The sequence below is a fragment of the Melospiza melodia genome, chromosome W, assembly GCF_035770615.1.
Source record: "Melospiza melodia melodia isolate bMelMel2 chromosome W, bMelMel2.pri, whole genome shotgun sequence".
Lineage (NCBI taxonomy): Eukaryota > Metazoa > Chordata > Aves > Passeriformes > Passerellidae > Melospiza > Melospiza melodia.
The window spans coordinates 25,738,945-25,809,517 of record NC_086225.1 but is presented as its reverse complement, the minus strand read 5'-3'; positions in this window follow the sequence as shown (position 1 = coordinate 25,809,517).

Below are 70,573 nucleotides of genomic sequence, written 5' to 3'. Positions count from 1 at the left end.
CTTTTCCGGGTCGCAAGATTCCCTTTCCCTTCCCGAGAGGAAATGAAATTTCCTTTCGGGAAGGGAAAAGGAATCTTGCGATTTCAATGGGGTCCAATAGAGGAATCTTTGGTGCTTGTCCCTGCCCTTGATGGCATGCCATGCCTTTTGATGGCTTTGACTTTGGGAAGGACTTTTTTCTTTTCTTTTTTTTTTTTTTTCATGTATCCATGCCATGTCCCTCATATCTTCCTCCCAAAGTTGTATCCTCCTCCTTGATGTTTTCCCCTGCTTTTGAAACATCTGTGAGCTTAGTTTTGGCATGTTTTTGTGTTTTGCACTGCACCTGATATAATCTCGGTCCATTTTCTTGTAATCGGGGAATTTCCCAAATTTTCTTTTTTTCTCCTCCAATTGCAAATCTTTGATGGTGTCTCCATTCCAGCGTGTTTGCAAGTCCTTCTTTTCTCTTTTGGCCTTCAGTGGGGATCAATTTTGGCAAGCTTTGCTGCATGTTCCTGCACTTGATGGCATATGGCCATCCTGCATTTTGATGGTTTTGACATTGGAAAAAAATTTTTTATTTCCTTTTTTTTTGAAGTGTCCATGTCATGTCCCTCATATTATTCTCCCGATGGTGTGTACTCCTCGTTGACTTTTCCCCCTGCTTTCGCAACATCAGTGAGCTTTGTTTTGTAATGTGTTGGCCCTTTGCAATGCAGCTCATTTCCTCACAGGCCATTTTTTGAAGGCACAAAAATTCCCGATTTTCTGAGTTTTTTTCAATTGCATTTCATTTGATCCTATCTCCTTTCCAGAATGTTTGTAAGGCTTTCTTTTCAGGGTCGCAAGATGCCCTTTCCCTTCCCGAGAGGAAATGAAATTTCCTCTCGGGAAGGGAAAACGAATTTTGCGATTTCAATGGGGTCCAATAGAGGAATCCTTGGAGCTTGTCCCTGCCCTTGATGGCATGCCATGCCTTTTGATGGCTTTGACTTTGGGAAGGACTTTATTCTTTTCTTTTTTTTTTTCATGTATCCATGCCATGTCCCTCATATCTTCCCCCCCAAGATGTGTCCTCCTCCTTGATGTCTTCCCCTTCTTTTGAAACATCTGTGAGCTTGGTTTTGGCATGTTTTTGTGTTTTGCACTGCGCCTGATATAATCCCGGTCCATTATCTTGTAATCGGGGAATTTCCCAAATTTTCTTTTTTTCTCCTCCAATTGCAATTCATTTGATGGTGTCTCCATTCCAGCGTGTTTGTAAGTCCTTCTTTTCTCTTTTGGCCTTCAGTGGGGATCAATTTTGGCAAGCGTTGCTGCATGTGCCTGCACTTGATGGCATATGGCCATCCTGCGTTTTGATGGTTTTGACTTAGGGAAAAATATTTTTTTTTTCTTTTTTCTTAAAGTGTCCATGCCATGTCCCTCATATCTTTCTTCCTATGGTGTGTACTCCTCGTTTGCTTTTCCCCCTGCTTTTGCAACATCGGTGAGCTTAGTTTTGGCATGTGTTCGTCCTTTGCAATGCAGCTCATTTCCTCACAGGCCATTTTTTGAAGGCACAATAATTCCCGATTTTCTGGTTTTTTTCAATTGCATTTCATTTGATCCTATCTCCTTTCCAGAGTGTTTGTAAGGCTTTCTTTTCAGGGTCGCAAGATTCCCTTTCCCTTCCCGAGAGGAAATGAAATTTCCTTTCGGGAAGGGAAAACGAATTTTGCGATTTCAATGGGGTCCAATAGAGGAATCCTTGGAGCTTGTCCCTGCCCTTGATGGCATGCCATGCCTTTTGATGGCTTTGACTTTGGGAAGGACTTTATTCATTTCTTTTTTTTTTTCATGTATCCATGCCATGTCCCTCATATCTTCCCCCCCAAGATGTGTCCTCCTCCTTGATGTTTTCACCTGCTTTTGAAACATCTGTGAGCTTAGTTTTGGCATGTTTTTGCGTTTTGCACTGCACCTGATATAATCCCGGTCCATTTTCTTGTAATCGGGGAATTTCCCAAATTTTCTTTTTTTCTCCTCCAATTGCAAATCTTTGATGGTGTCTCCATTCCAGCGTGTTTGCAAGTCCTTCTTTTCTCTTTTGGCCTTCAGTGGGGATCAATTTTGGCGAGCTTTGCTGCATGTGCCTGCACTTGATGGCATATGGCCATCCTGCATTTTGATGGCTTTGACATTGGAAAAAATTTTTTTTTTCCTTTTTTTTTGAAGTGTCCATGCCATGTCCCTCATATCTTTCTCCCGATGGTGTGTACTCCTCGTTGACTTTTCCCCCTGCTTTCGCAACATCGGTGAGCTTTGTTTTGTCAGGTGTTGGCCCTTTGCAATGCAGCTCATTTGCTCACAGGCCAATTTTTGAAGGCACAAAAATTCCCGATTTTCTGTTTTTTTTCAATTGCATTTCATTTGATCCTATCTCCTTTCCAGAGTGTTTGTAAGGCTTTCTTTTCAGGGTCACAACATTCCCTTTCCCTTCCCAAAATGAAATGAAATTTCCTTTCGGGAAGGGAATCTTGCGATTTCAATGGGGACCAATAGAGGAATCTTTGGTGCTTGTCCCTGCCCTTGATAGCATGCCATGCCTTTTGATGGCTTTGACTTTCGGAACGATTGTTTTCTTTTTTTTTTTTTTTTTTCATGTATCCATGCCATGTCCCTCATATCTTCCCCTCCAAGTTGTGTCCTCCTCCTTGATGTTTTCCCCTGCTTTTGCAACATCTGTGAGCTTAGTTTTGGCATGTGTTGGTCCTTTGCAATGCAGCTCATTTCCTCACAGGCCATTTTTTGAAGGCACAAAAATTCCTGATTTTCTGTTTTTTTTTCAATTGCATTTCATTTGATCCTATCTCCTTTCCAGAGTGTTTGTAAGGCTTTCTTTTCAGGGTCGCAAGATTCCCTTTCCCTTCTCAAAATGAAATGAAATTTCCTTTCGGGAAGGGAAAGGGACTCTTGCGATTTCAATGGGGACCAATAGAGGAATCTTTCGTGCTTGTCCCTGCCCTTGATGGCATGCCATGCCTTTTGATGGCTTTGACTTTGGGAAGGGCTTTTTTCTTTTCTTTTTTTTTTTTTTTTCACGTATCCATGCCATGTCCCTCATATCTTCCCCCCCAAGTTGTGTCCTCCTCCTTGATGTTTTCCCCTGCTTTTGAAACATCTGTGAGCTTAGTTTTGGCTGTGAGCTTAGTCGGGCTGTTTTGATAGTAGAAAGTGGCTCCTGCAATCTTCAATCCAGAAGCGGGGAAGGTGAGTTTTCTTTGCCATGGAAACTGGCCAAGGTTTGTGTTTGAGGGCCTGTGGCAGGGAGAAGCCAGCTGGCTCGAGGAAATCCACGATACGCAGTATTGTTTCCCGACCCAACGTTGCACCAGTGCCATGTCGGGCTGGTTTTATACTACCAAGTGTCTCCTGCAATCTGCCATCCAGAAGCATGACAGCTAAGTTTTGTTTTACCAGAAAAAAGGGCCGTGGTTTGTGTTTGGGGGCCTGCGGCTGGGAGTGGCCGGCTGGCCACATAAAATCCGCGATACGCAGGATTTTTCCCAGACCCAAGGTGGCGCAAGTGCCAATTCGGACTTGTTTTACAGTACCATGTTTCTCCTGCAACGTGCAGTCCAGGATCAGGGCAGGTGATTTTTTTTTGCAAGGGAAAAGTGTCGAGGTTTTGATTTGGGGGCGTGTGGCCAAGAGTGGCCGGCCGGCTCCTGAAATTCATTGATATGCAGGGTGATCTTGGACCCAAGATGGCGCATGTTCCAAGTCCGGCTGGTTTGATGGTACCAAGTTGCTCCTGATATCTGCCATCCAGATGCGAGGCTTTTGAGTTTGCTTGCAAGGGAAACAGCCACGGTTTGTGTTTGGGGGCCTGTGGCTGCGAGTGGGCGGCTGGCTCCTGATATACCACGATACGCAGGATGGTTCCCAGACCCAAGGGTGCAGCAGTGCCAAGTCGGGCTGGTTTGATAGTTGCAAGTGGCTCCTGCAATCTGCCATCCAGAAGCGGGGCAGGTGAGTTTTGTTTGCCAGAGTAAAGGGCCGTGGTTTGTGTTTGGGGGCCTGTGGAAGGGAGTGGCTGGCTGGCTCCTGAAATTCTACGATATGGAGGATGATTCCCCGACCCAAGGTGGCACAAGTGCCAAGTCACGCTAGTTTGATAGCACCAAGTGCCTCCTGCAATCTGCCATCCAGAATAGGGGCAGCTGAGTTTTGTTTGCCAAGGAAAAGGGCTGTGGTTTGTGTTTGGTGGCCTGTGGCTGGGAGTGGCCGGCTGGCTCCTGAAAATCCACGATACGCAGGATGGTTCCAAGACCCATGGTGGCACCAGACAAAGTCGGGCTGGTCTGATAGTACCAAGTGGCTCCTGGAATCTGCCCTCCAGAAGTAGGGCAGATGAGTTTTGTTTGCAAGGGAAAAGTGCCGTCGTTTGTTTTTTAGGGCCTCAGGCCGGGAGTGGCCGCCTGGACCCTTAAAATCCACGATACGCAGGATGGTTCCACGACCCAAGGTGGCACCACTGCCAAGTCGGGCTGGTTTGATAGTACCAAGTGACTCCTGCAATCTGCCATCCAGAAGCAGGGCAGCTGAGTTTTGTTTTCCAGGGAAAAGGGCCGTGGTTTTGGTTTGGGGGCTAGATCCATGGAGTGGGCGGCTGGCTCCTTAACATCCAAAATACGCAGGATGGTTCCCAGACCCTAGGTGGCACCAGTGCCAAGTCGGGCTAGTTTGATAGTACCATGTGCCTCATGCAATCTGCTATCCAGAAGAGGGGCAGGTGAGTTTTGTTTACCAGAGAAAAGGCCCGAGGTTTGTGCTTTGGGGGCTGTGGCCCAGTGCGGCCAGCTGGCTGCTGAAAATCCACGATACGCAGGATGGTTGCAAGACTCGAGGAGGCACCACTGCGAAGTCGGGCTTGTTTGACAGTGTCAAGTTCCTCCTGCAATCCTCCATGCAGAAGCGGGGCAGGTGAGTTTTGTTTGCCAGGGAAAAGGGCCGTCGTTTATATTTGGGGGCCTGTGCAATATAGTGGCTGGCTTGCGCCTTAAAATTCGCGTTTCGCAGGATGTTTGCCAGACCCAAGGTGGCACCAGTGCACAGTCGCGCTTGTTTGACAGTACCATGTTTCTCCTTCACTGTGCCATCCAGGAGCCGGGCAGCTGAGTTTTGTTTGCCAGAGAAAAGGGCCGTGGTTTGTGTTCGGGGGGCAGTTGCTGGGAGAGGCCGGCTGGACCCTGAAAATCCACGATATGCACGATGGTTCCCAGACCCATGGTGGCATCAGAGCCAGTCGGGCAGGTCTGATAGTACCAAGTGGCTCCTGCAATCTGCCATCCAGAAGCAGGGCAGCTTAGTTTTGTTTGCCAGGGAAACGGGCCCAGGTTTTTTAATGGGGCCTATTTTTTGCAGTGTCTGGCTGGTTACTGCAAATCTACGATAGGCAGGATGGTTCCCAGACCCAAGGTGGCACCAGTGCCAAGTCGAGCTGGTTTGATGGTACCTAGTGTCTCCTGCAATCTGCCATCCAGAAGCGGGGCAGCTGAGTTTTGTTTGCAAGGGAAAAGGGCAGTGGTTTTTTTTGGGGGGCAAGATCCATGGAGTGGCTGGCTGGCTCCTTAACATCCAAAATACGCAGGATGGTTCCCAGACCCAAGGTGGCACCAGTGCCAAATCGGGCTGGTTTTGTAGTACCAAGTAACTCCTGAATTATGACATCCAGAAGCAGGGCAAGTTAGTTTTTTTTGCCAGGGAAACGGGCTGAGGTTTGTGTCTGGGGACCTATGGCCGGGAGTGGCCGGCTGGCACCTGAAAATACAAGATGCGCACGATGGTTGCCAGACTCAAGGTGGCAACAGTGCCAAGTCGGGCTGGTTTGATATTACCAAGTACCTCCTGCAATCTGCACTGCAGAAGCGGGGCAGCTGAATTTTGTATGCAAGGGAAAAGGGTCTTTGTTTCGGTTTGGGGGCCTGTGGCAGTTAGTGGCTGGCTGGTGCCTTAAAATCCAGGATTCGCAGGATGTTTGCAAGACCCAAGGTGGCACCCCTGCCAAATTCAGCTGGTTTGATATTACCAAGTTCCTCCTGCGATCTGCCATGCAGAACCGAGGCAGCTGAATTTAGTTTGCCAGGTAAACAGGCCGAGGTTTGTGTTTCAGTTTGGGTGGTTGAGAGTGGCCGGCTGGACCCTGAAAATCCACGATACGCAGGATGGTTCCCAGACCCAAGGTGGCACCACTGCCTAGTCGGGCTGGTTTGATAGTACCAAGTGGCTCCTGCAATCTGCCATCCAGAAGTGGGGCAGGTGAGTTTTGTTTGCCAGAGAAAGGGGCCGTGGTCTGTGTTTGAGGGCCTGTGGCTGGGAGTGGCCGGCCGGTTCCGGAAAATCCACGATACACAGGATTTTTCCCAGATTCAAGGCGGCACCAGTACCAAGACGGGCTGGTTTGACAGTACCAAGTGGCTCCAGCAATCTGCCATCCACAAAAGGGGCTGGTGAGTTTGGTTTCCAGAGAAAAGGACCGTGGTTTGAGTTTGGGGGCCTGTGGCTCAGAGTGGCCCGCTGGATCCTGACAATCCCCAATACGCAGGATGGTTTGCAGACTCATCATCATTTGTCTTTTAAATATGTCTGGAACAGACATGATGGTAGTGTCAACCTGTTGGAGTTTTTGTTGCTGGAAGAAGTTGTACAAAAGGATTGGTTTTTACATTGACCAGTTACTTAATCAAGGGCAGGAATACATTGGAAATTCAACTGGGGATTCCTTTCTCCAGCAAACTACTTCTAGAACGAGCTTGTACACTGAAGCTGACTCTTTTGCTCTCTTTTTGTTTCTTTCCTGTTTTCTTGGCTTCTTTGCCACTATCTAGACAATTTTGGCACTTTTTCCCAACTGAAATGGTTTCAATAGTCTGATTGTGATCATACATTTTTACAAGGAATTTTTAAAATCTTTCCTCGAGTTAAGAAAGTCAAGGACTTAGGTCTTTTTCTTCCCTTATCAATATTGCAATGAAATTGATAAATAAAGACCAACTCTTTATTTTTGTTTTTAACCCAAGTAGATAATTCCCATCCATTAATCCAATTTGTGGACCAATAGTTGCCATTCTGATGGAAGTTGTCACTTCTTAACAATAGGCATTCTGTGACTATGTTGACAGCACTTTGGGTGAAAATCCTCACTGGTCTTAGGTACACGTAGGGAGAAATTTGCTCAGCCAGTGTCAGTCTTAAGCATGCGTATCAGAAGATCTTTCTAGAGCTGGGAATTTTCCCATGAAAGGGATTCAGTTAGGGAAGAGACACTTGTCCCAGAGTTTTACATTCTTCTTGAACACTGCTTAAGGAACTTAGATGCCATGTCCATTTGGATCTCTGTCTGCACAGAACTTTGTCATGCCAGTGCTTGAAATGCATCTTGAAGAGAATTCACTAGCACAGAATGAATGAGAGTGGAAGGGGTTGGTGGGGCTAACCAGGCCCAACGCCCCTGCCTAAACCAGGATACCTAGAGCCTCTTGCCCAGGATTCTATCTGGCTGTACTTTTAATGTCTTCAAAGATCCAGGCTCCACAATCTTTCTGGGCAGTCTGTGCCGTGGTTCAGTCACCCTCACAGTAAAGAATCATTTACTGATGTTCAAAGGCAATCTCCTGTATTTCAGTGTGTGCCCACTGCCTCTTGTCTTTTCACTCAGCATCACTGAAAAGACACTGATTCCCTCCCCTTTGCACTATTGCTTCCATATGTATGTGTGCTGCCATGTAGAGATATGTCAAAAACCTCCCTGAAGCCCAGGCAGATAATATTCCCTTCATCTACCAGTCAAGTTGATTCATCAGAGGAGTTTAAAGTGATGTTCAGCATGAAATTCCCCTGAAAAATCATGCTAACTACATTTTTTTGTCGTCTTTCATGTGCCTAGCAAGGTTTTCCAGGAAGAGCTGCTTCATCAACTTCCTGAGGATTAAAAAGAGGCTGGCTGGTTTGTACTATTGCGAGTCCCCCTAATTGTCTCTTTTGAATATGGGTGTCATTTGCTTACATCCAGTCCTTAGCCTCTCCTGTCGTCTAAATCTTAGCAAAAAGCTTTTCCACTACGTCTGGCTAGGAAAAACTGTGCCAGCACAAAAAACATCTCCCATCGTGTTCTAGACGTTGCACGGAGGTCTGCCAAGTGTTTGGCATGAAGAAAAGAGAAGTTGTCCAAAACAGCTTCCAATCGAATGTTCATGTGATTGGAAAAGTCAGGAGAGTGCAAAGGTACTGTTTTCTATCAGTTGGCAAGCTGCGCACGCAATCCCAGTGTTGTACAGCTTGCTTCTTCACCTTCCCGAAGCTGGCGCTCTCCCCGGCTCCCGGAGGCGAAGAAGCGGCTACTTCGCGCAAAGACGATTGTGCCGCTCACAGTGCTCTCCTTAGCGCGGCTTCTGCCGAAAGACGCCCGGGAGCGGCGCTTAGCTCCGGAGAGCATCGTACCTTCGTCTTTAGTGTCTCTTCTCGTCTACATCTTAGCAAAAAGCTTTTCCACTCTGTCTGCCAGGAAAAACTGTGCCAGCACAGAAAACATCTCCCATCGTGTTCTAGACGTTGCACGGAGGTCTGCCGAGTGTTTGGCAGGAAGAAAAGAAAAGTTGTCCAAAACAGCTTCCAATCGAATGTTCATGTGATTGGAAAAGTCAGGAGAGTGCAAAGGTACTGTTATCTATCTCTTGACAAGCTTCACACACAATCCCAGTGTTGTACAGCTTCCTTCTTCATTTTGAACTGTACTTTCTCCTTTTGGAGAGAAGCTAATGAAAAAGTTTCGCCGGAATCAGAGCAGGCTGTAAAACAAGAAAAGTGTCCTGAAAATAAGCCAGCCTTATCCTCTTAGTCTTGCTTGTTGTGATTGGCCAAGTATGAAATGTGTCAACTCTGTGTTTCTGCGTATCACATCAGTAACAGGTACTTCAGCTGCTGTACTTCTCTCCTAAAGTTAAGAACAGAATCCAAGGAATTGTGATTCCATGGTCTCAATTCACCCTCTAGTGCCGAAAAAGGAGTGGAAGGTGCACGATTCAATTAACTTGAATGGCCTATGTAAATCAGCGGCCACTGATTTCCTGAAGGCTTCAACAGGTTAGTTGCCTATGTTTTTCTTGGAATTGTTTTAACCTTTGGTCATGTTTTTCTTGGGATTCTTTTACCCTTTCCCCATTTGTTCAGCCTTTGCTCTCAAGCCTTTGCTGATATTTCCAATATCTCGGTAGCCTGGAAAAGTGTTGTCTTGATTGATCACATCATTATTCCCTTCCAAGGGTTGTTTGCCTCAAGTCTCAGTTTGGCTGGTTTTCTGCTAGTTGATTGTCAGAGGGTAGCAGGTGTTTTGTAAGAGCAAGTACACAATCCCATAGCTTGCTTTTCTTTTGATTTGGCCTGTCTAGAAAATGGAATGACTGAACATCTCTGAGAGGCTTTTCTCTCCCCATTAGGTTTCACTGGAAGGGCAGATGCAAATCGTCTACCTAAAGTCTTGGCACAGAAGAAAGTAGTGGTTTGCTGCTGCATAGAGCTAGAAGCTTACAAAAGGAAGGCCTTGGGCTGAGGCCCATTACTTTGGCTAAGTAGAAAAGGACTGTGGGAAGGTGAGGCAGCTGAATTCGAGGTAGATCAACAAGTTCTAGAACCGTCGTGTGTTCACAGCGTGGTGCATGGTGGTTGGTTGAATTGTGTTTGTTATGGCTTAAAGCTATGGAACTGATAAAGGCCTGAGTGTTTCAAAAGCCTGGTTTTTGCAAGAAAGCAGCTCTCCTTTGCATCAGCCTGGGGAGTCTGCATCACCACGGACCCTCACTCCCAGTTTGCCAAGGAGATGATCAGTAGGAATGTTGCAGAGCTGCTGTTTGCATCTGAATGGAATGGCAGAGAGCGAAGCGCTGGACATTTCTGGCTTTAGTACAATGCTGCTGCATTGGTGCCAGTTTAGTTGGTTTTCCATCAGTGGCCTTTCTGTCTAGAAGTACACTGCCCAGAGTATTTGATGCCATTTCCTTCCTGTTGTTTTCATACCTTCCTTCAGTTGAAAGGATGATACAACCTTTCCATTTTGAAGATCCCTGTTAGGAAACACTATGCCAGAGGAGTCATCGCTCCCTTTTCTTCTGCCTCCTTTGTCATTTTCAGAGACTCATTTCCAATTTCTGCTCATGTCAAGAAGAATACTGAGACTACTTAGCAGGGTTGATGCTCTCAGCTGCTTTCCTCTTTCCTACTGCTTCATACTGGATGTGACTTCAAGGCCTCGTTTTGTCATCTGCATTTTGCCGTGATCCAAAGCTAAATATTCCAGGCCTGTGAACACAAAAAGAACTCTTAGTCTTTTGCAAGAACTACCCCTAGGAGGATTTGTGTTCAGTTTGATCTCTACAGTGTTTCAGAAAAAAGGAGGTTGTACTCTCTTCTTGTGTACTCTCTTCTTGTGCTCTCATTTCCCTCTCTCTGCCTTGCATGCCCTAGTTAACCTACCGGAGTGACTCATTTGGCATCATCTCACGGTGCAAATTCTGCATAGTTTCATGTCCTTACAAATGCCAGTTGCCAAGGAGCCTATCTAACCATTCAAGGGGCAAAGAATTGTAGGGCTGGCAAGTTCAGGTGCTGAAACTGTAAGTCATGCCATATCAAAGTGACAGAGCAAATCAATTGATCTAGGACTTTCAGCTGGACACCTCTGAGAATAGCAGCTTGTCAGCAATGACACAGCCATCTTCCTAGCTGTATTCCAGAAAGAGGAAAGGGACACCTTTAATGGTTGATATGTTTGGCATGAGAAAACAGCAAGAAATGTACCGCAAAATACTTGAGTCAGATCAAGTGCGTTTCTCTAGTGAGAATTTTGCACTTGTTCTTTCTTGTCTGTGCCTTTACTTTTCACAGAAGACAGGGGAGCATTTCATTATTACTGTTCTTTTGTTTTCTTTTGTTGGCCTCCCTCTTTCCACCTGCAATTAACAAATTTGCCTTTCTTTACTGGCTTCTCTTTCTTTACTTCTACAAGTTTACATGAGGTCATCCAACCTTATCATCAATGTTCTCAGACAGTGGAGAGAAGTAGAAGGTACAGCTAAATGGATAAAAGAAACCCACAAAAATAGACAGGTTTTTACAGTCTTCTGTGAGAACATTAGGACACAAGATGTCTTTGAACTGAGTAATGCTCTATTGATTTAACTTTTAGTCCACTCGTTACTATTATTACACGCGTTTGGCCTTTAGTACAGAGCCTTGGAACTAATCCAGGCCAATACTTTGGCTAATTTTGTTTTATTTCTAGTGAGGACTTTGTTTCTTAAGGAATAGTCCAGAGAAAGAGCATCCATGGTACAGTTAGGGGTCATAAATTCTGGTACAGTTTGTGCTGGTAATACGTCTAGGAAAGAAAGGTTTGACATCTTTTTTGACTTTCAAATGGAACCACGATTTGAAAAACCTAAGAGTTGCGGTTCCCCCCCCACCCCACACCCCAAGTACTTCTCTTTGCAATATTACTCAGGGATTACACATAAAAGCCCACCCTGTAAAATACGTTGCAGATACTTTGCAATAAGTGCAGCTTAGCAGCTAGAGATGATAACGTGGGTTAAATAACATTGCTTCTGCAGTGATGGAAACTCTGTCTACGCAGGCATACTCAACAAAGGTTACGATGGCTTAGCTCCTGTGCTCAAGTTAATGTGCATTTTAGAACTTGCCAAGAAGGTGAATTCAACCTCCTTCATTGCTCTCTGCTGGAGTCCCAAGAGAATTTCAGTCTGCTTTTTGTCATTTACAGCTGTCACTGCTTAGCTCTTGAACATGAGACTCCCTCATGACTGATGAAAGTTGTCTAGTTAAGAGTGGCTGAAAGACATGGTCTTGCTCTAGAAGGAGATGAGAAGGTTTCTGCAGTCTTTGTCATCTTTACTGCTTGTGATTTCTATACAAAACCAGTGGGAAGTTTTCTGAAGGCAGTCCAAAAGCTGGCAATATGGACAGCTTACAGCCGAACACTTGCTGCAGTGCAACCATGGTGACACCAGAAAGGACTTCAAAAATTTAAAAGGGCAAACAAAGCAGTTGGAAGGAAAAGAACATGAACCATTATTCCATTTTTCTAATCTATCTTTCTTTCAATCATCATTTTCGTGCAGTTTCGCGGCTTGCGTTGGTATCCCTCCGAAGGAATCTGAGACAGAGTAAGCTTTTGAATGGAGTAGAAGTGAGAAACGCAGGCCAAGTTGCCTTTTTTGCCATCAAATACCAGTTACGCTTGAACTACCCTTTGCTTAAGGTGCTTAGCTTACACTAAGAATTGATTAGCACATTTTGATGTGAGCAAATTTTACTGTCATGACTGAGTAAATTTTGCTGTCACTCAGAATTTTACTGTCGTCTGAATAGCAATGTTTGTGTCAAAATAGTATTTTGTCTCCTGTATCTGCAGCAGGTAAGCCTTTTGCTGTCAGCAGTGTTGCTTAACCTTTCATGTCATATCCCTCTTCACATCCATCTTCTGCTTAAGGCTTATTAATCTACTTTAGAATTGGCACGTGGAATAACACTACTTTTCCTTTTGGAAAGCTAATGTCATTTGACCTACTTACAGCAAATAATTCATTAAATGCAAGTCCCCAGCTAGCATCTTTTCAGCATATTCTAAACTTCTAAAGAAGTAACAAAAGCACTCTCCAATACTTGACTTTCATATCACAGTGGGAACGCTGGTCCTGATTTCAATAAACAATCATGGGTATGGTTAAAGAAAAGGAGGGGTTAAACTTTTCTCTGTCAACCTATAGTGAGCTTGGATTTTGCAATATGCATGAAGTTAATTAACACTGTTATATAAAGTGGTTGATTTAATCAAAAGGTTGGAGTCAATGCCGATAGACGACAAGGTGGATTGGCTTCCCTAAGTTTTAAACACAGTGCCAAGTCGGGCTGGTTTGACCATACCAAGTGGCTCCTGCAATCTGCCATCCAGAAGCGGGGCAGGTGAGTTTGGTTTGCCAGGGAAACGGGCCGTGGCTTGTGTTTGGGGGCCTGTGGCAGGGAGTGGCTGGCTGGCTCCTGAAAATCCACGACACGCAGGATTGCTTCCAGACCCAAGGTGCCACCAGTGCCAAGTCGGGCTGGTGTGATAGTACCAAGTGGCTCCTGCAATCTGCCATCCAGAAGCAGGGCAGCTGATTTTTGTTTGCCAGGGAAAAGGGCTGTGGTTTGTGTTTGGGGGCCTGTGGCTGGGAATGGCCGGCTGGCTCCTGAAAGACTTTGATACACAATATGGTTCCCAGACGCAATGTGGCACCAGTGCCAAGTCGGGCTGATTTCAAATAAAAAGTGGCTCCTGCAATCTGCCATCCAGAATGGAAGAGGTGAGTTTTGTTTGCCAGGGAAAAGGGCCGAGGTTTGTGTTTGACGGCCTGTGGCCGGGAGTGGCCGGCAGGTTTCTGAAAATCGACGATAGGCAGGATTGTTCCGAGAGCCAAGGTAGCACCAGTGCCAAGTCGGGCTGGTTTGACAGTAAAAAGTGGCTCCTGCAATCTGCCACCCAGAAGCGGTGCAGCTAAGTTTTGTTTTCCAGAGAAAAGGGCCGTGGATTGTGTTCGAATTCCTGTGTCTGGGAGCGGCCGGCGGGCCCCTGAAAATCCACGTTACGCAGGATGGTTCCCAGACCCAAGGTGGCACCAGTGCCAGGTCGGGATGGTTTGACAGTACCAAGTGGCTCCTGCAAACTGCCATGAAGAAGCGGGGAAACTGAGTTTTGTTTGCCAGAGAAAAGGGCTGTGGTTTGTGTTTGGGGGCCTGTGGCTGGGAGTGCCCGGCTGGCTCTTGAAAATCCACGATATGCAGGGTGGTTCCCAGTCCCAAAGTGGCACCAGGGCCAAGTTGGGCTTGTTTGACAGTACCATGTTGCTCCAGCAATCTGCCATCCAGAAGCGGGGCAGGTGAGTTTTGTTTGCCAAGGAAAAGGGTCGAGGTTTGTATTCAGGGGCCTGTGGCTTGGAGATGCCGGCTGGCTCCTGAAAATCCACGTCACGCAGGATGGTGTCCAGACCCATGGGGGCAACAGTACAAGACTGGCTGGATTGATAGTACCAAGTGGCTCCTGTTGTCTGCCATCCAGAAGCGGGGCAGCTAAGTTTTGTTTGCCAGAGAAAAGGGCCGAGGTTTGTGCTCAGGGGGTTTGTGGCAAGTGGTGACCGGCTGCCCCTGAAAATCCACGATACGCAGGATGGTTCCAAGGCCCAGGGTGGCACCACTTCCAAGTCGGGCTCGTTTGATAGTGCCAAGTGGCCCCTGAAATCTGCCATCAAGAAGAGGTGCAGCTAAGTTTTGTTTGCCAGGGAAAAGGGCCGTGGTTTTTGTTTGGGGGCCTATGGCCGGCAGGGGCCAGCTGGCTCCTGATAATCTATGATATGCAGGATAATTCCCAGACCCAAGGTGGCACCAGTGCCAGGTCAGGTTTGTTTGATAGTACCAAGTGGCTCCTGAATTCTGCCATCCGGAAGCGGGGCACGTGAGTTTTGTTTGCCAGAGAAAAGGGCCGTGGTTTTTGTTTGGGGGCCTGTGGCTTGGAGTGGCCGGCTGGCTCCTTAAAGTCCACGATAGGCAGGATGGTTTCCAGACCCAAGGTGGCACCAGTGCCAAGTCGGGCTGGTTTGATAGTACCAAGTGCCTCCTGCAATCTTCCATCCAGAATCGGGGCAGGTGCGTTTTGTTTGCCAGGGAAAAGGGCCGTGGTTTGTGTTTGGGGGCCTGTGGCAGGGAGTGACCGGCTAGCTCCTGATAATCCAAGATACGCAGGATGTTTCCCAGACCTAAGGTGGCAAGAGTGCCATGTCGTGTTGGTTTGACAGCACCAAGTGGCTCCTGCAATCTGCCGTCCGGAAGCAGGGCAGCCGAGTTTTGTTTTCCAGTGAAACGGGCCGAGGTTTGTGTTCGGATGTGTGTGGCTAGGAGTGGCTGTCTGGCCCCTGAAAATCCACGATACGCAGGATGGTTCCCAGACCCAAGGGTGGCAGCAGTGCCAAGTTGGGCTGGTTTGATTTTTCCAAGTTGCTCCTGCAATCTGCCATCCAGAAGGGGGGCAGCTCGGTAATTTTTGCCAGAGAAAGGGGCTGTGGTTTTTGTTTGGGGGCCTGTGGCTGAGTTTTTTTTTCCAGGGAAACGGGCCGAGGTTTGTTTCTGGGGGGGTAAGGCCTGGAGTGGCCGGCTGGTTCCTGAAAATCTACGATACGCTAGATGTTTCCCAGACCCAAGGTGGCAGCAGTGCCATGTCAGGCTGGTTTGATAGTACCAAGTGGCTCCTGCAATCTGCCACCCAGAATCAGGGCAGCTGAGTTTTGTTTGCCAGAGAAAAGGGCCGAGGTTTGTGCGGGGGTCTGTGGCTAGGAGAGGCCGGATGCCCTTTTTGATGGCTTTGACTTTGGGAAGGATTTTTTTCTTTTTTTTTTTTTTTTTCCATGTATCCATGCCATGTCCCTCATATCTTTCTCCCGATGGTGTGTACTCCTCATTGACTTTTCCCCCTGCTTTCGCAACATCGGTGAGCTTTGTTTTGTCATGTGTTGGCCCTTTGCAATGCAGCTCATTTCCTCACAGGCCAATTTTTGAAGGCACAAAAATTCCCGATTTTCTGTTTTTTTTCAATTGCATTTCATTTGATCCTATCTCCTTTCCAGAGTGTTTGTAAGGCTTTCTTTTCAGGGTCGCAAGATTCCCTTTCCCTTCCCGAGAGGAAATGAAATTTCCTTTCGAGAAGGGAATCTTGCGATTTCAATGGGGACAAATAGAGGAATCTTTGGTGCTTGTCCCTGCCCTTGATGGCATGCCATGCCTTTTGATGGCTTTGACTTTGGGAATGGCTTTTTCTTTTCTTTTTTTTTTTTTTTCATGTATCCATGCCATGTCCCTCATACCTTCCCCCACAAGTTGTGTCCTCCTCCTTGATGTTTTCCCCTGCTTTTGAAACATCTGTGAGCTTAGTTTTGGCATGTTTTTGTGTTTTGCACTGCACCTGATATAATCCCTGTCCGTTTTCTTGTAATCGGGGAATTTCCCAAATTTTCTATTTTTCTCCTCCAATTGCAATTTCTTTGATGGTGTCTCCATTCCAGCGTGTTTGTAAGTCCTTCTTTTCTCTTTTGGCCTTCAGTGGGGATCAGTTTTGGCAAGCTTTGCTGCATGTGCCTGCCCTTGATGGCATATGGCCATCCTGCATTTTGATCGTTTTGACTTTGGGAAAAAAATTTTTTTTCTTTTTTTTTATTTAAGTGTCCATGCCATGTCCCTCATATCTTTCCCCCTATGGTGTGTACTCCTCGTTGATATTTCCCCCTGCTTTTGAAACATCTGTGGGCTTAGTTTTGGCATGTTTTTGTGTTTTCCACTGCACCTGATATAATCCCGGTCCATTTTCTTGTAATCGGGGAATTTCCCAAATTTTCTTTTTTTCTCCTCCAATTGCAAATCCTTTGATGGTGTCTCCATTCCTGCGTGTTTGCAAGTCCTTCTTTTCTCTTTTGGCCTTCAGTGGGGATCAATTTTTGCGAGCTTTGCTGCATGTGCCTGCATTGATGGCATATGGCCATCCTGCATTTTGATGGTTTTGACATTGGAAAAAATTTTTTTTTCCTTTTTTTTTGAAGTGTCCATGCCATGTCCCTCATATCTTTCTCCCGATGGTGCGTACTCCTCGTTGACTTTTCCCCCTGCTTTCACAACATCGGTGAGCTTTGTTTTGTCATGTGTTGGCCCTTTGCAATGCAGCTCATTTGCTCACAGGCCAATTTTTGAAGGCACAGAAATTCCCGATTTTCTGGTTTTTTTCAATTGCATTTCATTTGATCCTATCTCCTTTCCAGAGTGTTTGTAAGGCTTTCTTTTCCGGGTCGCAAGATTCCCTTTCCCTTCCCGAGAGGAAATGAAATTTCCTTTCGGGAAGGGAAAAGGAATCTTGCGATTTCAATGGGGTCCAATAGAGGAATCTTTGGTGCTTGTCCCTGCCCTTGATGGCATGCCATGCCTTTTGATGGCTTTGACTTTGGGAAGGACTTTTTTCTTTTCTTTTTTTTTTTTTTTCATGTATCCATGCCATGTCCCTCATATCTTCCTCCCAAAGTTGTATCCTCCTCCTTGATGTTTTCCCCTGCTTTTGAAACATCTGTGAGCTTAGTTTTGGCATGTTTTTGTGTTTTGCACTGCACCTGATATAATCTCGGTCCATTTTCTTGTAATCGGGGAATTTCCCAAATTTTCTTTTTTTCTCCTCCAATTGCAAATCTTTGATGGTGTCTCCATTCCAGCGTGTTTGCAAGTCCTTCTTTTCTCTTTTGGCCTTCAGTGGGGATCAATTTTGGCAAGCTTTGCTGCATGTTCCTGCACTTGATGGCATATGGCCATCCTGCATTTTGATGGTTTTGACATTGGAAAAAAATTTTTTATTTCCTTTTTTTTTGAAGTGTCCATGTCATGTCCCTCATATTATTCTCCCGATGGTGTGTACTCCTCGTTGACTTTTCCCCCTGCTTTCGCAACATCAGTGAGCTTTGTTTTGTAATGTGTTGGCCCTTTGCAATGCAGCTCATTTCCTCACAGGCCATTTTTTGAAGGCACAAAAATTCCCGATTTTCTGAGTTTTTTTCAATTGCATTTCATTTGATCCTATCTCCTTTCCAGAATGTTTGTAAGGCTTTCTTTTCAGGGTCGCAAGATGCCCTTTCCCTTCCCGAGAGGAAATGAAATTTCCTCTCGGGAAGGGAAAACGAATTTTGCGATTTCAATGGGGTCCAATAGAGGAATCCTTGGAGCTTGTCCCTGCCCTTGATGGCATGCCATGCCTTTTGATGGCTTTGACTTTGGGAAGGACTTTATTCTTTTCTTTTTTTTTTTCATGTATCCATGCCATGTCCCTCATATCTTCCCCCCAAGATGTGTCCTCCTCCTTGATGTCTTCCCCTTCTTTTGAAACATCTGTGAGCTTGGTTTTGGCATGTTTTTGTGTTTTGCACTGCGCCTGATATAATCCCGGTCCATTATCTTGTAATCGGGGAATTTCCCAAATTTTCTTTTTTTCTCCTCCAATTGCAATTCATTTGATGGTGTCTCCATTCCAGCGTGTTTGTAAGTCCTTCTTTTCTCTTTTGGCCTTCAGTGGGGATCAATTTTGGCAAGCGTTGCTGCATGTGCCTGCACTTGATGGCATATGGCCATCCTGCGTTTTGATGGTTTTGACTTAGGGAAAAATATTTTTTTTTTCTTTTTTCTTAAAGTGTCCATGCCATGTCCCTCATATCTTTCTTCCTATGGTGTGTACTCCTCGTTTGCTTTTCCCCCTGCTTTTGCAACATCGGTGAGCTTAGTTTTGGCATGTGTTCGTCCTTTGCAATGCAGCTCATTTCCTCACAGGCCATTTTTTGAAGGCACAATAATTCCCGATTTTCTGGTTTTTTTCAATTGCATTTCATTTGATCCTATCTCCTTTCCAGAGTGTTTGTAAGGCTTTCTTTTCAGGGTCGCAAGATTCCCTTTCCCTTCCCGAGAGGAAATGAAATTTCCTTTCGGGAAGGGAAAACGAATTTTGCGATTTCAATGGGGTCCAATAGAGGAATCCTTGGAGCTTGTCCCTGCCCTTGATGGCATGCCATGCCTTTTGATGGCTTTGACTTTGGGAAGGACTTTATTCATTTCTTTTTTTTTTTCATGTATCCATGCCATGTCCCTCATATCTTCCCCCCCAAGATGTGTCCTCCTCCTTGATGTTTTCACCTGCTTTTGAAACATCTGTGAGCTTAGTTTTGGCATGTTTTTGCGTTTTGCACTGCACCTGATATAATCCCGGTCCATTTTCTTGTAATCGGGGAATTTCCCAAATTTTCTTTTTTTCTCCTCCAATTGCAAATCTTTGATGGTGTCTCCATTCCAGCGTGTTTGCAAGTCCTTCTTTTCTCTTTTGGCCTTCAGTGGGGATCAATTTTGGCGAGCTTTGCTGCATGTGCCTGCACTTGATGGCATATGGCCATCCTGCATTTTGATGGCTTTGACATTGGAAAAAATTTTTTTTTTCCTTTTTTTTTGAAGTGTCCATGCCATGTCCCTCATATCTTTCTCCCGATGGTGTGTACTCCTCGTTGACTTTTCCCCCTGCTTTCGCAACATCGGTGAGCTTTGTTTTGTCAGGTGTTGGCCCTTTGCAATGCAGCTCATTTGCTCACAGGCCAATTTTTGAAGGCACAAAAATTCCCGATTTTCTGTTTTTTTTCAATTGCATTTCATTTGATCCTATCTCCTTTCCAGAGTGTTTGTAAGGCTTTCTTTTCAGGGTCACAACATTCCCTTTCCCTTCCCAAAATGAAATGAAATTTCCTTTCGGGAAGGGAATCTTGCGATTTCAATGGGGACCAATAGAGGAATCTTTGGTGCTTGTCCCTGCCCTTGATAGCATGCCATGCCTTTTGATGGCTTTGACTTTCGGAACGATTGTTTTCTTTTTTTTTTTTTTTTTTCATGTATCCATGCCATGTCCCTCATATCTTCCCCTCCAAGTTGTGTCCTCCTCCTTGATGTTTTCCCCTGCTTTTGCAACATCTGTGAGCTTAGTTTTGGCATGTGTTGGTCCTTTGCAATGCAGCTCATTTCCTCACAGGCCATTTTTTGAAGGCACAAAAATTCCTGATTTTCTGTTTTTTTTTCAATTGCATTTCATTTGATCCTATCTCCTTTCCAGAGTGTTTGTAAGGCTTTCTTTTCAGGGTCGCAAGATTCCCTTTCCCTTCTCAAAATGAAATGAAATTTCCTTTCGGGAAGGGAAAGGGAATCTTGCGATTTCAATGGGGTCCAATAGAGGAATCTTTGGTGCTTGTCCCTGCCCTTGATGGCATGCCATGCCTTTTGATGGCTTTGACTTTGGGAAGGACTTTTTTCTTTTCTTTTTTTTTTTTTTCATGTATCCATGCCATGTCCCTCATATCTTCCTCCCAAAGTTGTATCCTCCTCCTTGATGTTTTCCCCTGCTTTTGAAACATCTGTGAGCTTAGTTTTGGCATGTTTTTGTGTTTTGCACTGCACCTGATATAATCTCGGTCCATTTTCTTGTAATCGGGGAATTTCCCAAATTTTCTTTTTTTCTCCTCCAATTGCAAATCTTTGATGGTGTCTCCATTCCAGCGTGTTTGCAAGTCCTTCTTTTCTCTTTTGGCCTTCAGTGGGGATCAATTTTGGCAAGCTTTGCTGCATGTTCCTGCACTTGATGGCATATGGCCATCCTGCATTTTGATGGTTTTGACATTGGAAAAAAATTTTTTATTTCCTTTTTTTTTGAAGTGTCCATGTCATGTCCCTCATATTATTCTCCCGATGGTGTGTACTCCTCGTTGACTTTTCCCCCTGCTTTCGCAACATCAGTGAGCTTTGTTTTGTAATGTGTTGGCCCTTTGCAATGCAGCTCATTTCCTCACAGGCCATTTTTTGAAGGCACAAAAATTCCCGATTTTCTGAGTTTTTTTCAATTGCATTTCATTTGATCCTATCTCCTTTCCAGAATGTTTGTAAGGCTTTCTTTTCAGGGTCGCAAGATGCCCTTTCCCTTCCCGAGAGGAAATGAAATTTCCTCTCGGGAAGGGAAAACGAATTTTGCGATTTCAATGGGGTCCAATAGAGGAATCCTTGGAGCTTGTCCCTGCCCTTGATGGCATGCCATGCCTTTTGATGGCTTTGACTTTGGGAAGGACTTTATTCTTTTCTTTTTTTTTTTCATGTATCCATGCCATGTCCCTCATATCTTCCCCCCCAAGATGTGTCCTCCTCCTTGATGTCTTCCCCTTCTTTTGAAACATCTGTGAGCTTGGTTTTGGCATGTTTTTGTGTTTTGCACTGCGCCTGATATAATCCCGGTCCATTATCTTGTAATCGGGGAATTTCCCAAATTTTCTTTTTTTCTCCTCCAATTGCAATTCATTTGATGGTGTCTCCATTCCAGCGTGTTTGTAAGTCCTTCTTTTCTCTTTTGGCCTTCAGTGGGGATCAATTTTGGCAAGCGTTGCTGCATGTGCCTGCACTTGATGGCATATGGCCATCCTGCGTTTTGATGGTTTTGACTTAGGGAAAAATATTTTTTTTTTCTTTTTTTTAAAGTGTCCATGCCATGTCCCTCATATCTTTCTTCCTATGGTGTGTACTCCTCGTTTGCTTTTCCCCCTGCTTTTGCAACATCGGTGAGCTTAGTTTTGGCATGTGTTCGTCCTTTGCAATGCAGCTCATTTCCTCACAGGCCATTTTTTGAAGGCACAATAATTCCCGATTTTCTGGTTTTTTTCAATTGCATTTCATTTGATCCTATCTCCTTTCCAGAGTGTTTGTAAGGCTTTCTTTTCAGGGTCGCAAGATTCCCTTTCCCTTCCCGAGAGGAAATGAAATTTCCTTTCGGGAAGGGAAAACGAATTTTGCGATTTCAATGGGGTCCAATAGAGGAATCCTTGGAGCTTGTCCCTGCCCTTGATGGCATGCCATGCCTTTTGATGGCTTTGACTTTGGGAAGGACTTTATTCATTTCTTTTTTTTTTTCATGTATCCATGCCATGTCCCTCATATCTTCCCCCCCAAGATGTGTCCTCCTCCTTGATGTTTTCACCTGCTTTTGAAACATCTGTGAGCTTAGTTTTGGCATGTTTTTGCGTTTTGCACTGCACCTGATATAATCCCGGTCCATTTTCTTGTAATCGGGGAATTTCCCAAATTTTCTTTTTTTCTCCTCCAATTGCAAATCTTTGATGGTGTCTCCATTCCAGCGTGTTTGCAAGTCCTTCTTTTCTCTTTTGGCCTTCAGTGGGGATCAATTTTGGCGAGCTTTGCTGCATGTGCCTGCACTTGATGGCATATGGCCATCCTGCATTTTGATGGCTTTGACATTGGAAAAAATTTTTTTTTTCCTTTTTTTTTGAAGTGTCCATGCCATGTCCCTCATATCTTTCTCCCGATGGTGTGTACTCCTCGTTGACTTTTCCCCCTGCTTTCGCAACATCGGTGAGCTTTGTTTTGTCAGGTGTTGGCCCTTTGCAATGCAGCTCATTTGCTCACAGGCCAATTTTTGAAGGCACAAAAATTCCCGATTTTCTGTTTTTTTTCAATTGCATTTCATTTGATCCTATCTCCTTTCCAGAGTGTTTGTAAGGCTTTCTTTTCAGGGTCACAACATTCCCTTTCCCTTCCCAAAATGAAATGAAATTTCCTTTCGGGAAGGGAATCTTGCGATTTCAATGGGGACCAATAGAGGAATCTTTGGTGCTTGTCCCTGCCCTTGATAGCATGCCATGCCTTTTGATGGCTTTGACTTTCGGAACGATTGTTTTCTTTTTTTTTTTTTTTTTTCATGTATCCATGCCATGTCCCTCATATCTTCCCCTCCAAGTTGTGTCCTCCTCCTTGATGTTTTCCCCTGCTTTTGCAACATCTGTGAGCTTAGTTTTGGCATGTGTTGGTCCTTTGCAATGCAGCTCATTTCCTCACAGGCCATTTTTTGAAGGCACAAAAATTCCTGATTTTCTGTTTTTTTTTCAATTGCATTTCATTTGATCCTATCTCCTTTCCAGAGTGTTTGTAAGGCTTTCTTTTCAGGGTCGCAAGATTCCCTTTCCCTTCTCAAAATGAAATGAAATTTCCTTTCGGGAAGGGAAAGGGAATCTTGCTATTTCAATGGGGACCAATAGAGGAATCTTTCGTGCTTGTCCCTGCCCTTGATGGCATGCCATGCCTTTTGATGGCTTTGACTTTGGGAAGGGCTTTTTTCTTTTCTTTTTTTTTTTTTTTTCACGTATCCATGCCATGTCCCTCATATCTTCCCCCCCAAGTTGTGTCCTCCTCCTTGATGTTTTCCCCTGCTTTTGAAACATCTGTGAGCTTAGTTTTGGCTGTGAGCTTAGTCGGGCTGTTTTGATAGTAGAAAGTGGCTCCTGCAATCTTCAATCCAGAAGCGGGGAAGGTGAGTTTTCTTTGCCATGGAAACTGGCCAAGGTTTGTGTTTGAGGGCCTGTGGCAGGGAGAAGCCAGCTGGCTCGAGGAAATCCACGATACGCAGTATTGTTTCCCGACCCAACGTTGCACCAGTGCCATGTCGGGCTGGTTTTATACTACCAAGTGTCTCCTGCAATCTGCCATCCAGAAGCATGACAGCTAAGTTTTGTTTTACCAGAAAAAAGGGCCGTGGTTTGTGTTTGGGGGCCTGCGGCTGGGAGTGGCCGGCTGGCCACATAAAATCCGCGATACGCAGGATTTTTCCCAGACCCAAGGTGGCGCAAGTGCCAATTCGGACTTGTTTTACAGTACCATGTTTCTCCTGCAACGTGCAGTCCAGGATCAGGGCAGGTGATTTTTTTTTGCAAGGGAAAAGTGTCGAGGTTTTGATTTGGGGGCGTGTGGCCAAGAGTGGCCGGCCGGCTCCTGAAATTCATTGATATGCAGGGTGATCTTGGACCCAAGATGGCGCATGTTCCAAGTCCGGCTGGTTTGATGGTACCAAGTTGCTCCTGATATCTGCCATCCAGATGCGAGGCTTTTGAGTTTGCTTGCAAGGGAAACAGCCACGGTTTGTGTTTGGGGGCCTGTGGCTGCGAGTGGGCGGCTGGCTCCTGATATACCACGATACGCAGGATGGTTCCCAGACCCAAGGGTGCAGCAGTGCCAAGTCGGGCTGGTTTGATAGTTGCAAGTGGCTCCTGCAGTCTGACATGCAGAAGCGGGGTAGCTAAGTTTTGTTTGCCAGAGAAAATGACGGAGGTTTTTATTCGGGGTCCTGTGGCTGAGAGTGGCCGGCTGGTCCCTGAAAATCCACGATACGCAGGATGGTTCCCAGACCTAAGGTGGCAACACTGCCAAGTCGGGCTGGTTTCATAGTACGAAGTGGCTCCTGCAATGCGCCAACAACAAGTGGGGCCGGTGAGTTTTGTTTGCCAAGGAAACTGGAAGAGATTTGTGTTTGTGAGCCTGTGGATCAGAGTAGCCGGCTGGATCCTGAAAAACCACGATAGGAAGGATGGTTCCCAGACCCAAGGTGGCACCAGTGCCAAGACGGGCTGGTTTGATAGTACCAAGTGACTCCTGCAATCTGCCATCAGGAAGAGGGGCAGGTGAGTTTTATTTGCCAGGGAAACTGACTGAGGTTTGTGTATGGGGCCTATGGCCTGCAGTGTCCGGCTAGTTCCTGAAAATCTACCATAGGCCGGATGGTTCCCAGACCCAAGGGGGCACCTGTGCCTAGTCGGGCTGGTTTAATTGTACCAAGTGGCTTCTGAAATCTGCCATCCAGAAGCAGGGCAGGTGAGTTTTGTTTGCCAGGGAAACGGGCCGAGATTTGTAACTGGGGCTTATGGCCTGGAGTGGCCGGCTGGCTCCTGAAAATCCACCATACGCAGGATGGTTCCCAGACCCAAGGTGGCACCAGTGCCAAGTCGGGCTGGTTGGACAGTGCCAAGTGGTTCCTGCAATCTGCCATCCAGATGCGGTGCAGGTGAGTTTTGTTTGCCAGGGAAACGGGCCGTGGTTTGTATCTGGGGCTTATGGCCTGGAGTGGCCGGCTGGCTCCTGAAAATCCACAATACGCATGATGGTTCCCAGACCCAAGGAGTCACCAGTGCCATGTGGGGCTTGTTTGATAGTACCAAGTGGCGCCTGAAATCTGCCGCCCAGAAGCAGGGCAGCTGAATTTTGTTTGCCAGAGTAAAGGGCCGTAGTTTTTCTTTAGGCGGCTGTGGCTGGGAGTGGCCGGATGGCTCCTGAAAATCGATGATACGCAAGATTTATCCCAGACCAAAAGTGGCACCAGCGCCAAGTCGGGCTGGTTTTATAGTACCAAGTGGCTCCTGCAATCTGACATCCAGAGGCGGGGCAGCTAAGTTTTGTTTGCCAGGGAAACGGGCCGAGGTTTGTGTCTGGGGGCTTATGGCAAGCAGTGGCCGGCTCTCTCCTGAAAATCTATGATAGGCAGGAGGTTTCCCAGACCCAAGGTGGCACCTGTGCCAAACCTGGCTGGATGGATATTACCAAGGGGCTCCTGAATCTGCCATCCCGAAGCGGGGCACCTGAGTTTTGTTTGCAACGGAAAAGGCCGTGGTTTGTGATTGCGGGCCTCTGGCTGGGCGTGGCTGGCTGGACCCTGAAAATCCACGATACCCAGGATGGTTCCCAGACCCAAGGTGGCACCAGTGCCACGTCAGGCTGGTTTTATAGTTCCATGTGGTTCATGCAATCTGCCATCGAGAAGCAGGGCAGCTGAGTTTTGTTTTCCAGGGAAAAGGTCCGTGGTTATTGTTTGGGAGCCTGGGGCTGTGAGTGCCCGGCTGGCTCCTCAAAATCCATGATACGCGGGATTTTTCCAAGAGCCAAGGTGGCACCAGTGCCAAATCGGCCTGGTTTGATAGTACCAATTGGCTCCTGCAATCTTCCATCCAGAAGCGGGGCAGCTGAGTTTTGTTTGCAAGGGAAAAGTGCCGTGGTTTGATTTTAGGGCCTGTGGTCGGGAGTTGCCATCTGGCTCCTGAAAATCCTCGATGCGCAGGATGGTTCCCAGACCCAAGGTGGCACCAGTGCCAAGTCGGGCTGGTTTGATAGTACCAAGTGGCTCCTGCAATCTGCCATCCAGAAGCGGGGAAGCTGAGTTTTGTTTGCAAGAGAAAAGGGCCGTGGTTTGTGTTTGGGGCCCTACGGCTGGAAGTGGCCGGCTGGCTGCGGAAAATCCACGATACGCAGAATGGTTCCCAGACGCAACGTGGCAACTTTGCCAAGTCAGGCTGGTTTGATAGTACCTAGTGGCTCCTGCAATCTGCCATCCAGAAGCGGGGCAGGTGAGTTTTGTTTGCCAGAGTAAAGGGCCGTGGTTTGTGTTTGGGGGCCTGTGGAAGGGAGTGGCTGGCTGGCTCCTGAAATTCTACGATATGGAGGATGATTCCCCGACCCAAGGTGGCACAAGTGCCAAGTCACGCTAGTTTGATAGCACCAAGTGCCTCCTGCAATCTGCCATCCAGAATAGGGGCAGCTGAGTTTTGTTTGCCAAGGAAAAGGGCTGTGGTTTGTGTTTGGTGGCCTGTGGCTGGGAGTGGCCGGCTGGCTCCTGAAAATCCACGATACGCAGGATGGTTCCAAGACCCATGGTGGCACCAGACAAAGTCGGGCTGGTCTGATAGTACCAAGTGGCTCCTGGAATCTGCCCTCCAGAAGTAGGGCAGATGAGTTTTGTTTGCAAGGGAAAAGTGCCGTCGTTTGTTTTTTAGGGCCTCAGGCCGGGAGTGGCCGCCTGGACCCTTAAAATCCACGATACGCAGGATGGTTCCACGACCCAAGGTGGCACCACTGCCAAGTCGGGCTGGTTTGATAGTACCAAGTGACTCCTGCAATCTGCCATCCAGAAGCAGGGCAGCTGAGTTTTGTTTTCCAGGGAAAAGGGCCGTGGTTTTGGTTTGGGGGCTAGATCCATGGAGTGGGCGGCTGGCTCCTTAACATCCAAAATACGCAGGATGGTTCCCAGACCCTAGGTGGCACCAGTGCCAAGTCGGGCTAGTTTGATAGTACCATGTGCCTCATGCAATCTGCTATCCAGAAGAGGGGCAGGTGAGTTTTGTTTACCAGAGAAAAGGCCCGAGGTTTGTGCTTTGGGGGCTGTGGCCCAGTGCGGCCAGCTGGCTGCTGAAAATCCACGATACGCAGGATGGTTGCAAGACTCGAGGAGGCACCACTGCGAAGTCGGGCTTGTTTGACAGTGTCAAGTTCCTCCTGCAATCCTCCATGCAGAAGCGGGGCAGGTGAGTTTTGTTTGCCAGGGAAAAGGGCCGTCGTTTATATTTGGGGGCCTGTGCAATATAGTGGCTGGCTTGCGCCTTAAAATTCGCGTTTCGCAGGATGTTTGCCAGACCCAAGGTGGCACCAGTGCACAGTCGCGCTTGTTTGACAGTACCATGTTTCTCCTTCACTGTGCCATCCAGGAGCCGGGCAGCTGAGTTTTGTTTGCCAGAGAAAAGGGCCGTGGTTTGTGTTCGGGGGGCAGTTGCTGGGAGAGGCCGGCTGGACCCTGAAAATCCACGATATGCACGATGGTTCCCAGACCCATGGTGGCATCAGAGCCAGTCGGGCAGGTCTGATAGTACCAAGTGGCTCCTGCAATCTGCCATCCAGAAGCAGGGCAGCTTAGTTTTGTTTGCCAGGGAAACGGGCCCAGGTTTTTTAATGGGGCCTATTTTTTGCAGTGTCTGGCTGGTTACTGCAAATCTACGATAGGCAGGATGGTTCCCAGACCCAAGGTGGCACCAGTGCCAAGTCGAGCTGGTTTGATGGTACCTAGTGTCTCCTGCAATCTGCCATCCAGAAGCGGGGCAGCTGAGTTTTGTTTGCAAGGGAAAAGGGCAGTGGTTTTTTTTTGGGGGGCAAGATCCATGGAGTGGCTGGCTGGCTCCTTAACATCCAAAATACGCAGGATGGTTCCCAGACCCAAGGTGGCACCAGTGCCAAGTCGGGCTGGTTTGATAGTACCAATTGCCTCATGCAATCTGCTATCCAGAAGAGGGGCAGGTGAGTTTTGTTTACCAGAGAAAAGGGCCGAGGTTTGTGTTTGGGGGGCTGTGGCCCAGTGCGGCCAGCTGGCTCCTGAAAATCCACGATACGCAGGATGGTTTCCAGACCCGAGATGGAACCACTGCGAAGTAAGGCTGGTTTGACAGTGTCAAGCGCGTCCTGCAATCTTCCATGCCTTAGCAGGGTAGGTGATTTTTGTTTGCCAGGGAAAAGGGCCGTTGTTTTTATTTGGGGGTCTATGCAAGATAGTGGCTGGCTTGCGCCATAAAATTCGCGATTCGCAGGATGTTTGCCAGAACCAAGGTGGCACCAGTGCCACGTCAGGCTGGTTTTATAGTTCCATGTTTCTCCTTCACTGTGCCATCAAGGAGCTGGGCAGCTGAGTTTTGTTTGCCAGAGAAAAGGGCCGTGGTTTGTGTTCGGGGGGCAGTGGCTGGGAGAGGCCGGCTGGCTCCTGAAAATCCACGATATGCACGATGGTTCCCAGACCCATGATGGCATCAGTGCCAAGTCGGGCAGGTCTGATAGTACCAAGTGGCTCCTGCAATCTGCCATCCAGAAGCAGGTCATGTGAGTATTTTTTTGCCAGGGAAACCTGCTCAGGTTTTTTCTGGGGCCTAATGCCTGCAGTGTCCGGCTGGTTACTGCAAATCTATGATAGGCAGGATGGTCCTCAGATCCAAGGTGGCACTAGTGCCAAGTCGAGCCGGTTTGATAGTACCTAGTGGCTCCTGCAATCTGCCATCCAGAAGCGGGGCAGCAGAGTTTTGTTTGCAAGGGAAAAGGGCCGTGGTTTGTGTTTGAGGGCCTGTGGCTGGGAGTGGCTGGCTGGACCCTGAAAATCCAAGATACGCAGGATGGCTCCCAGACTCAAGGTGGCACCACTGCCACGTCGAGCTGGATTGATAGTACCAAGTGACTCCTGCAATCTGCCATCCAGAAGAGGGGCAGGTGAGTTTTGATTTCCAGGGGAAAGGGCCGTGGTTTTGTTTTGGGTGCCAGATCCATGGAGCGGCCGGCTGGCTCCTTAACATCCAAAATACGCAGGATGGTTCCCAGACCCAAGGTGGCACCAGTGCCAAGTCGGGCTGGTTTGATAGTACAAAGTGCCTCATGCAATCTGCTATCCAGAAGAGGGGCAGGTGAGGTTTGTTTACCAGAGAAAAGGGCCGAGGTTTGTGTTTGGGGGGCTGTGGCCCAGTGCGGCCAGCTGGCTGCTGAAAATCCACGATACGCAGGATGGTTGCCACACCCGAGGTGGCACCACTGCGAAGGCGGGCTGGTTTGACAGTGTCAAGTGCCTCCTGCAATCTTCCATGGAGAAGCGGGGCAGGTGAGTTTTGTTTGCAGGGGAAAAGGGCCATTGTTTTTATTTGGGGGCCTGTGCAAGAAAGTGGCTGGCTTGCGCCTAAAAATTCGCGATTCGCAGGATGTTTTCCAGACCCGAGGTGGCACCAGTGCCAAGTCGGGCTGGTTTGATAGTACCAAGTGGCTCCTGCTATCTGCCTCCCTGAAGCGGGGCAGGTAAGTTTTGTTTGCCAGAGAAAAGGGCCGTGGTTTGTGTTTGGGGGCCGACGGCTGGGTGTGGCCGACTGGCTCCTTAAAATCCCCCATACGCTGGATGGTTGCCCGAACCAAGGTGGCACCAGTGCCAAGTCCGGCTGATTTGATAGTACCAAGTGGGTCCTGCAATCTTCCAGCCAGGAGCGGGGCAGCTGAGTTTTGTTTGCCAAGGATAAGGGCCGTGGTTTGTGTTTGGGTGCCTGTGGCTGGGAGTGGCCACCTCGCTCTGGAAAATCCACGATATGTAGGATGGTTTCCAGACCCAAGGTGGCACCAGTGCCAAGTCGGTCTGGTTTTATAGTACCAAGTAGCTCCTGCAGACTGCCATCCAGAAGCAGGGCAGCTGAGTTTTTTTTGCCAAGGAAACAGGCTGAGTTTTGTGTCTTGGGGGCTGTGTCCGAGAGGAGCCGGCTGGCTTCTGAGAATCCACCATACGCAGGATGGTTGCCAGACTCAATGTGGCCCCACTAGCAAATCGGGCGGATTTTATAATACAAAGTGGATCTTGCAAACTGCCATCCAGAAGTGGGGCAGGTGAGTTTTGTTTGCAAGGGAAAAGGCCTGTGGTTTGTGTTTGGGGGGCCTGTGGCTGGGAGTGGCCGGCTGGCTACTGAAAATCTACGATAGGAAGGATTGTTCCCAGACCCAAGGTGGCACCAGTTCCAAGTCGGGCTGGTTTGATAGTACCAAGTGGCTCCTGCAATCTGCCATCCAGAAGCAGGGCAAGTGAGTTTTGTTTGCCAGGGAAAAAGGTCGTGGTTTGTGTCTGGGGTCCTATGGCTGGGAGTGGCCGGATGGCTCCTGAAAATCCACGATACGCAGGATGGTTCCCAGACCCAAGGTGGCACTAGTGCGAAGTCGGGCTGGTTTGATAGTACCAAGTGGCTCCTGCAATCTGCCATGATCACGTGAAGAAATACTTTCTGGTGTCCGTACTGGGCCATATGCTCTTTCTTCTCTCCCTCAACTTCTCCATCACCACTCATCTGTTTCACATGCGCTATCTTCAACGTCCACAGGCTACTTTTCACAGAATCTTCAGGCCTTATGTAGTAAGAATGATCAGTAGAACCGAGCTGGGATTTTTTTTCCAGTTTGGTTAAAATGCATTCTGCACACAAATCCAAGGAGAAGGTGCTTCCACAATGCCCAGAAAAGCTTTCACTACTGCTAGTGTTCTACGTCAACCGCAACTTAGTCTGAAAGAAAAGCTTTTTCTCTGAGAGCATCTGAGAGGTTTGCATGAAGCGCTGATATCTGACATATGCAATTTTGAATAGGAGAGGAAAAAGAAAATGGCAAGAAGTTTTTCATTTTAGTGGTTTCAATTTTAATTTCCGTGCACTTTTTGAAAAAACATGTCAGCTCAAATGCCCATCAACATCTTTTAGTCATCTGTAAGTCAGTATTCATATAAAATGTGCTTCAAATCCAAAGAATTTCAAATTTGCACTCCAAGTTTCTATGCCTAGATTTATGATTTCCTACACATATTAGATGAAAGGAAGGCCTTTTTTACTGTGGGAGTGCTGGAACACTGGAACAGGTTGCCCAGAGAAGTTGTGGATGTCCCATCCCTGAAAGTATTCAAGGTCAGCTTGGACAGGGCTTGGAGCAGCAACAAAGGAGAAGCTTGATGGTAGAGAAACAAAGTTGGACTATAGAAGAACCTCGGATGGAAGTATAGGAGCAAGTTTTCTCTCAGCTCTTGGGGTAAATTCAAAGTTGTACAAAATGACATTTATCTGTGATATTCACTACTGTAACAGAAAGTTTCATGAAAACTGTACAGAAGATAGCAAATTTTAAAAGAGATAAGAATTACAGCATAAAATCCATGGGATGGGTTACAACATGAGACACTCTCTTAGAGAAAATCTCTGTGTTTCAGCACTTCATCATGGTAAGATTTCATGAAGTGCCAAAGAAGGCGGCAAAATATCATTCGGGACATTATTTACTGGAATTCAGCCTGGCCATTAGTAGGAACTGGGTTTGAACACATCATGTAGATATACCACACACACTTTCCCTTCACTGAAAAATTGCTGTTTACAACGAATAAGCAATTGACGATCAAAATTGATTGAAAGCATCTTAAACATGTCAAGTATTTCATTGTAGATGATCTGTGATCCAAATGCTTCTTCCACCTTAGAGAGGGACAGAACAATTCTTCCATATCATGATGGTTTAAAATTGTATCAACCAATGTTTTCTGCTGAAAAGATATCATCTATTTTTTCTATTTTTCGAAGAAAATATTCCTAGACATACAACAGGTGAGAACTAAGCAATTTTAAAGAAACAAATGACATGAAAATATTCTGTAAATAGAATGAAATGAAAAGCTGTGTTTTAAATAGGAGCTAAATATTAAACAGAATTTTTGTACCAGGCATTTGAATTACTGCACCAGCTCTTTTGCCCATAAAGAGAGGCATTTAGCATTTCAGTCTTTTCCAAGGTGTTCATGATCTGCTATGCTGATCTCTGTGTGTGCCTAGGTGTGTGTGGAAGGGGGGGCATGTGAAGGGGAGTGTGTATGTTTGCTTTACAATTGTTGTGGCAGATTCATGCCTCAGCTCCACATTTTGTTTTAGAAAGGTCACACAGAGTGGATATGAAGTTTCCTATCAACAAGAGATCAATTCCCAAATCATCCATTTGACTCTACCTTATAAATCATGTGCTTTGTTGCATATTTTATCAAATATACTTTCAAGCCAGATGGAGGAAGGAGGATGTGGGAATCCCTCCACCATCTTGCAACTTCTATGCAAGTAGGTTTTCAAGAAAATCATCATTTCTCTTTTAAATATGTCTGGAACAGGCATGATGGTAGTGTCAACCTGTTGGAGTTTTTGTTGCTGGAAGAAGTTGTACAAAAGGATTGGTTTTTACATTGACCAGTTACTGAATCAAGCGCAGGAATACATTGGAAATTCAACTGGGGGTTCCTTTCCCCAGCAGACTACTTCTAGAACGAGCTTGTACACTGAAGCTGACTCTTTTGCTCTCTTTTTGTTTCTTTCCTGTTTTCTGGGCTTCTTTGCAACTATCTAGACAATTTTGGAACTTTTCCCCAACTGAAATGGTTTCAATAGTCTGATTGTGATCATACATTTTTACAAGGAATTTTTAAAATCTTTCCTCGAGTTAAGAAAGTCAAGGACTTAGGTCTTTTTCTTCCCTTATCAATATTGCAATGAAATTGATAAATAAAGACCAACTCTTTATTTTTGTTTTTAACCCAAGTAGATAATTCCCATCCATTAATCCAATTTGTGGACCAATAGTTGCCATTCTGATGGAAGTTGTCACTTCTTAACTATAGGCATTCTGTGACTATGTTGACAGCACTTTGGGTGAAGATCCTAACTGGTCTTAGATACACGTAGGGAGAAATTTGCTCAGCCAGTGTCAGTCTTAAGCATGCGTATCAGAAGATCTTTCTAGAGCTGGGAATTTTCCCATGAAAGGGATTCAGTTAGGGAAGAGACACTTGTCCCAGAGTTTTACATTCTTCTTGAACACTGCTTAAGGAACTTAGATGCCATGTCCATTTGGATCTCTGTCTGCACAGAACTTTGTCATGCCAGTGCTTGAAATGCATCTTGAAGAGAATTCACTAGCACAGAATGAATGAGAGTGGAAGGGGTTGGTGGGGCTAACCAGGCCCAACCCCCCTGCCTAAACCAGGATACCTAGAGCCTCTTGCCCAGGATTCTATCTGGGTGTACTTTTAATGTCTTCAAAGATCCAGGCTCCACAATCTTTCTGGGCAGTCTGTGCCGTGGTTCAGTCACCCTCACAGTAAAGAAACATTTACTGATGTTCAAAGGCAATCTCCTGTATTTCAGTGTGTGCCCACTGCCTCTTGTCTTTTCACTCAGCATCACTGAAAAGACACTGGTTCCCTCCCCTTTGCACTATTGCTTCCATATGTATGTGTGCTGCCATGTAGAGATATGTCAAAAACCTCCCTGAAGCCCAGGCAGATAATATTCCCTTCATCTACCAGTCAAGTTGATTCATCAGAGGAGTTAAAAATGATGTCCAGCATGAAATTCCCCTGAAAAATCATGCTAACTAGATTATTTTGTCGTCTTTCATGTGCCTGGCAAGGTTTTCCAGGAAGAGCTGCTTCATAAACTTCCTGGGGATAAAAAGAGGCTGGCTGGTTTGTACTATTGTGAGTCCCCCTAACTGCCTTTTTTGAAGATGGGTGTCATTTGCTTACACCCAGTCCTTAGCCTCTCTTGCCGTCTACATCTTAGCAAAAAGCTTTTCCACTATGTCTGGCTAGGAAAAACTGTGCCAGCACAGAAAGCAACTCCCACCGTGTTCTACACGTTGCACGGAGGTCTGCCAAGTGTTTCTGAAGAAAAGAAAAGTTGTCCAAAACAGCTTCCAATCGAATGTTCATGTGATTGGAAAAGTCAGGAGAGTGCAAAGGTACTGTTTTCTATCAGTTGGCAAGCTGCGCACACAATCCCAGTGTTGTTCAGCTTCCTTCTTCACCTTCCCGAAGATGCCGCTCTCTCCAGCTCCCGGAGGTGAAGAAGCGGCTACTTCGCGCAAAGACGATTGTGCTGGTCACAGTGCTCTCCTTAGCGCGCCTTCTGCCGAAAGACGCCCGGGAGCGGCTTTTAGCTCCGGAGAAGATCGTACTTTCCTGTTTAGTGTCGCGTCTCGTCTACATCTTAGCAGTAAGCTTTTCCACTATGTCTGACTAGGAAAAACTGTGCCAGCACAGAAAACAACTCCCACCGTGTTCTAGACGTTGCACGGAGGTCTGCCAAGTGTTTGGCAGGAAGAAAAGAAAAGTTGTCCGAAACAGCTTCCAATCGAATGTTCATGTGATTGGAAAAGTCAGGAGAGTGCAAAGGTACTGTTTTCTATCAGTTGGCAAGCTGCGCACACAATCCCAGTGTTGTACAGCTTCCTTCTTCACCTTCCCAAAGCTGCTGCTCTCTCCGGCTCCCGGAGGCGAAGAAGCGGCTACTTCGCGCAAAGACGATTGTGCCGGTCACAGTGCTCTCCTTAGCGCGGCTTCTGCCGAAAGACGCCCGCGAACAGCTTTTAGCTCCAGAGAGCATCGTACCTTCGTCTTTAGCGTCTCTTCTCGTCTACCTCTTAGCAGAAAGCTTTTCCACTATGTCTGGCTAGGAAAAACTGTGCCAGCACAGAAAACAACTCCCATCGTGTTCTGGACGTTGCCCGGAGGTCTGCCAAGTGTTTGACAGGAAGAAAAGAAAAGTTGCCCTAAACAGCTTCCAATCGAATGTTCATGTGATTGGAAAAGTCAGGAGAGTGCAAAGGTACTGTTTTCTATCAGTTGGCAAGCTGCGCACACAATCCCAGTGTTGTACAGCTTCCTTCTTCACCTTCCCAAAGCTGCTGCTCTCTCCGGCTCCCGGAGGCGAAGAAGCGGCTACTTCGCGCAAAGACGATTGTGCCGGTCACAGTGCTCTCCTTAGCGCGGCTTCTGCCGAAAGACGCCCGGGAGCGGCTTTTAGCTCCGGAGAACATCGTACTTTCCTGTTTAGCGTCTCTTCTCGTCTAAATCTTAGCAGTAAGCTTTTCCACTATGTCTGGCTAGGAAAAACTGTGCCAGCACAGAAAACAACTCCCACCGTGTTCTAGACGTTGCACGGAGGTCTGCCAAGTGTTTGGCAGGAAGAAAAGAAAAGTTGTCCGAAACAGCTTCCAATCGAATGTTCATGTGATTGGAAAAGTCAGGAGAGTGCAAAGGTACTGTTTTCTATCAGTTGGCAAGCTGCGCACACAATCCCAGTGTTGTTCAGCTTCCTTCTTCACCTTCCCGAAGCTGCCGCTCTCTCCGGCTCCCGGAGGCGAAGAAGCGGCTACTTCGCGCAAAGACGATTGTGCCGGTCACAGTGCTCTCCTTAGCGCGGCTTCTGCCGAAAGACGCCCGGGAGCGGCTTTTAGCTCCGGAGAACATCATACTTTCCTGTTTAGCGTCTCTTCTCGTCTACATCTTAGCAGTAAGCTTTTCCACTATGTCTGGCAGGGAAAAACTGTGCCAGCACAGAAAACAACTCCCATCGTGTCCTAGACGTGTCACGGAGGTCTGCCAAGTGTTTGGCAGGAAGAAAAGGAAAGTTGTCCAAAACAGCTTCCAATCGAATGTTCATGTGATTGGAAAAGTCAGGAGAGTGCAAAGGTACTGTTTTCTATCAGTTGGCAAGCTGCGCACACAATCCCAGTGTTGAACAGCTTCCTTCTTCACCTTCCCGAAGATGCCGCTCTCTCCAGCTCCCGGAGGTGAAGAAGCGGCTACTTCGCGCAAAGACGATTGTGCCGGTCACAGTGCTCTCCTTAGCACGCCTTCTGCCGAAAGACGCCCGGGAGTGGCTTTTAGCTCCGGAGAGCATCGTACTTTCCTGTTTAGCGTCTCTTCTCGTCTACATCTTAGCAGAAAGCTTTTCCACTATGTCTGGATAGGAAAAACAGTGCCAGCACAGAAAACAGCTCCCAACGTGTTCTAGAAGTTGCACGGAGGTCTGCCAAGTGTTTCGCAGGAAGAAAAGAAAAGTTGTCCAAAACAGCTTCCAATCGAATGTTCATGTGATTGGAAAAGTCAGGAGAGTGCAAAGGTACTGTTTTCTATCAGTTGGCAAGCTGCGCACACAATCCCAGTGTTGTACAGCTTCCTTCTTCACCTTCCCGAAGCTGCCGCTCTCTCCGGCTCCCGGAGGCGAAGAAGCGGCTACTTCGCGCAAAGACGATTGTGCCGGTCACAGTGCTCTCCTTAGCGCGGCTTCTGCCGAAAGGCGCCCAAGAGCAGCTTTTAGCTCCGGAGAGCATCGTACCTTCATCTTTACCGTCTCTTCTCGTCTACATCTTAGCAGAAAGCTTTTCCACTATGTCTGGCTAGGAAAAACTGTGCCAGCACAGAAAACAACTCCCATCGTGTTCTAGACGTTGCACGGAGGTCTGCCAAGTGTTTGGCAGGAAGAAAAGAAAAGTTGTCCAAAACAGCTTCCAATCGAATGTTCATGTGATTGGAAAAGTCAGGAGAGTGCAAAGGTACTGTTTTCTATCAGTTGGCAAGCTGCGCACACAATCCCAGTGTTGTACAGCTTCCTTCTTCACCTTCCCAAAGCTGCTGCTCTCTCCGGCTCCCGGAGGCGAAGAAGCGGCTACTTCGCGCAAAGACGATTGTGCCGGTCACAGTGCTCTCCTTAGCGCGGCTTCTGCCGAAAGACGCCCGCGAACAGCTTTTAGCTCCAGAGAGCATCGTACCTTCGTCTTTAGCGTCTCTTCTCGTCTACCTCTTAGCAGAAAGCTTTTCCACTATGTCTGGCTAGGAAAAACTGTGCCAGCACAGAAAACAACTCCCACCGTGTTCTAGACGTTGCACGGAGGTCTGCCAAGTGTTTGGCAGGAAGAAAAGAAAAGTTGTCCAAAACAGCTTCCAATCGAATGTTCATGTGATTGGAAAAGTCAGGAGAGTGCAAAGGTACTGTTTTCTATCAGTTGGCAAGCTGCGCACACAATCCCAGTGTTGTACAGCTTCCTTCTTCACCTTCCCAAAGCTGCTGCTCTCTCCGGCTCCCGGAGGCGAAGAAGCGGCTACTTCGCGCAAAGACGATTGTGCCGGTCACAGTGCTCTCCTTAGCGCGGCTTCTGCCGAAAGACGCCCGCGAACAGCTTTTAGCTCCAGAGAGCATCGTACCTTCGTCTTTAGCGTCTCTTCTCGTCTACCTCTTAGCAGAAAGCTTTTCCACTATGTCTGGCTAGGAAAAACTGTGCCAGCACAGAAAACAACTCCCACCGTGTTCTAGACGTTGCACGGAGGTCTGCCAAGTGTTTGGCAGGAAGAAAAGAAAAGTTGTCCGAAACAGCTTCCAATCGAATGTTCATGTGATTGGAAAAGTCAGGAGAGTGCAAAGGTACTGTTTTCTATCAGTTGGCAAGCTGCGCACACAATCCCAGTGTTGTACAGCTTCCTTCTTCACCTTCCCAAAGCTGCTGCTCTCTCCGGCTCCCGGAGGCGAAGAAGCGGCTACTTCGCGCAAAGACGATTGTGCCGGTCACAGTGCTCTCCTTAGCGCGGCTTCTGCCGAAAGACGCCCGCGAACAGCTTTTAGCTCCAGAGAGCATCGTACCTTCGTCTTTAGCGTCTCTTCTCGTCTACCTCTTAGCAGAAAGCTTTTCCACTATGTCTGGCTAGGAAAAACTGTGCCAGCACAGAAAACAACTCCCATCGTGTTCTGGACGTTGCCCGGAGGTCTGCCAAGTGTTTGACAGGAAGAAAAGAAAAGTTGCCCTAAACAGCTTCCAATCGAATGTTCATGTGATTGGAAAAGTCAGGAGAGTGCAAAGGTACTGTTTTCTATCAGTTGGCAAGCTGCGCACACAATCCCAGTGTTGTACAGCTTCCTTCTTCACCTTCCCAAAGCTGCTGCTCTCTCCGGCTCCCGGAGGCGAAGAAGCGGCTACTTCGCGCAAAGACGATTGTGCCGGTCACAGTGCTCTCCTTAGCGCGGCTTCTGCCGAAAGACGCCCGGGAGCGGCTTTTAGCTCCGGAGAACATCGTACTTTCCTGTTTAGCGTCTCTTCTCGTCTAAATCTTAGCAGTAAGCTTTTCCACTATGTCTGGCTAGGAAAAACTGTGCCAGCACAGAAAACAACTCCCACCGTGTTCTAGACGTTGCACGGAGGTCTGCCAAGTGTTTGGCAGGAAGAAAAGAAAAGTTGTCCGAAACAGCTTCCAATCGAATGTTCATGTGATTGGAAAAGTCAGGAGAGTGCAAAGGTACTGTTTTCTATCAGTTGGCAAGCTGCGCACACAATCCCAGTGTTGTTCAGCTTCCTTCTTCACCTTCCCGAAGCTGCCGCTCTCTCCGGCTCCCGGAGGCGAAGAAGCGGCTACTTCGCGCAAAGACGATTGTGCCGGTCACAGTGCTCTCCTTAGCGCGGCTTCTGCCGAAAGACGCCCGGGAGCGGCTTTTAGCTCCGGAGAACATCATACTTTCCTGTTTAGCGTCTCTTCTCGTCTACATCTTAGCAGTAAGCTTTTCCACTATGTCTGGCAGGGAAAAACTGTGCCAGCACAGAAAACAACTCCCATCGTGTCCTAGACGTGTCACGGAGGTCTGCCAAGTGTTTGGCAGGAAGAAAAGGAAAGTTGTCCAAAACAGCTTCCAATCGAATGTTCATGTGATTGGAAAAGTCAGGAGAGTGCAAAGGTACTGTTTTCTATCAGTTGGCAAGCTGCGCACACAATCCCAGTGTTGAACAGCTTCCTTCTTCACCTTCCCGAAGATGCCGCTCTCTCCAGCTCCCGGAGGTGAAGAAGCGGCTACTTCGCGCAAAGACGATTGTGCTGGTCACAGTGCTCTCCTTAGCGCGCCTTCTGCCGAAAGACGCCCGGGAGCGGCTTTTAGCTCCGGAGAAGATCATACTTTCCTGTTTAGTGTCGCGTCTCGTCTACATCTTAGCAGTAAGCTTTTCCACTATGTCTGACTAGGAAAAACTGTGCCAGCACAGAAAACAACTCCCACCGTGTTCTAGACGTTGCACGGAGGTCTGCCAAGTGTTTGGCAGGAAGAAAAGAAAAGTTGTCCGAAACAGCTTCCAATCGAATGTTCATGTGATTGGAAAAGTCAGGAGAGTGCAAAGGTACTGTTTTCTATCAGTTGGCAAGCTGCGCACACAATCCCAGTGTTGTACAGCTTCCTTCTTCACCTTCCCAAAGCTGCTGCTCTCTCCGGCTCCCGGAGGCGAAGAAGCGGCTACTTCGCGCAAAGACGATTGTGCCGGGCACAGTGCTCTCCTTAGCGCGGCTTCTGCCGAAAGACGCCCGGGAGCAACTTTTAGCTCCGGAGAGCATCGTACCTTCATCTTTACCGTCTCTTCTCGTCTACATCTTAGCAGAAAGCTTTTCCACTATGTCTGGCTAGGAAAAACTGTGCCAGCACAGAAAACAACTCCCATCGTGTTCTAGACGTTGCACGGAGGTCTGCCAAGTGTTTGGCAGGAAGAAAAGAAAAGTTGTCCAAAACAGCTTCCAATCGAATGTTCATGTGATTGGAAAAGTCAGGAGAGTGCAAAGGTACTGTTTTCTATCAGTTGGCAAGCTGCGCACACAATCCCAGTGTTGTTCAGCTTCCTTCTTCACCTTCCCGAAGCTGCCGCTCTCTCCTGCTCCCGGAGGCGAAGAAGCGGCTACTTCGCGCAAAGACGATTGTGCCGGTCACAGTGCTCTCCTTAGCGCGGCTTCTGCCGAAAGACGCCCGCGAACAGCTTTTAGCTCCAGAGAGCATCGTACCTTCGTCTTTAGCGTCTCTTCTCGTCTACCTCTTAGCAGAAAGCTTTTCCACTATGTCTGGCTAGGAAAAACTGTGCCAGCACAGAAAACAACTCCCATCGTGTTCTGGACGTTGCCCGGAGGTCTGCCAAGTGTTTGACAGGAAGAAAAGAAAAGTTGCCCTAAACAGCTTCCAATCGAATGTTCATGTGATTGGAAAAGTCAGGAGAGTGCAAAGGTACTGTTTTCTATCAGTTGGCAAGCTGCGCACACAATCCCAGTGTTGTACAGCTTCCTTCTTCACCTTCCCAAAGCTGCTGCTGTCTCCGGCTCCCGGAGGCGAAGAAGCGGCTACTTCGCGCAAAGACGATTGTGCCGGTCACAGTGCTCTCCTTAGCGCGGCTTCTGCCGAAAGACGCCCGGGAGCGGCTTTTAGCTCCGGAGAACATCGTACTTTCCTGTTTAGCGTCTCTTCTCGTCTAAATCTTAGCAGTAAGCTTTTCCACTATGTCTGGCTAGGAAAAACTGTGCCAGCACAGAAAACAACTCCCACCGTGTTCTAGACGTTGCACGGAGGTCTGCCAAGTGTTTGGCAGGAAGAAAAGAAAAGTTGTCCGAAACAGCTTCCAATCGAATGTTCATGTGATTGGAAAAGTCAGGAGAGTGCAAAGGTACTGTTTTCTATCAGTTGGCAAGCTGCGCACACAATCCCAGTGTTGTTCAGCTTCCTTCTTCACCTTCCCGAAGCTGCCGCTCTCTCCGGCTCCCGGAGGCGAAGAAGCGGCTACTTCGCGCAAAGACGATTGTGCCGGTCACAGTGCTCTCCTTAGCGCGGCTTCTGCCGAAAGACGCCCGGGAGCGGCTTTTAGCTCCGGAGAACATCATACTTTCCTGTTTAGCGTCTCTTCTCGTCTACATCTTAGCAGTAAGCTTTTCCACTATGTCTGGCAGGGAAAAACTGTGCCAGCACAGAAAACAACTCCCATCGTGTCCTAGACGTGTCACGGAGGTCTGCCAAGTGTTTGGCAGGAAGAAAAGGAAAGTTGTCCAAAACAGCTTCCAATCGAATGTTCATGTGATTGGAAAAGTCAGGAGAGTGCAAAGGTACTGTTTTCTATCAGTTGGCAAGCTGCGCACACAATCCCAGTGTTGTACAGCTTCCTTCTTCACCTTCCCAAAACTGCTGCTCTCTCCGGCTCCCGGAGGCGAAGAAGCGGCTACTTCGTGCAAAGACGATTGTGCCGGTCACAGTGCTCTCCTTAGCGCGGCTTCTGCCGAAAGACGCCCGGGAGCGGCCTTTAGCTCCGGAGAGCATCGTACGTTCCTGTTTAGCGTCTCTTCTCGTCTACATCTTAGCAGAAAGCTTTTCCACTATGTCTAGCTAGGAAAAACAGTGCCAGCACAGAAAACAGCTCCCAACGTGTTCTAGAAGTTGCACGGAGGTCTGCCAAGTGTTTGGCAGGAAGAAAAGAAAAGTTGTCCAAAACAGCTTCCAATCGAATGTTCATGTGATTGGAAAAGTCAGGAGAGTGCAAAGGTACTGTTTTCTATCAGTTGGCAAGCTGCGCACACAATCCCAGTGTTGTACAGCTTCCTTCTTCACCTTCCCGAAGCTGCCGCTCTCTCCGGCTCCCGGAGGCGAAGAAGCGGCTACTTCGCGCAAAGACGATTGTGCCGGTCACAGTGCTCTCCTTAGCGCGGCTTCTGCCGAAAGGCGCCCAAGAGCAGCTTTTAGCTCCGGAGAGCATCGTACTTTCCTGTTTAGCGTCTCTTCTCGTCTACATCTTAGCAGAAAGCTTTTCCACTATGTCTGGCTAGGAAAAACTGTGCCAGCACAGAAAACAACTCCCAACGTGTTCTAGAAGTTGCACGGAGGTCTGCCAAGTGTTTGGCAGGAAGAAAAGGAAAGTTGTCCAAAACAGCTTCCAATCGAATTTTCCTCTGATTGGAAAAGTCAGGAGAGTGCAAAGGTACTGTTTTCTATCAGTTGGCAAGCTGCGCACACAATCCCAGTGTTGTTCAGCTTCCTTCTTCACCTTCCCAAAGCTGCCGCTCTCTCCGGCTCCCGGAGGCGAAGAAGCGGCTACTTCGCGCAAAGACGATTGTGCCGGTCACAGTGCTCTCCTTAGCGCGGCTTCTGCCGAAAGACGCCCGGGAGTGGCTTTTAGCTCCGGAGAACATCCTACTTTCCTGTTTAGCGTCTCTTCTCGTCTACATCTTAGCAGTAAGCTTTTCCACTATGTCTGGCTAGGAAAAACTGTGCCAGCACAGAAAACAGCTCCCATCGTGTTCTAGACGTTGCACGGAGGTCTGCCAAGTGTTTGGCAGGAAGAAAAGAAAAGTTGTCCAAAACAGCTTCCAATCGAATGTTCATGTGATTGGAAAAGTCAGGAGAGTGCAAAGGTACTGTTTTCTATCAGTTGGCAAGCTGCGCACACAATCCCAGTGTTGTACAGCTTCCTTCTTCACCTTCCCGAAGCTGCCGCTCTCTCCGGCTCCCGGAGGCGAAGAAGCGGCTACTTCGCGCAAAGACGATTGTGCCGGTCACAGTGCTCTCCTTAGCACGGCTTCTGCCGAAAGACGCCCGGGAGTGGCTTTTAGCTCCGGAGAGCATCGTACTTTCCTGTTTAGCGTCTCTTCTCGTCTACATCTTAGCAGAAAGCTTTTCCACTATGTCTGGATAGGAAAAACAGTGCCAGCACAGAAAACAGCTCCCAACGTGTTCTAGAAGTTGCACGGAGGTCTGCCAAGTGTTTCGCAGGAAGAAAAGAAAAGTTGTCCAAAACAGCTTCCAATCGAATGTTCATGTGATTGGAAAAGTCAGGAGAGTGCAAAGGTACTGTTTTCTATCAGTTGGCAAGCTGCGCACACAATCCCAGTGTTGTACAGCTTCCTTCTTCACCTTCCCGAAGCTGCCGCTCTCTCCGGCTCCCGGAGGCGAAGAAGCGGCTACTTCGCGCAAAGACGATTGTGCCGGTCACAGTGCTCTCCTTAGCGCGGCTTCTGCCGAAAGGCGCCCAAGAGCAGCTTTTAGCTCCGGAGAGCATCGTACTTTCCTGTTTAGCGTCTCTTCTCGTCTACATCTTAGCAGAAAGCTTTTCCACTATGTCTGGCTAGGAAAAACTGTGCCAGCACAGAAAACAACTCCCAACGTGTTCTAGAAGTTGCACGGAGGTCTGCCAAGTGTTTGGCAGGAAGAAAAGGAAAGTTGTCCAAAACAGCTTCCAATCGAATGTTCATGTGATTGGAAAAGTCAGGAGAGTGCAAAGGTACTGTTTTCTATCAGTTGGCAAGCTGCGCACACAATCCCAGTGTTGTTCAGCTTCCTTCTTCACCTTCCCAAAGCTGCCGCTCTCTCCGGCTCCCGGAGGCGAAGAAGCGGCTACTTCGCGCAAAGACGATTGTGCCGGTCACAGTGCTCTCCTTAGCGCGGCTTCTGCCGAAAGACGCCCAAGAGCAGCTTTTAGCCCCGGAGAGCATCGTACTTTGCTGTTTAGCGTCTCTTCTCGTCTACATCTTAGCAGAAAGCTTTTCCACTATGTCTGGCAGGGAAAAACTGTGCCAGCACAGAAAACATCTCCCATCGTGTTCTAGACGTTGCCCGGTGGTCTGCCAAGTGTTTGGCAGGAAGAAAAGAAAAGTTGTCCAAAACAGCTTCCAATCGAATGTTCATGTGATTGGAAAAGACAGGAGAGTGCAAAGGTACTGTTTTCTATCAGTTGGCAAGCTGCGCACACAATCCCAGTGTTGCACAGCTTCCTTCTTCACCTTCCCAAAGCTGCCGCTCTCTCCGGCTCCCGGAGGCGTAGAAGCGGCTACTTCGGGCAAAGACGATTGTGCCGGTCACAGTGCTCTCCTTAGCGCAGCTTCTGCCGAAAGACGCCCGGGAGCGGCTTTTAGCTCCGGAGAACATCCTACTTTCCTGTTTAGCGTCTCTTCTCGTCTACATCTTAGCAGTAAGCTTTTCCACTATGTCTGGCTAGGAAAAACTGTGCCAGCACAGAAAACAGCTCCCATCGTGTTCTAGACGTTGCCCGGAGGTCTGCCAAGTGTTTGGCAGGAAGAAAAGGAAAGTTGTCCAAAACAGCTTCCAATTGAATGTTCATGTGATTGGAAAAGTCAGGAGAGTGCAAAGGTACTGTTTTCTATCAGTTGGCAAGCTGCGCACACAATCCCAGTGTTGTTCAGCTTCCTTCTTCACCTTCCCGAAGCTGCCGCTCTCTCAGGCTCCCGGAGGCGAAGAAGCGGCTACTTCGCGCAAAGACGATTGTGCCGGTCACAGTGCTCTCCTTAGCGCAGCTTCTGCCGAAAGACGCCCGGGAGCAGCTTTTAGCTCCGGAGAACATCGTACTTTCCTGTTTAGCGTCTCTTCTCGTCTACATCTTAGCAGTAAGCTTTTCCACTATGTCTGGCAGGGGAAAACTGTGCCAGCACAGAAAACAACTCCCACCGTGTTCTAGACGTTGCACGGAGGTCTGCCAAGCCTTTGGCAGGAAGAAAAGAAAAGTTGTCCGAAACAGCTTCCAATCGAATGTTCATGTGATTGGAAAAGTCAGGAGAGTGCAAAGGTACTGTTTTCTATCAGTTGGCAAGCTGCGCACACAATCCCAGTGTTGTACAGCTTCCTTCTTCACCTTCCCAAAGCTGCTGCTCTCTCCGGCTCCCGGAGGCGAAGAAGCGGCTACTTCGCGCAAAGACGATTGTGCCGGTCACAGTGCTCTCCTTAGCGCGGCTTCTGCCGAAAGACGCCCGGGAGCAACTTTTAGCTCCGGAGAGCATCGTACCTTCATCTTTACCGTCTCTTCTCGTCTACATCTTAGCAGAAAGCTTTTCCACTATGTCTGGCTAGGAAAAACTGTGCCAGCACAGAAAACAGCTCCCATCGTGTTCTAGACGTTGCCCGGAGGTCTGCCAAGTGTTTGGCAGGAAGAAAAGAAAAGTTGTCCAAAACAGCTTCCAATCGAATGTTCATGTGATTGGAAAAGTCAGGAGAGTGCAAAGGTACTGTTTTCTATCAGTTGGCAAGCTGCGCACACAATCCCAGTGTTGTTCAGCTTCCTTCTTCACCTTCCCGAAGCTGCCGCTCTCTCCGGCTCCCGGAGGCGAAGAAGCGGCTACTTCGTGCAAAGACGATTGTGCCGGTCACAGTGCTCTCCTTAGCGCGGCTTCTGCCGAAAGACGCCCGGGAGCGGCTTTTAGCTCCGGAGAGCATCGTACTTTCCTCTTTAGCGTCTCTTCTCGTCTACATCTTAGCAGAAAGCTTTTCCACTATGTCTGGCTAGGAAAAACAGTGCCAGCACAGAAAACAGTTCCCAACGTGTTCTAGAAGTTGCACGGAGGTCTGCCAAGTGTTTGGCAGGAAGAAAAGAAAAGTTGTCCAAAACAGCTTCCAATCGAATGTTCATGTGATTGGAAAAGTCAGGAGAGTGCAAAGGTACTGTTTTCTATCAGTTGGCAAGCTGCGCACACAATCCCAGTGTTGTACAGCTTCCTTCTTCACCTTCCCGAAGCTGCCGCTCTCTCCGGCTCCCGGAGGCGAAGAAGCGGCTACTTCGCGCAAAGACGATTGTGCCGGTCACAGTGCTCTCCTTAGCGCGGCTTCTGCCGAAAGGCGCCCAAGAGCAGCTTTTAGCTCCGGAGAGCATCGTACTTTCCTGTTTAGCGTCTCTTCTCATCTACATCTTAGCAGAAAGCTTTTCCACTATGTCTGGCTAGGAAAAACAGTGCCAGCACAGAAAACAACTCCCAACGTGTTCTAGAAGTTGCACGGAGGTCTGCCAAGTGTTTGGCAGGAAGAAAAGGAAAGTTGTCCAAAACAGCTTCCAATCGAATTTTCCTCTGATTGGAAAAGTCAGGAGAGTGCAAAGGTACTGTTTTCTATCAGTTGGCAAGCTGCGCACACAATCCCAGTGTTGTTCAGCTTCCTTCTTCACCTTCCCAAAGCTGCCGCTCTCTCCGGCTCCCGGAGGCGAAGAAGCGGCTACTTCGCGCAAAGACGATTGTGCCGGTCACAGTGCTCTCCTTAGCGCGGCTTCTGCCGAAAGACGCCCGGGAGCGGCTTTTAGCTCCGGAGAACATCCTACTTTCCTGTTTAGCGTCTCTTCTCATCTACATCTTAGCAGAAAGCTTTTCCACTATGTCTGGCTAGGAAAAACTGTGCCAGCACAGAAAACAGCTCCCATCGTGTTCTAGACGTTGCCCGGAGGTCTGCCAAGTGTTTGGCAGGAAGAAAAGGAAAGTTGTCCAAAACAGCTTCCAATTGAATGTTCATGTGATTGGAAAAGTCAGGAGAGTGCAAAGGTACTGTTTTCTATCAGTTGGCAAGCTGCGCACACAATCCCAGTGTTGTACAGTTCCTTCTTCACCTTCCCAAAACTGCTGCTCTCTCCGGCTCCCGGAGGCGAAGAAGCGGCTACATCGTGCAAAGACGATTGTGCCGGTCACAGTGCTCTCCTTAGCGCGGCTTCTGCCGAAAGGCGCCCAAGAGCAGCTTTTAGCTCCGGAGAGCATCGTACTTTCCTGTTTAGCGTCTCTTCTCGTCTACATCTTAGCAGAAAGCTTTTCCACTATGTCTGGCTAGGAAAAACTGTGCCAGCACAGAAAACAACTCCCAACGTGTTCTAGAAGTTGCACGGAGGTCTGCCAAGTGTTTGGCAGGAAGAAAAGGAAAGTTGTCCAAAACAGCTTCCAATCGAATTTTCCTCTGATTGGAAAAGTCAGGAGAGTGCAAAGGTACTGTTTTCTATCAGTTGGCAAGCTGCGCACACAATCCCAGTGTTGTTCAGCTTCCTTCTTCACCTTCCCAAAGCTGCCGCTCTCTCCGGCTCCCGGAGGCGAAGAAGCGGCTACTTCGCGCAAAGACGATTGTGCCGGTCACAGTGCTCTCCTTAGCGCGGCTTCTGCCGAAAGACACCCAAGAGCAGCTTTTAGCTCCGGAGAGCATCGTACTTTGCTGTTTAGCGTCTCTTCTCGTCTACATCTTAGCAGAAAGCTTTTCCACTATGTCTGGCTAGGAAAAACTGTGCCAGCACAGAAAACAGCTCCCATCGTGTTCTAGACGTTGCACGGAGGTCTGCCAAGTGTTTGGCAGGAAGAAAAGGAACGTTGTCCAAAACAGCTTCCAATCGAATGTTCATGTGATTGGAAAAGTCAGGAGAGTGCAAAGGTACTGTTTTCTATCAGTTGGCAAGCTGCGCACACAATCCCAGTGTTGTTCAGCTTCCTTCTTCACCTTCCCGAAGCTGCCGCTCTCTCAGGCTCCCGGAGGCGAAGAAGCGGCTACTTCGCGCAAAGACGATTGTGCCGGTCACAGTGCTCTCCTTAGCGCAGCTTCTGCCGAAAGACGCCCGGGAGCAGCTTTTAGCTCCGGAGAACATCGTACTTTCCTGTTTAGCGTCTCTTCTCGTCTACATCTTAGCAGTAAGCTTTTCCACTATGTCTGGCAGGGGAAAACTGTGCCAGCACAGAAAACAACTCCCACCGTGTTCTAGACGTTGCACGGAGGTCTGCCAAGCCTTTGGCAGGAAGAAAAGAAAAGTTGTCTGAAACAGCTTCCAATCGAATGTTCATGTGATTGGAAAAGTCAGGAGAGTGCAAAGGTACTGTTTTCTATCAGTTGGCAAGCTGCGCACACAATCCCAGTGTTGTACAGCTTCCTTCTTCACCTTCCCAAAGCTGCTGCTCTCTCCGGCTCCCGGAGGCGAAGAAGCGGCTACTTCGCGCAAAGACGATTGTGCCGGTCACAGTGCTCTCCTTAGCGCGGCTTCTGCCGAAAGACGCCCGGGAGCAACTTTTAGCTCCGGAGAGCATCGTACCTTCATCTTTACCGTCTCTTCTCGTCTACATCTTAGCAGAAAGCTTTTCCACTATGTCTGGCTAGGAAAAACTGTGCCAGCACAGAAAACAGCTCCCATCGTGTTCTAGACGTTGCCCGGAGGTCTGCCAAGTGTTTGGCAGGAAGAAAAGAAAAGTTGTCCAAAACAGCTTCCAATCGAAAGTTCATGTGATTGGAAAAGTCAGGAGAGTGCAAAGGTACTGTTTTCTATCAGTTGGCAAGCTGCGCACACAATCCCAGTGTTGTTCAGCTTCCTTCTTCACCTTCCCGAAGCTGCCGCTCTCTCCGGCTCCCGGAGGCGAAGAAGCGGCTACTTCGTGCAAAGACGATTGTCCCGGTCACAGTGCTCTCCTTAGCGCGGCTTCTGCCGAAAGACGCCCGGGAGCGGCTTTTAGCTCCGGAGAGCATCGTACGTTCCTGTTTAGCGTCTCTTCTCGTCTACATCTTAGCAGAAAGCTTTTCCACTATGTCTGGCTAGGAAAAACAGTGCCAGCACAGAAAACAGCTCCCAACGTGTTCTAGAAGTTGCACGGAGGTCTGCCAAGTGTTTGGCAGGAAGAAAAGAAAAGTTGTCCAAAACAGCTTCCAATCGAATGTTCATGTGATTGGAAAAGTCAGGAGAGTGCAAAGGTACTGTTTTCTATCAGTTGGCAAGCTGCGCACACAATCCCAGTGTTGTACAGCTTCCTTCTTCACCTTCCCGAAGCTGCCGCTCTCTCCGGCTCCCGGAGGCGAAGAAGCGGCTACTTCGCGCAAAGACGATTGTGCCGGTCACAGTGCTCTCCTTAGCGCGGCTTCTGCCGAAAGGCGCCCAAGAGCAGCTTTTAGCTCCGGAGAGCATCGTACTTTCCTGTTTAGCGTCTCTTCTCGTCTACATCTTAGCAGAAAGCTTTTCCACTATGTCTGGCTAGGAAAAACAGTGCCAGCACAGAAAACAACTCCCAACGTGTTCTAGAAGTTGCACGGAGGTCTGCCAAGTGTTTGGCAGCAAGAAAAGGAAAGTTGTCCAAAACAGCTTCCAATCGAATTTTCCTCTGATTGAAAAAGTCAGGAGAGTGCAAAGGTACTGTTTTCTATCAGTTGGCAAGCTGCGCACACAATCCCAGTGTTGTTCAGCTTCCTTCTTCACCTTCCCAAAGCTGCCGCTCTCTCCGGCTCCCGGAGGCGAAGAAGCGGCTACTTCGCGCAAAGACGATTGTGCCGGTCACAGTGCTCTCCTTAGCGCGGCTTCTGCCGAAAGACGCCCGGGAGCAACTTTTAGCTCCGGAGAGCATCGTACCTTCATCTTTACCGTCTCTTCTCGTCTACATCTTAGCAGAAAGCTTTTCCACTATGTCTGGCTAGGAAAAGCTGTGCCAGCACAGAAAAACAACTCCCATCGTGTTCTAGACGTTGCACGGAGGTCTGCCAAGTGTTTGGCAGGAAGAAAAGAAAAGTTGTCCAAAACAGCTTCCAATCGAATGTTCATGTGATTGGAAAAGTCAGGAGAGTGCAAAGGTACTGGTTTCTATCAGTTGGCAAGCTGGGCCCACAGTCCCAGTGTTGCACAGCTTCCTTCTTCACCTTCCCAAAGCTGCCGCTCTCTCCGGCTCCCGGAGGCGAAGAAGCGGCTACTTCGGGCAAAGACGATTGTGCCGGTCACAGTGCTCTCCTTAGCGCAGCTTCTGCCGAAAGACGCCCGGGAGCGGCTTTTAGCTCCGGAGAACATCCTACTTTCCTGTTTAGCGTCTCTTCTCGTCTACATCTTAGCAGTAAGCTTTTCCACTATGTCTGGCAGGGAAAAACTGTGCCAGCACAGAAAACAGCTCCCATTGTGTTCTAGACGTTGCCCGGAGGTCTGCCAAGTGTTTCGCAGGAAGAAAAGAAAAGTTGTCCAAAACAGCTTCCAATCGAATGTTCATGTGATTGGAAAAGTCAGGAGAGTGCAAAGGTACTGTTTTCTATCAGTTGGCAAGCTGCGCACACAATCCCAGTGTTGTTCAGCTTCTTTCTTCACCTTCCCGAAGCTGCCGCTCTCTCCCGCTCCCGGAGGCGAAGAAGCGGCTACTTCGCGCAAAGACGATTGTGCCGGTCACAGTGCTCTCCTTAGCGCAGCTTCTGCCGAAAGACGCCCGGGAGCAGCTTTTAGCTCCGGAGAACATCGTACTTTCCTGTTTAGCGTCTCTTCTCGTCTACATCTTAGCAGTAAGCTTTTCCACTATGTCTGGCAGGGAAAAACTGTGCCAGCACAGAAAACAACTCCCATCGTGTCCTAGACGTGTCACGGAGGTCTGCCAAGTGTTTGGCAGGAAGAAAAGGAAAGTTGTCCAAAACAGCTTCCAATCGAATGTTCATGTGATTGGAAAAGTCAGGAGAGTGCAAAGGTACTGTTTTCTATCAGTTGGCAAGCTGCGCACACAATCCCAGTGTTGTACAGCTTCCTTCTTCACCTTCCCGAAGCTGCCGCTCTCTCCGGCTCCCGGAGGCAAAGAAGCGGCTACTTCGCGCAAAGACGATTGTGCCGGTCACAGTGCTCTCCTTAGCGCGGTTCTGCCGAAAGGCGCCCAAGAGCAGCTTTTAGCTCCGGAGAGCATAGTACTTTCCTGTTTAGCGTCTCTTCTCGTCTACATCTTAGCAGAAAGCTTTTCCACTATGTCTGGATAGGAAAAACAGTGCCAGCACAGAAAACAACTCCCAACGTGTTCTAGAAGTTGCACGGAGGTCTGCCAAGTGTTTGGCAGGAAGAAAAGGAAAGTTGTCCAAAACAGCTTCCAATCGAATTTTCCTCTGATTGGAAAAGTCAGGAGAGTGCAAAGGTACTGTTTTCTATCAGTTGGCAAGCTGCGCACACAATCCCAGTGTTGTTCAGCTTCCTTCTTCACCTTCCCAAAGCTGCCGCTCTCTCCGGCTCCCGGAGGCGAAGAAGCGGCTACTTCGCACAAAGACGATTGTGCCGGTCACAGTGCTCTCCTTAGCGCGGCTTCTGCCGAAAGACGCCCGGGAGCGGCTGTTAGCTCCGGAGAGCATTGTACCTTCATCTTTACCGTCTCTTCTCGTCTACATCTTAGCAGAAAGCTTTTCCACTATGTCTGGCTAGGAAAAACTGTGCCAGCACAGAAAACAACTCCCATCGTGTTCTAGACGTTGCACGGAGGTCTGCCAAGTGTTTGGCAGGAAGAAAAGAAAAGTTGTCCAAAACAGCTTCCAATCGAATGTTCATGTGATTGGAAAAGTCAGGAGAGTGCAAAGGTACTGTTTTCTATCAGTTGGCAAGCTGGGCACACAATCCCAGTGTTGCACAGCTTCCTTCTTCACCTTCCCAAAGCTGCCGCTCTCTCCGGCTCCCGGAGGCGAAGAAGCGGCTACTTCGGGCAAAGACGATTGTGCCGGTCACAGTGCTCTCCTTAGCGCAGCTTCTGCCGAAAGACGCCCGGGAGCGGCTTTTAGCTCCGGAGAACATCCTACTTTCCTGTTTAGCGTCTCTTCTCGTCTACATCTTAGCAGTAAGCTTTTCCACTATGTCTGGCAGGGAAAAACTGTGCCAGCACAGAAAACAGCTCCCATTGTGTTCTAGACGTTGCCCGGAGGTCTGCCAAGTGTTTCGCAGGAAGAAAAGAAAAGTTGTCCAAAACAGCTTCCAATCGAATGTTGATGTGATTGGAAAAGTCAGGAGAGTGCAAAGGTACTGTTTTCTATCAGTTGGCAAGCTGCGCACACAATCCCAGTGTTGTTCAGCTTCCTTCTTCACCTTCCCGAAGCTGCCGCTCTCTCCCGCTCCCGGAGGCGAAGAAGCGGCTACTTCGCGCAAAGACGATTGTGCCGGTCACAGTGCTCTCCTTAGCGCAGCTTCTGCCGAAAGACGCCCGGGAGCAGCTTTTAGCTCCGGAGAACATCGTACTTTCCTGTTTAGCGCCTCTTCTCGTCTACATCTTAGCAGTAAGCTTTTCCACTATGTCTGGCTAGGAAAAACAGTGCCAGCACAGAAAACAGCTCCCAACGTGTTCTAGAAGTTGCACGGAGGTCTGCCAAGTGTTTGGCAGGAAGAAAAGAAAAGTTGTCCAAAACAGCTTCCAATCGAATGTTCATGTGATTGGAAAAGTCAGGAGAGTGCAAAGGTACTGTTTTCTATCAGATGGCAAGCTGCGCACACAATCCCAGTGTTGTACAGCTTCCTTCTTCACCTTCCCGAAGCTGCCGCTCTCTCCGGCTCCCGGTGGCGAAGAAGCGGCTACTTCGCGCAAAGACGATTGTGCCGGTCACAGTGCTCTCCTTAGCGCGACTTCTGCCGAAAGGCGCCCAAGAGCAGCTTTTAGCTCCGGAGAGCATCGTACTTTCCTGTTTAGCGTCTCTTCTCGTCTACATCTTAGCAGAAAGCTTTTCCACTATGTCTGGCTAGGAAAAACAGTGCCAGCACAGAAAACAACTCCCAACGTGTTCTAGACGTTGCACGGAGGTCTGCCAAGTGTTTGGCAGGAAGAAAAGAAAAGTTGTCCAAAACAGCTTCCAATCGAATGTTCATGTGATTGGAAAAGTCAGGAGAGTGCAAAGGTACTGTTTTCTATCAGTTGGCAAGCTGCGCACACAATCCCAGTGTTGTACAGCTTCCTTCTTCACCTTCCCGAAGCTGCCGCTCTCTCCGGCTCCCGGAGGCGAAGAAGCGGCTACTTCGGGCAAAGACGATTGTGCCGGTCACGGTGCTCTCCTTAGCGCAGCTTCTGCCGAAAGACGCCCGGGAGCGGCTTTTAGCTCCGGAGAACATCCTATTTTCCTGTTTAGCGTCTCTTCTCGTCTACATCTTAGCAGTAAGCTTTTCCACTATGTCTGGCTAGGAAAATCTGTGCCAGCACAGAAAACAGCTCCCATCGTGTTCTAGACGTTGCCCGGAGGTCTGCCAAGTGTTTGGCAGGAAGAAAAGAAAAGTTGTCCAAAACAGCTTCCAATCGAATATTCATGTGATTGGAAAAGTCAGGAGAGTGCAAAGGTACTGTTTTCTATCAGTTGGCAAGCTGCGCACACAATCCCAGTGTTGTACAGCTTCCTTCTTCACCTTCCCAAAACTGCTGCTCTCTCCGGCTCCCGGAGGCGAAGAAGCGGCTACTTCGTGCAAAGACGATTGTGCCGGTCACAGTGCTCTCCTTAGCGCGGCTTCTGCCGAAAGACGCCCGGGAGCGGCTTTTAGCTCCGGAGAGCATCGTACGTTCCTGTTTAGCGTCTCTTCTCGTCTACATCTTAGCAGAAAGCTTTTCCACTATGTCTGGCTAGGAAAAACAGTGCCAGCACAGAAAACAACTCCCAACGTGTTCTAGAAGTTGCACGGAGGTCTGCCAAGTGTTTGGCAGGAAGAAAAGAAAAGTTGTCCAAAACAGCTTCCAATCGAATGTTCATGTGATTGGAAAAGTCAGGAGAGTGCAAAGGTACTGTTTTCTATCAGTTGGCAAGCTGCGCACACAATCCCAGTGTTGCACAGCTTCCTTCTTCACCTTCCCGAAGCTGCCGCTCTCTCCGGCTCCCGGAGGCGAAGAAGCGGCTACTTCGGGCAAAGACGATTGTGCCCGTCACAGTGCTCTCCTTAGCGCAGCTTCTGCCGAAAGACGCCCGGGAGCGGCTTTTAGCTCCGGAGAACATCCTACTTTCCTGTTTAGCGTCTCTTCTCGTCTACATCTTAGCAGTAAGCTTTTCCACTATGTCTGGCTAGGAAAAACTGTGCCAGCACAGAAAACAGCTCCCATCGTGTTCTAGACGTTGCACGGAGGTCTGCCAAGTGTTTGGCAGGAAGAAAAGAAAAGTTGTCCAAAACAGCTTCCAATCGAATGTTCATGTGATTGGAAAAGTCAGGAGAGTGCAAAGGTACTGTTTTCTATCAGTTGGCAAGCTGCGCACACAATCCCAGTGTTGTTCAGCTTCCTTCTTCACCTTCCCAAAGCTGCCGCTCTCTCCGGCTCCCGGAGGCGAAGAAGCGGCTACTTCGCGCAAAGACGATTGTGCCGGTCACAGTGCTCTCCTTAGCGCGGCTTCTGCCGAAAGACGCCCAAGAGCAGCTTTTAGCTCCGGAGAGCATCGTACTTTGCTGTTTAGCGTCTCTTCTCGTCTACATCTTAGCAGAAAGCTTTTCCACTATGTCTGGCTAGGAAAAACTGTGCCAGCACAGAAAACATCTCCCATCGTGTTCTAGACGTTGCACGGAGGTCTGCCAAGTGTTTGGCAGGAAGAAAAGTTGTCCAAAACAGCTTCCAATCGAATGTTCATGTGATTGGAAAAGACAGGAGAGTGCAAAGGTACTGTTTTCTATCAGTTGGCAAGCTGCGCACACAATCCCAGTGTTGCACAGCTTCCTTCTTCACCTTCCCAAAGCTGCCGCTCTCTCCGGCTCCCGGAGGCGAAGAAGCGGCTACTTCGGGCAAAGACGATTGTGCCGGTCACAGTGCTCTCCTTAGCGCAGCTTCTGCCGAAAGACGCCCGGGAGCGGCTTTTAGCTCCGGAGAACATCCTACTTTCCTGTTTAGCGTCTCTTCTCGTCTACATCTTAGCAGTAAGCTTTTCCACTATGTCTGGCTAGGAAAAACTGTGCCAGCACAGAAAACAGCTCCCATCGTGTTCTAGACGTTTCCCGGAGGTCTGCCAAGTGTTTGGCAGGAAGAAAAGAAAAGTTGTCCAAAACAGCTTCCAATCGAATGTTCATGTGATTGGAAAAGTCAGGAGAGTGCAAAGGTACTGTTTTCTATCAGTTGGCAAGCTGCGCACACAATCCCAGTGTTGTTCAGCTTCCTTCTTCACCTTCCCGAAGCTGCCGCTCTCTCCGGCTCCCGGAGGCGAAGAAGCGGCTACTTCGCGCAAAGACGATTGTGCCGGTCACAGTGCTCTCCTTAGCGCGGTTTCTGCCGAAAGACGCCCGGGAGCGGCTTTTAGCTCCGGAGAGCATCGTACTTTCCTGTTTAGCGTCTCTTCTCGTCTACATCTGAGCAGAAAGCTTTTCCACTATGTCTGGCAGGGAAAAACTGTGCCAGCACAGAAAACAACTCCCATCGTGTCCTAGACGTTGCACGGAGGTCTGCGAAGTATTTGGCAGGAAGGAAAGAACTGTTGTCCTAAACAGCTTCCAATCGAATGTTCATGTGATTGGAAAAGTCAGGAGAGTGCAAAGGTACTGTTTCCTATCAGTTGGCAAGCTGCGCACAAAATCCCAGTGTTGCACAGCTTCCTTCTTCACCATCCCGAAGCTGCCGCTCTCTCCGGCTCCCGGAGGCGAAGAAGCGGCTACTTCGCGCAAAGACGATTGTGCCGGTCACAGTGCTCTCCTTAGCGCGGTTTCTGCCGAAAGACGCCCGGGAGCGGCTTTTAGCTCCGGAGAGCATCGTACTTTCCTGTTTAGCGTCTCTTCTCGTCTACATCTGAGCAGAAAGCTTTTCCACTATGTCTGGCAGGGAAAAACTGTGCCAGCACAGAAAACAACTCCCATCGTGTCCTAGACGTTGCACGGAGGACTGCGAAGTGTTTGGCAGGAAGGAAAGAAAAGTTGTCCAAAACAGCTTCCAATCGAATGTTCATGTGATTGGAAAAGTCAGGAGAGTGCAAAGGTACTGTTTTCTATCAGTTGGCAAGCTGCGCACAAAATCCCAGTGTTGCACAGCTTCCTTCTTCACCTTCCCGAAGCTGCCGCTCTCTCCGGCTCCCGGAGGCGAAGAAGCGGCTACTTCGGGCAAAGACGATTGTGCCGGTCACAGTGCTCTCCTTAGCGCGGCTTCTGCCGAAAGACGCCCGGGAGCGGCTTTTAGCTCCGGAGAGCATCGTACTTTCCTGTTTAGCGTCTCTTCTCGTCTACATCTTAGCAGAAAGCTTTTCCACTATGTCTGGCTAGGAAAAACTGTGCCAGCACAGAAAACATCTCCCATCGTGTCCTAGACGTTGCACGGAGGTCTGCCAAGTGTTTGGCAGGAAGAAAAGAAAAGTTGTCCAAAACAGCTTCCAATCGAATGTTCATGTGATTGGAAAAGTCAGGAGAGTGCAAAGGTACTGTTTTCTATCAGTTGGCAAGCTGCGCACACAATCCCAGTGTTGCACAGCTTCCTTCTTCACCTTCCCGAAGCTGCCGCTCTCTCCGGCTCCCGGAGGCGAAGAAGCGGCTACTTCGCGCAAAGACGATTGTGCCGGTCACAGTGCTCTCCTTAGCGCGGCTTCTGCCGAAAGACGCCCGGGAGCGGCTTTTAGCTCCGGAGAGCATCGTACTTTCCTGTTTAGCGTCTCTTCTCGTCTACATCTTAGCAGAAAGCTTTTCCACTATGTCTGGCTAGGAAGAACTGTGCCAGCACAGAAAACATCTCCCATCGTGTTCTAGACCTTGCACGGAGGTCTGCCAAGTGTTTGGAAGGAAGAAAAGAAAAGTTGTCCTAAACAGCTTCCAATCGAATGTTCATGTGATTGGAAAAGTCAGGAGAGTGCAAAGGCACTGTTTTCTATGAGCTGGCAAGCTGCGCACACAATCCCAGCGTTGCACAGCTTCCTTCTTCACCTTCCCGAAGCTGCCGCTCTCTCCGGCTCCCGGAGGCGAAGAAGCGGCTACTTCGCGCAAAGACGATTGTGCCGGTCACAGTGCTCTCCTTAGCGCGGCTTCTGCCGAAAGACGCCCGGGAGCGGCTTTTAGCTCCGGAGAGCATCGTACTTTCCTGTTTAGCGTCTCTTCTCGTCTACATCTTAGCAGAAAGCTTTTCCACTATGTCTGGCTAGGAAGAACTGTGCCAGCACAGAAAACAACTCCCATCGTGTTCTAGACCTTGCACGGAGGTCTGCCAAGTGTTTGGAAGGAAGAAAAGAAAAGTTGTCCTAAACAGCTTCCAATCGAATGTTCATGTGATTGGAAAAGTCAGGAGAGTGCAAAGGTACTGTTTTCTATGAGCTGGCAAGCTGCGCACACAATCCCAGTGTTGTACAGCTTCCTTCTTCACCTTCCCAAAGCTGCTGCTCTCTCCGGCTCCCGGAGGCGAAGAAGCTGCTACTTCGCACAAAGACGATTGTGCCGGTCACAGTGCTCTCCTTAGCGCGGTTTCTGCCGAAAGACGCCCGGGAGCGGCTTTTAGCTCCGGAGAGCATCGTACTTTCCTGTTTAGCGTCTCTTCTCGTCTACATCTTAGCAGAAAGTTTTTCCACTATGTCTGGCTAGGAAGAACTGTGCCAGCACAGAAAACAACTCCCATCGTGTTCTAGACGTTGCACGGAGGTCTGCCACGTGTTTGGCAGGAAGAAAAGGAACGTTGTCCAAAACAGCTTCCAATCGAATGTTCATGTGATTGGAAAAGTCAGGAGAGTGCAAAGGTACTGTTTCCTATCAGTTGGCAAGCTGCGCACAAAATCCCAGTGTTGTACAGCTTCCTTCTTCACCTTCCCAAAGCTGCCGCTCTCTCCGGCTCCCGGAGGCGAAGAAGCGGCTACTTCGCCCAAAGACTATTGTGCCGGTCACAGTGCTCTCCTTAGCGCGGCTTCTGCCGAAAGACGCCCGGGAGCGGCTTTTAGCTCCGGAGAGCATCGTACCTTCGTCTTTACCGTCTCTTCTCGTCTACATCTTAGCAGAAAGCTTTTCCACTATGTCTGGCTAGGAAAAATTGTGCCAGCACAGAAAACATCTCCCATCGTGTTCTAGACGTTGCACGGAGGTCTGCAAAGTGTTTGGCAGGAAGAAAAGAAAAGTTGTCCAAAACAGCTTCCAATCGAATGTTCATGTGATTGGAAAAGTCAGGAGAGTGCAAAGGTACTGTTGGAAAAGAAATGAAATTTAGCAAAATATTTAATTATAGTGAGTTGTGTGTGAACTGGTTTGTTAAAAAGCAGTTTTGTAGCCGTTGAAAAGTGTGTTGAGTTTTGTGTGTAACCTAGCAGGTAGTCTTAGGGATTTAATAAATAATTAAACTAGTGCAAGAAAGTAAGAATGCTAACCTGTCTAGAGGCAGCATACAATGCTCTTAGAATAAGATAAGCAGAGGATTAATGATCTTGTTTGTGAACCAAGGAATGTATCACAAGGGGTCTGTGACCAGGCAAGGGGAACAGGGAACTGTTCCTTGGAGGCTAGGCAAGGGGAACGGGGAAACTGTTCCTTGGAGACTTTGTTGTGAATCGCATGTATAAGAGGGAAGCACCCATACGTGAATTTGGGGGCTCGGACTTTAGGGACGTGAGTCCCCCAGTTCCCCGGGCCCTTAATAAAGCACCCACAAAACTTATCCGAGTTTTGTGTCATTTATCAATCGGGCAACAGTTTTCTGGCGACCGCGGCAGGACTCCGAGGGCTGCTGGGGCGGTTCGCGTCCCGATCCACTCCAAGCCGGCACTGAGCACTTCTCGGGGAGTCATCGGTCGTGCCCGACCCCCCGCGCCTGTCGGACAAACTGCATTAAGGTAAGCCCGAAGGTGCTTTATATTGGAAAAAGGTGATAATTGGATTTGGATTTGGTGGTTGGTAAAAAAAAAAAAAAAAAAAAAAAAAAAGCCTAGGCTCCGGCCATAAGACGTCTAAGGACGCAGGACCGGAACTCGCCTCCTGTTTGTTTTAGGGAAGGACGGCGAGAAGGTATATTGGTTTAAGGTATATTGGTTTATTGGGATTAATAGTGGAATTAAAGGTTGTAATATGATGTCTTTTAAAACTTTTAAAACCTTAGTGCAAGCCAATGGTAAAATACCTGGAAATACACCATTAGGTTGTATATTGAAACGGTGGAAAAGTGAAGGGTATTATCAGGAATTGGATAAAAGAAAAATGATAGATTATTGTAATCATTGGTGGCCTGAATATGAGATTGGGGAAGCGGGATGGCCGGTGAATGGTACACTGGAATTGGGGATAATGGAATCTTTGATGCAATTTTTAAGGAGGAATGAGAAATGGGATGAAATACCATATTTGGATTTGTTTTTCGTTTTATATCGGAAAGAGGAATGGCAAAAGGAATGTGGTATTTTGGTTTTAGAAGTGAATGATGAAAGGGAGTGTGTGGGATGTAAAGAAAGAAAGGAGCGTAATTTGTATCCTTCAGTCGAGGAAGATTTGTCTTATTGTATAGCACCTCCGAGGGTTCCGGTTGCTCCTAATGTGCCCCCTGCTCCCCCTGCGGATATAGCTATAAAAACGGGATCTAGTGAGAGTGATAGTGATGGTGGTGATGGTGAAAAGAATGAGAGTGTTAAAAGAACTCCGTTAGCAGGGCGGACTCGCAAGGGAAGGAAGGGGCAGAAGGGGCCACATTTAATTGCGCCGTTGAGGGAAGCTGTGGGACCACAGGGAGAAAGAATACTTATAAAGGTGCCTTTCTCCCCCGGGGATTTGGTAATATGGAAGCAATCAGCGGGGAGTTATCGGGAGGATCCTGAAAGGGTGGCAAGGGTGGTTAAAATGATAATAAAGACTCGGAATCCGGACTGGAATGATTTACAGGTATTATTAGATACTATAATGGATTCCACGGAAAAGGAAATGGTTATTAGAGCCACTAGAGAAAAGGCTCGTGAGGAAATTCGGTTGAGACAACTAAATGAGACAGTTGATGAATTGGTACCAAGTGAGGAACCTAAGTGGGACCCAAACTCTACGGGAGGAATAAGGGCTGTAAAACGATATCAGGAATTGTTGGTGGAAGGAATTAGGACAGGAATACCTAAGACTATGAACTGGTCTAAGTTGTATTCAGTCAAGCAGGACAAGAATGAGTCTCCGTCTGCCTTTTTAGAACGATTAAAAGACATGGCTCGGAAGTTTACTAATTTAGATGTAGAGGATCAATCAGGAAAACTTCAGTTGGCATTGTTGTTTATGGGGCAATCACAAGAGGATATTAGGAAAAAGTTACAAAAGCTGGAAGGAGAGGATACTAGAAGTTTGGATAAAATGCTGGAGGTAGCGTGGAAGGTATACAACAACAGGGAAAAAGAAACTGCAAAAAGACAACAAGCTAGTATTCTGGCTGTAATGCAACAGGCAGGGGCAGGAGGAAGACCCATTAGGGGTCGAGGTCGGGGAGGAGCTAATCACGGACAGAGGGGGTTGCCAAGAGGTCGGGGAGGATTTGGGTTTGCACCTAACATGGGGAGGTTGGATCCAAACCAGTGTGCGTTTTGCCGACAATTGGGACACTGGAAAAATGAATGCCCGGTTAGAGGAGGTATGGGCATGGGAAACATGGGATTAAGGACAGCCCCAGTGGGAAATGCCCCTGTGGGAGGATTCACGGGAGGACCAGCAGAAGTCGCTCAAGCACTAGTTTTGGGAAACTATCAGAATCAAAGCTGACTAGAAAAGGATTTAAGGGTAGTTTTAGAAATAGATGGAAAAGATCAAGAATTTATGGTAGACACTGGAGCTACTTATTCTGTACTCAATAGACGATTGGGACCTTTGAGTGACACAACGGTACAGGTGGTGGGGGCAACAGGGAAACTAGAGGAACAACCATTTTTACAACCTTTAAATCTTAGGTTTGGGGGGAAGGAATTAGATCACCAATTTTTGTATATGCCAAACTGCCCCACACCCCTTCTTGGCAGAGATCTGTTGTCCCGACTTAATGTGAAAATAATATTTGAAGGGGGAAGGGTGAAATTGGAAATACCTGAGGAACAAATAGCAGGCATTTTTGTGATCAAGGAAGTGGATGCCTCTCCTATTCCAGAAGAAATTGAGCAGGCTGTAGTACCCTGGGTATGGGAGTCAGGGGTCCCCGGAAAATCTAAAGCTGCGCAGCCAGTAAAGGTGGAACTAAAGGAAGGGGCCCGACCAGTGAGGATAAGGCAATACCCCTTGAAGCTTGAGGCAAGGAGGGGAGTAGCCCCGTTAATTAAACAATTTTTGGCTCAAGGAATATTACAGGAATGTGAATCGGAGTATAATACTCCAATTTTTCCAGTAAAGAAACCTAATGGTAAGTACCGTTTGGTACAGGACTTAAGGGCTATTAATGAAATAGTGAAAGACATACATCCAGTAGTTGCTAATCCTTATACTTTGTTAACATCTGTATCAGAGGAGTTTAAATGGTTCTCAGTGATTGACCTTAAAGATGCCTTCTTCTGCATCCCACTGGCAGTAGAGAGTAGGAAATATTTTGCCTTCGAGTGGGAGAGTCCTGATTTTGGGAGAAAGAAGCAGCTCATGTGGACGAGACTCCCAGAGGGATTTAAATGCTCCCCTACTATTTTTGGAAACCAACTGGCCAAGGAGCTGGAGGAATGGAAGATAACCCAGGTAACAATATCCCCATCCTTGTATGTAGTCCTGCAGTACGTGGACGACATTTTTCTGGCTACTAAGGAAAGGGAAATGTGCGTGGAATTAACAATTAAATTACTCAACATGCTTGGCCAAGCAGGGTATCGGGTTTCTAAGGAAAAAGCTCAATTGGTCAAAAATAGCGTTATTTACCTCGGTTGTGAGATCACACAAGGGCAGAGACGTTTGGGAGTAAACCGAATAGAGGCAATATGTGCTATTCCTTTGCCTCGTAACCATCAGGAATTGAGATCTTTTCTAGGAATGGTGGGATGGTGTCGACTGTGGATCATGAATTTCGGTCTCCTAGCCAAGCCACTTTATGAGGCCTTGAAGCAGCATCAGTTGGAGTGGACAACACAGCAAAAGAAGGCCTTCCAGGAATTGAAGCAGGCACTAAAAGAGGCCCCAGCCCTAGGACTCCCTGACGTGACCAAGGAATTCCAGTTGTACGTGAATGAGAGGCAAAAACTGGCATTGGGGGTCCTCACCCAGAAGGTGGGATCCTGGAAGAGGCCAGTGGGATACTTCTCTAAACAACTGGATTCGGTAAGTTCCGGGTGGCCCTCGTGTTTACGAGCCGTGGCGGCAACAATAATTCTTATTCAAGAGGCCCGGAAATTGACTTTGGGGGCAAAAATGAAAGTGTTTGTTCCCCATATGGTCATGGCCGTTCTGGAGCAAAAGGGGGGTCACTGGCTATCATCCAGTCGAATGTTGCAATACCAGGCCATCCTGAGAGAACAGGATGATATTGAAATAAGGACTACTAATCATGTTAATCCAGCAGAGTTTTTACGCAGTGACCAGGAAGCTGGGGGACTGGTGCATGATTGTGTAGAGGTAATTGAACAAGTATATGCCAGCAGACCCGACCTAAAGGATGAACCATTGGAAGAACCTGAATGGGAACTATACACTGATGGATCCAGTTTTGTCGAGAATGGGACTCGCTATGCCGGGTATGCAGTGGTAACATTGGATCGGGTAATAGAGGCAAAGGCTTTGTTACCTGGAACTTCGGCCCAGAAGGCAGAGGTGATTGGACTCACCAGAGCCCTGTATTTGAGCAAGGACAAAAGGGTTAATATCTGGACAGATTCTAAATATGCCTTTGGTGTGGTTCATGTACATGGGGCGTTGTGGAAGGAAAGGGGGCTTTTGAATTCACAGGGAACCAACATCAAGCACCGGGAAGAAGTGCTACAGCTACTGGATGCGGTACACAGTCCCAAAGCAGTTGCAGTAATGCATGTTAGAGGACATCAGACTGCGGAAGGAGACGTTTACAGAGGAAATCGATTTGCTGATGTTACAGCTCGGCAAGTGGCACGGGAAGTATGGACTCAAATGGCATTGGTACCGGTAAGAACAAATCCGGCTACCCCATACCTGAATCAGGAGCCCAAATATTCAATAGAAGATGGAAAACTAATAAACTTGCTAGGGGCACAGAAGAATCAACTTGGGTGGTACGTTACACCAATGGGACAAATAGTGGTACCTACCCACATAATGAAATTTATTTTGGGATCAGAACATAATAAATGTCATTGGGGGGCAGAAGTATTGGTAAAATTTTTGAAGAATGAGATAATCTCTAATCAGATGTTAACAATGGCAAAAAGAGTTAATGCAATGTGCCCAGTATGTTTGAAAAATAATCCAGTAGTTAGGAGACAAATACAAATGGGAAAGTTGCAAGTCGGGCCACAACCAGGAGATTACTGGCAAGTTGATTTTTCTGAATTGCCTAGGGCACAGGGATACAGATACTTGTTCGTGTACGTATGTACGTTCTCAGGGTGGCCGGAAGCTTTTCCATGTAGAACTAATCAGGCTAAGGAGGTGGTAAAAACCTTGTTAAAAGAAATAATACCAAGATTTGGAGTACCTTTAGGATTGTCATCAGATAGGGGTCCACATTTTATAGCCGGGGTAGTGCAGGAATTAGCACGAATGTTAGATATAACCTGGAATTTGCATACCCCCTGGAGACCTCAGTCTAGTGGGCAGGTGGAAAGGATGAATCAAACCCTGAAAGGACAAATCAAAAAGATTTGCCAGGAAGCTAAACTGCACTGGCCTCAAGCTTTGCCTTTGGCCCTACTCAGGATTCGAATTAAACCAAGGGAAAAGGTAGGCGTAAGTCCATATGAGATATTATATGGCAAACCATATCATGCAACTGTATTAAAAGGGGAGGTACATGTGAGTGGGGACCAGGCGATTGCAGAGTATGTTATGTCACTTAATAAGATCTTGAATTCTTTAAGAAATACGTTACAGTGGAATAGACCGCTCACGCTGGAGAATTCTGTCCACGACATCCAGCCTGGGGACCAGGTGTACGTCAAGAAGTGGATCACGGATCCGCTACGGGAATCATGGAGCGGACCCCACCAGGTGATGATGACGACCTACACGGCGGTGAAGGTCCAGGGGATGGATGCTTGGATCCATTACACCAGGGTAAAGAAGGCACCGTTCCAGTGGGAAACCCAGATAGTGTCTCCAACCCGGATGATCTTCCGCGCAAAGCCGCCTTCTTAATTATATTACTGCTAGTGATCATGAGACTAGTACCTGTTCAAGGGTCTACTCTTGTACAGGTTGAAGAAACAAAGGTTACAGTCATGGAAGGGATGGATGTTCAATTAACTTGTGTCATCTTTGACAGCCAGAAAGTTGAGGCCGGTGAAGTTATTGCAATATGGCAACGGGGGGCTGAAAGAAGCCGAGGCAAGATAGGAGTCGGTTGGGATAAGGATAAACAACAAGGAAACACGGTACTGAATCTTACCAAGGTAACCACAAACGATACGGGAGAATATACATGTTTGGTCAAAATACGGGATAGTTTTGATTACAAAAGAGTGAGTATGAGGGTTTTGCCATGGACAGGGGATCGTGCTGAAAACATAAAGGTTAATCCAGTATCAATGGCAGTGGACATGTGGGATGGGCCACCTCTCAGAATAAATTGTTCCTTCCTAGTAAGATCAAGAAATCAAAGGAACCTTTGGGTCAAATGGTGGAAGCAAAATAGGGAACTGACCTGGGACAGAATAGAGGACTGGACCAATTGGTGGGGAAAGGAAGGCAAAGGTTGTGGGTGGTCGAGTGTCACTAATCCTAGAATAGGAAATGCATGGTGGAGGCATGACAGAATGATGTTATCCTTACAGAGGCACGGTAGGAGTAGGCGGGAGGTTAATGATACAATAGAACGAAATACTGAGCAGGAAAATTTAGTGGTAGGATTAATCAGAGATTTTGGGATCATGCAGAATGTGACTAAAATAACAGCTTGCCTGCCATTGCCACAGGCTGCAGGTGAACCAATTCCCTGGGGAATAATACCAGTAACCAAAATGCCTGAAACATTCAAGAATGTTTCATGGTCCTGCCAGTCAGTTCCCAAACCAGTAGATGTATGGAGGGATTTGTGTATGACCACTCGGGCTATGACTAGAGAGGAATGTGAAAAGAAATCCAATCATTATGGTTGGATTCAAAATACCAGGAGGTGTTTAATTGCAACCCCAATAGATGAGCCATGCAATACAGTACGAATAAGAACGAAATCCCAACAAAATGAGATGAGTTGTCAGAATGTCACACAGAATTTTGACACCTGGAATAGTTGGAAGACATTATGGGGACCTAGTGTTTTGGAACACTATAATTACCTTGGGGAAGTACAATGGTGCATCCAATGGTCAGGAGTAAAGAATCAGTCACATTATAGGGCCCTTATCACGTCTACATCTTCCCGAGAGTTCAGACCGCAGAAAGAGGATTGGAATTGTACTGAGGTTTTTACATGTGATACAACGGAAGACCGAATCGGATTGGTACCGGTGAAAATGGCATTAAAGTGGGGATGCGAGTGTAGGGGGTATGATCACACGGTTAGCAGAGAGTCCATGGATGGGCCTATAGATTGCAGATATACTACTGTGCATAGCCCTGGAAATCTAGTCTGGGTGTTGGGACACGGACAGTGGACCACACATTTACCTCTAGATGGATCAGTAACACAAATCACCCTAGGGGTTCCCACATTGTGTCCATACTGGAAACAGAACAGGTTGATCCAAAGGAAAGGACTCAGAAAGAGGGAAGAATCCCTAGAGGAGCAGTGGCATGAACCTGGCTCAGGAGTGCAATTTGGATGGATATTGGAGTCATTATTCCCTCCGGTAGCGACATATCGAAACAGGGAAATGCTCAACAATTTGTTAGGACAGACAGAAAGGTTGGCAGCAGCTACTAAGAAGGGATTTAAAGATCTAAATTTGCAATTGCAAGCTACATCAAGAATGACCCTACAAAACAGAATGGCATTGGATTTGCTACTGTTAAAGGAACATGGAGTTTGTGGTTACCTGAGTAGGAGAATAGATCATTGCTGTGTACACATTCCAAATGTTACACTTGAAGTTGAGAAAGATATTTCTCAACTGGCAGAAGTGGAAACAAAAACCAAGGAAATTGAAAGGGAAGCACAGCATAATTGGATAGGAGCAGTATTTGATTCTTTGGGGCTTCACCTGTCTGGCTGGATTACGTCTGCTATACAGTATGTACTAATATTTTTAGTATTTCTAGTGACTATATGGATTGTATATAGATGCCTCTTAGGTGTGATCGAAAAGGAAAAGAGGCGATCTCTCCGGTTGCTGAAGGCGATGACCCGTGGGCGGCAGAATGAAGAACATTCCCCACCTCGTTATGAAGATGTTACTGTCAATACTGTTGATTGAGCATCCTTGCAGCAGGACTGAAGGATGCTCAAAAGGGGGGAAATGTTGGAAAAGAAATGAAATTTAGCAAAATATTTAATTATAGTGAGTTGTGTGTGAACTGGTTTGTTAAAAAGCAGTTTTGTAGCCGTTGAAAAGTGTGTTGAGTTTTGTGTGTAACCTAGCAGGTAGTCTTAGGGATTTAATAAATAATTAAACTAGTGCAAGAAAGTAAGAATGCTAACCTGTCTAGAGGCAGCATACAATGCTCTTAGAATAAGATAAGCAGAGGATTAATGATCTTGTTTGTGAACCAAGGAATGTATCACAAGGGGTCTGTGACCAGGCAAGGGGAACGGGGAACTGTTCCTTGGAGGCTAGGCAAGGGGAACGGGGAAACTGTTCCTTGGAGACTTTGTTGTGAATCGCATGTATAAGAGGGAAGCACCCATACGTGAATTTGGGGGCTCGGACTTTAGGGACGTGAGTCCCCCAGTTCCCCGGGCCCTTAATAAAGCACCCACAAAACTTATCCGAGTTTTGTGTCATTTATCGATCGGGCAACAGTACTGTTTTCTATCAGTTGGCAAGCTGCGCACAAAATCCCAGTGTTGCACAGCTTCCTTCTTCACCTTCCCGAAGCTGCCGCTCTCTCCGGCTCCCGGAGGCGAAGAAGCGGCTACTTCGCGCAAAGACGATTGTGCCGGTCACAGTCCTCTCCTTAGCGCGGCTTCTGCCGAAAGACGCCCGGGAGCGGCTTTTAGCTCCGGAGAGCATCGTACCTTCGTCTTTACCGTCTCTTCTCGTCTACATCTTAGCAGAAAGCTTTTCCACTATGTCTGGCTAGGAAAAATTGTGCCAGCACAGAAAACATCTCCCATCGTGTTCTAGACGTTGCACGGAGGTCTGCCAAGTGTTTGGCAGGAAGAAAAGAAAAGTTGTCCAAAACAGCTTCCAATCGAATGTTCATGTGATTGGAAAAGTCAGGAGAGTGCAAAGGTACTGTTTTCTATCAGTTGGCAAGCTGCGCACACAATCCCAGTGTTGCACAGCTTCCTTCTTCACCTTCCCGAAGCTGCCGCTCTCTCCGGCTCCCGGAGGCGAAGAAGCGGCTACTTCGTGCAAAGACGATTGTGCCGGTCACAGTGCTCTCCTTAGCGCGGCTTCTGCCGAAAGACGCCTGGGAGTAGCTTTTAGCTCCGGAAAGCATCGTACTTTCGTGTTTAGCGTCTTTTGTAGTCTACATCTTAGGAGAAAGCTTTTCCACTATGTCTGGCTAGGAAAAACTGTGCCAGCGCAGAAAACAATTCCCATCGTGTTCTAGACATTGCACGGAGGTCTGCCAAGTGTTTGGCTGGAAGACAAGGAATGTTGTCCAAAACAGCTTCCAATCGAATGTTCATGTGATTGGAAAAGTCAGGAGAGTGCAAAGGTACTGTTTTCTATCAGTTGGCAAGCTGCGCACACAATCCCAGTGCTGCACAGCTTCCTTCTTAACCTTCACGAAGCTGCCGCTCTCTCCCGCTCCCCAAAGCGAAGAAGCGGCTACTTTTCGCAAAGACGATTTTGCCGGTCACAGTGCTCTCCTTAGCGCGGCTTCTGACGAAAGACGCCCGGGAGCGGCTTTTAGCTCCGGAGAGCATCGTACTTTCCTGCTTAGCGTCTCTTCTCCTCTACATCTGAGCAGAAAGCTTTTCGACTATGTCCTGCAGGGAAGAACTGTGCCAGCACAGAAAACAACTCCCATCGTGTTCTTGACATTGCACGGAGGTCTGCCAAGTGTTTGACAGGAAGAAAAGAAAAGTTGTCCAAAACAGCTTCCAATCGAATGTTCATGTGATTGGAAAAGTCAGGAGAGTGCAAAGGTACTGTTTTCTATCAGTTGGCAAGCTGCGCACACAATCCCAGTGTTGTACAGCTTCCTTCTTCACCTTCACGAAGCTGCCGCTCTCTCCGGCTCCCGGAGGCGAAGAAGGGGCTACTTCGGGCAAAGACGATTGTGCCGGTCACAGTGCTCTCCTTAGCGCGGCTTCTGCCGAAAGACGCCCGGCAGCGGCTTTCAGCACCGGAGAGCAGCATACCTTCGTCTTTAGCGTCTCTTCTCGTCTACATCTTAGCAGAAAGCTTTTCCACTATGTCTGGCTAGGAAGAACTGTGCCAGCACAGAAAAAAAAACCCCATTGTGTTCTAGACGTTGCACGGAGGTCTGCCAAGTGTTTGGCAGGAAGAAAAGAAAAGTTGTCCAAAACAGCTCCCAATCGAATATTCATGTGATTGGAAAAGCCAGGAGAGTGAAAAGGTACTGTTTTCTATCAGTTGGCAAGCTGCGCACACAATCCCAGTGTTGTACAGCTTCCTTCTTCACCTTCCCGAAGCTGCCGCTCTCTCGGGCTCCCGGAGGCGAAGAAGCGGCTACTTCGCGCAAAGACGATTGTGCCGGTCACAGTGCTCTCCTTAGCGTGACTTCTGCCGAAAGACGCCCAGGAGCTGCTTTTAGCTCTGGAGAGCATCGTACCTTCGTCTTTACCGTCTCTTCTCTTCTACATCTTAGCAGAAAGCTTTTCCAATATGTCTGGCTAGGACAAACTGTGCCAGCACAGAAAACAACTTCCATCGTGTTCTAGACGTTGCACGGAGGTCTGCCAAGTGTTTGACAGGAAGAAAAGAAAAGTTGTCCAAAACAGCTTCCAATCGAATGTTCATGTGATTGGAAAAGTCAGGAGAGTGCAAAGGTACTCTTTTCTATCAGTTGGCAAGCTGCGCACACAATCCCAGTGTTGTACAGCTTCCTTCTTCACCTTTCCGAAGCTGCCGCTCTCTCCGGCTCCCGGAGGCGAAGAAGCGGCTACTTCGCGCAAAGACGATTGTGCCGGTCGCAGTGCTCTCCTTTGCGCGGCTTCTGCCGAAAGACGCCCGGGAGCGGCTTTTAGCTGCAGAGAGCATCGTACTTTCGTGTTTAGCGTCTTTTGTTGTCTAAATCTTTGCAGAAAACTTTTCCACTATGTCTGGCTAGGAAAAACTGCGCCAGCACAGAAAACATCTCCCATCGTGTTCTAGACGTAGCACGGAAGTCTGCCAAGTGTTTGGCAGGAAGAAAAGTTGTCCAAAACAGCTTCCAATCGAAAGTTCATGTGATAGGAAAAGTCAGGAGAGTGCAGAGGTACTGTTTTCTATCAGTTGGCAAGCTGCGCACACAATACCAGTGTTGTACAGCTCCCTTCTTCACCTTTCCGTAGCTGCCGCTCTCTCTGGCTCCCCGAGGCGAAGAAGCGGCTACTTCTCGCAAAGACGATTGTGCCGGTCACAGTGCTCTCCTTAGTACGGCTTCTGCCGAAAGACGCCCGGAAGCGGCTTTTAGCTCCAGAGAGCATCGTACTTTCGTGTTTAGCGTCTTTTGTAGTCTACATCTTAGCAGAAAGCTTTTCCACTATGTCTGGCTAGGACAAACTGTGCCAGCACAGAAAACAACTCCCATTGTGTTCTAGACGTTGCATGAAGGTCTGCCAAGTGTTTGGCAGGAAGAAAAGAAAAGTTGTCCAAACAGCTTCCGCAGGATGGTTCCCAGACCCAAGGTGGCACCAGTGCCAAGTCAGGCTGGTTTCATAGTACCAAGTGGCTCCTCCAACCTGCCATCCGGAAGCGGGGAACATGAGTTTTGTTTGCAAGGGAAAAGGGCCGTGGTTTTTGTTCGAGGGCCTGTGGCTGGGAGTGGCCGGCTGGACCATGAAAGTCCACGATACGCCGGATGGTTCCCAGACCCAAGATGGCAGCAGTACCAAGTCAGGCAGTTGTGATAGTACCAAGTGGCTCCTGCAATCTACCATCCAGAAGCCACATAGCAGAGTTTTTTTTGTCAGGAAAAGGGCCGTTGTTTTTGTTTGGGGCCTGTGGCCGGGAGTGGCCGGCTGGCTCTTGAAAATCCACTACAAGCAGGATGGTTGCCAGGCCCAAGGTGGAACCACAGCCAAGTCGGGCTGGTTTGATAGTACCAAGTTCCTCCTGAAATCTGCCACCCAGTAGCGGGGCAGTTGACTTTTGTTTGCCAGAGAAAAGGGCCGTGGTTTTTGTTTTAGGGCCTGTGGCTTGGAGTGGCCGGCTGCCTCCTTAAAATCCATGATACGCAGGATGCTTCCCAGACCCAAGGTGGCACCAGTGCCAAGTTGGGCTGGTTTGATAGTTCTAACTGGCTCTTGCAGTCTGCCATCCAGAAGCGGGGCAGGTGAGTTTTGTTTGCAATGTGAAAGGGCCATGGTTTTTCTTTCCGAGCCTGTGGTAGTGAGAGGCCGGCTGGCTCTTTAAAATCTTTTATATGCAGGATGGCTCTGAGACCCAAAGGGGCAACACTGCCAAGTCTGGTTTATTTGGCAATTCCAAGTGGCTCCAGCAATCTACCATCCAGAAGTGGGGCAGGTCACTTTTGTTTGCCAGGGATTAGGGCCGAGATTTTTTTTGACAGCCTGTTTCAGGAAGTTAACGGCTAGCTCTTGAAAATCCACGTTACGCAGGATGGTTCCCAGACCCATGGTGGCAACACTGCCAAGTCGAGCTTGTTTGGTAGTACCAAGTTGCTCCTGCAATCTCCCAGGATCATGTGAAGAAATACTTTCTGGTGTCCGTACTGGGCCATATGCTCTTTCTTCTCTCCCTCAACTTCTCCATCACCTCTCATCTGTTTCACATGCGCTATCTTCAAGGTCCACAGGCTACTTTTCACAGAATCTTCAGGCCTGATGTAGTAAGAATGATGAGTTGAACGGAGCTGGGATCGATTTTCCAGTTTGGATAAAATGCATTCTGCACACAAATCCAAGGAGAAGGTGCTGCCCCGATGCCCAGAAAAACTTTCACTACTGCTAGTGTTCTACGTCAACCGCAACTTAGTCTGAAAGAAAAGCTTTTTCTCTGAGAGCATCTGAGAAGTTTGCATGAAGCGCTGATATCTGACATATGCAATTTTGAATAGGAGAGGAAAAAGAAAATGCAAGAAGTTTTTCATTTTAGTGGTTTAAGTTTTAATTTCCGTGCACTTTTTCAAAACTTGTCAGCTCAAATGCCCATCAACATCTTTTAGTCATCTGTAAGTCAGTATTCATATAAAATGTGCTTCAAATCCAAAGAATTTCAAATTTGCACTCCAAGTTTCTATGCCTAGATTTATGATTTCCTACACATATAAGATGAAAGGAAGGCCTTTTTTTACTGTGGGAGTGCTGGAACACTGGAACAGGTTGCCCAGAGAAGTTGTGGGTGTCCCATCCCTGAAAGTATTCAAGGTCAGCTTGGACGGGGCTTGGAGCAGCAACAAAGGAGAAGCTTGATGGTAGAGAAACAGAGTTGGACTATAGAAGAAACTCGGA